The sequence below is a fragment of the Anoplophora glabripennis genome, unplaced genomic scaffold (genome assembly GCF_000390285.2).
Source record: "Anoplophora glabripennis isolate ALB-LARVAE unplaced genomic scaffold, Agla_2.0 scaffold149, whole genome shotgun sequence".
Taxonomy (NCBI): domain Eukaryota; kingdom Metazoa; phylum Arthropoda; class Insecta; order Coleoptera; family Cerambycidae; genus Anoplophora; species Anoplophora glabripennis.
Window position 1 is genome coordinate 519,841 of NW_019416248.1, and position 72,089 is coordinate 591,929.

Genomic DNA, 72,089 nt, shown 5'->3' on the forward strand with positions numbered 1-72,089 from the left:
AATATCGTAGACGAAGTTTTGCTAGCCTAGACAAAGTATTATTAACAAGAATGTGCACACACACCACGGGGCCAATGACCTCTGCCGGCTCTGTCTAGGTCTAGATATGTCGTACGTAAATAAATTTATTATGCCTGTTACTGGTACACGCAGGTTAATATTAAAACCATTATTGATCTTAAATTATTTTCTTCACAATATCTCTTCGTGCTAACCAACGGCTTGGCTTGTAAGCATTAGAAAGCAGCATTCCAAGTTTTTGTCCGCACTTTCGTCTGGCCTCAGTCTGCGGCTAATATATCTTGTGACGCGACTGTTACACATTTAGAGGCTCTGACGTGTTGTGTAATTATCTAATTTTTTTTTAATTTACCGCATGGCTCGTATTTATTCGTCGTTTAGGGTCCGAAGAGCAGCTCGTCACAGGACCGGCACGATATCGAGTTTTAGAAAAGGTCCTGAGGTTAAAAAGCAGTGGCACTTTTTGTAGGATTTTCATTCTGTGGATCGTCTGGAGATTTTAATTTTTACCAATTTGTTGACGATGTACTAAGAAAAGATTCAGCTCAGTGTCGCTTGAAAAAAGGTACTTGGTCCAAGACAAAAGTCTATACGTAAGTCTTACGTACTAAAGCCGGGAATTTCGTATTTTATTTATCGTTATTACTGGCCCAGACAGACGAACACGACTTGGAAATTCCACAGAAACAAAATGCATTCTAATATCGGGATTGTGTATATATAGATACAATGAGTTTTAGCTATTCACAAAGGTATGTGAATTACAAATTAATTCCATTAGTATAATGTCGGACATGTACTAAGTATTTAATTTAATAAAAGAAATATGGCGGAGCAGACGAGAGTTCTGGGTTTTTTTAAGCTGTTGGGAGTCTCAAACAACGATCATTCTTGTAAGACGGAGTCTACAAAGGCAATATATTTTATACATGAACTAAAAGCAACAAAAAATGAGCTGATACACTTTTCGTAGCTATTTCATTTCTCTACAGAACAATTGGTTACAATGAAATATGTTCCTTAATTTTTATTTACGACGAATTCCAATGATTAATAATCACAGCCCACAAAAAACAAAAAGTATCGGATCTGGTATTCAGACCCATGTATTTCCATGTATTTTTTTCAGCTGAATCCGAATCTGCCTTCAGTTTTTAAGTAATTTTAATAAAAAAATAATAATAAAAATTAAATTAAATAAAAAATAATCCTTTAAATGGAAAAGAGAGGAAAGGAAAATTATTATTATTTTTTGTTTAAATTACTATGAAATTGACCAAAGTTCGAGAGCGATTTTCTCAGAAACCGTTAAAGATAACGATTTGAAACAAGAGTACCTTTTTAACGTAAAACAGTTCGGGAAAACGGAATTTGCTGTCCAATTTGTTAAAAAGTCAAAGATGAAAAAGTTACACACGCAAAGTACCAAGGGCCCCCCCGTACCCACCCCAATGGACCTTGTGGAAATAAATGGATTAGTCCATCAAATTGCTCATCAAAATTTAGCTGTGTATACCATTTATCACAACGCGATTGAGAGATATTGCAAAAAAATGATTTCCATTCCTCCCTCTTCAATGGGTCCCTGTGCCCTTAGGAAGCATTTCCGGACCCATGTTCATATGAACTTTTTTACTTAGTTTTGATCATAGAATCGGCCTGTTCAGGGTTGGCAGCTAGTTATGAGACACCCTGTATATATAAAGGGCGAAAATTTCCGAATATTTCTGAGGCGAAATTGAAAGAAGGTGTATTCGATGGACATTAGATTCGGACATTGTTCAAGGATGCAACATTCATCACTATAATGAGTAGCGTTGAGAAGAGTGTTTGGACTGGTTTCATAGTTGTAGTGACACATTTTTTAGGAAACAACAAGAGTCCTAATTACGAAGAAATTGTATTAAAATTGGTAAAAGACTTCCAAGACCTGGGATGTTTGATGGATTATGGTTATAGCGAAGAAGAAGGCGAACAATCTCATCAGGATATGAAAGTTATAGAATAACGATATCAAGGAACATGGGATGACATGTTCGCCGATTTTTGTTGGTTGTTAAAAAGAGAAACGAAAAATAGAGGGACTAAACGAAAGCGTAACCCTTTACGAGTGAAAAATCATACGTCTAGTGAGATGGTAGAATAATTTGACTTTTTATAACTTTCGTCGATCGTAAATGACGTTTTATGTGAATTTTGACCTGTTTTTTGAATTTTCCGGAAAATTTAGACCCGTTGGGCTAAATCTGAAGGCAGATTCGGATCCAGAGGAAATACGTGGGTCTGAATACCAGATCCGATACTTTTTCTTTTTTTGTGTGTAATTTTCAATGATCTTTTGAGGTATCAAATTTTGTTTTATAAATAATAACTTAAGTTGAGCATTATACAGTTTCCAATAATGTATCATTGTTATTTATAATCTGTAGCTTAGGACCTTAAGGAAGAAGTAAAGAAACCGCAGCCGGAGTTTTGGTTATTTAGAGCGATATAAAAATGTGGGAAAGCAGCAATTCGTGAATTTGCGAAAATACGCGTCCAATCAAAAATTCGTTCGATGTAGGATCTGCGTCCGTCACCTGGGTTTTTTGCCGACTACAGTTGGCTCTGCAAAGTTTCTTTCCGAATAGAGGCCGATATAAATTTTTATGTAAATGAGGAATAGCCGAAATGTATTATTTTATGATCCGAACCGTTACATAAGAATCGTCTGACATAAATAATGAATGAATATTCGCCTGGTTTCGACTAAAATCAAACAGTTTAATGAACTGGCAGGCAACAAAAAAAATCGCGAATGACTATATGTAATTCGGCAGTCTGACTTCTCCTTAAGGGAGCCCCAGAGAAACTAGACAGTCGCTTCCCCCACATCTATTACAATTTTAATCCAACATTTGGGTTCCTAGACCTTCCTTGGATTTGGCAAGTGGCAACAGACGATACACAAAACTTGGGCTTACACATCACCATGCAAAGGAATGCTCTATGCAGCTTTATTTCCCACGATTTAATATCACACTTCCTGCAAATAGACGAAAAAAAAATCGATTTTTTGACACTTGCATTTGAAAATGAAGGCCCTGCGAATTTTTCCTCGTTCGCTGGGCTTTTTTATTGAAAAAAATACGTCACGCGGTCGATAACAAAAACGCCCGTGCGTGTTTTGCATAAAAAGAATAATTGCCCGCGATAAAATGGAACAAACGCAAAAGTCCAGCCTATTAAATAAATTTTTTATAGCCTCCACAAACTACACAGTTCGCGATAAAAAAGCGAGCTCGGAAATGCTACCGGAAGCGCGAAAATTAGTTACAGACGGCGATTAGTAAATGAAAGAAAAAAAACTTACATTCCAAGTCCTATGGGTACTGCGCCGCAACTCCAAAGGAATGTAACAGCGGGGTGGTAGTCCAAAAAGCACGAAACAACCTCGCACAACGTATCATGAGACTGCTTCAGCGCGACTGTTTTCTTCTTTCAATATTATCGCATAGTAACCAACCGACAAACGTTAAAATCTTTAATGCGCGAACCCGATGGTGCGAAGTGAGACAGGTATATTCACGTCACCCGGACAAGCGCAATGGGTACATTCGCGATCCGCGGAGAGGGGAATTCGTGGATTTTAGGCGGTTTCTACCCTAAAACGTGTGGTTTAACCCGCAAATGCCCTAAAACACCTGTGCCGGGGCCCCTGCGAAAATATGCGTCCAAAAAAGTCCGTAGAATTTGACGGAAAATTAACGAAATTCGAGCCCGAACCTCGGCAAGTCGGAGGCGAGACGAGACGCGAGAGGAATGCCGCAAAATGGCTGCTATCTCCAGGCCAGTTAATAAAGTACGCGTTTCCTTATTTAATTTTTGAAAATTACACCCCGCCGTTGGTGGAATGTGCATGGAAATTGCACAATTACGTGCAGTATCGAGTGCCGCACACGACACGCACGGAAATGTTCCAATTTCTTCGCAAACGTAAGTTTCCACTAGCTCTAAGCGCGGGCCCCTTTGGGGGGTTCTAACGCCGCCCTTTCGGCTTCGAAACTGCTTTAATTCGCATTTTTTTCGTATTTTTCACCTCGGACATTCCATTTGGTGCATAAAAGTTCACATCATTGCGGTCGTTAATCAAGTACGTCGGAATACGCATCAGGGTGGCATATTTTCCCTCTGGACACCCCCTTTTGACGTTTTAAGGGTCGAATACTACGAGTAATTGGTTCCGAGAAACTTAGCGACCTTTCCAGCCTAGGTAGGCGAGGATTTCAAACAAAATAGAAACAAAGCTCCATCTCGCAAAAGAAAAATTATTCAAATGTGTTACCTGAGGCGGTCTTATTTTTAAATATCAAAAAACGTAATATTTCAAAACAATTTTTGGTGAATTACGACCAACGCAATCCAAACTTCACAACGAAATTATAAAAGTTCACAGAAAAATCGTACAAACGTTTCCAGCACCCCATTTTTCTAATTCATTCACCACACACGCCGCCTTCTCTGTATTTCACCTTAAGAAAAAAATCAACTCGCAATATTTAATTTTTTTTAAATTATTTCATTCCTACATAGCCATATTTCAACAAATAACTCGTCAAATATTATTTTAAATATTTTTTTAGGGGTGCAACACCTGGACTGGCACAAGAAACTTAGTTCCTCATTTCTCGATTTGGTGTAAGAAGAAGATAATTCTACAACACCGATTTTCGTCCCAAAATAATCACCCGAAAGTTCAAAATTGTGCCAAGTTGGCTATGGAATGGACACTCAGAAGTAAAGGGTTTTCAGGCAGGGGTTGAGATTTAAACATTTATCAAACGTTGCAGCAGGTAAACTATGGGATAGACTATATTAACTTAATTTTATTAATGCCGACCTCATGATTGCTGTTAGAAAACTACCCTTGTGATTAGGCTTAAGAAATATTACTGCAAAAACTTCCGGTAATGTACTTATAGTTAAAACAAACCAAGTTATGGTCTACAGTTTATATCGCCATCAGTTTGAAGGGTTGAATACAAGGTCTTTAACCTGCCTACTATGTTATAACGGTATATCTGTCAAGAGGTAGCTTCCCTCGTTCAGCGAAGCATGGTGTCTAGTTCAAAGATTACCCAGGCGTTTTTTGGATAAATTTATTTTTGTGTACTGACCTTCCATAACTTCTTGTAAAGGTAATGTTTTCTGAAGCTGTACTACTTACTGTCGAAGACTTGTTCGTTTATAAATTGTCCACCTACAATGTCGTATATCCTATATCTATAATTATGTTATTAAAAAAGAAATTATCTGTTAAAAATTTTACACAAAAAGTATAACAACTCCCCCTTAAACGGAAAAGTTACCCGCAAATCTAGGGTAAATCTAAATCAATGCTTTTATTGTAATTTAAGTCTACTTCCTTTGTTGTTATGCCTTACATCCTTATACAGGGATGATATATCTATATTTATGTTACCAGAAAAGTTAATTTATCTGAGAAAATTTGCAGAGGAAAATCTAACAACTCCCACCTAAACAGAAACGTTATTTGCAAAGGTATATCTAAAGTATATTACTTTTGTTATTATATCCATTTAGAAAACATTTGAAGGAACTTATGAAAAATAAGATGTAACAAACCCTTGTCACTTATACCCTTGGTATATACAAAAGTACAGGACTTTTAGAAACAGTATACTATTATGTTTTATGTTATTTTACCAATTAAAGAAAAATGGGCAATAGTCTAACATTTTCTATAAGTTAAAGTACAGAAAAAACAATTAAAGATATTGTAGGCGTTTGGAATTATTATCGATGGTAAAGGTGTATTCCGTTTTAAGTCAAAATCAGTAACCATTGGACAAAAATGAAAAATGTAAAGTACCAAAGTAAAATAAGTATTTTTAATTGCGGTGACAAAACAGTAAATATAAAAATACTGAATCTGAGCAATGCTTTGTATTATAAAAATAGGCACATAGGCTGTAAAACAATACTTTTTGTTTAATTTTTCCTTTTGTCCTTTGTATTAAAACTACATTTAAAATATATTATGTTTTCGTTAAAGTAAATTTCTCATCCTTAAATTATTGGACGTCTTTTTATTCCATTTGCTATTATCTATTACTGTGAACTGTTCTGGACAAGTTAAAAGCCAAAATGGACTCACAAAAATTCAAGTCAGGTAAAATTCACTTCAATCAGGTTCTCAGTCCACTTAAGCCTGTACATTCTCAATGTGCATCGCACAGCGCATTAAGCGCGTATTTTGCAAAACAGTTACGAAAAAAGCAGACGGATTTGGCGTAGAAGAAACGCCAGATAAGTGTCTAGAGTAGCGGCTACGTCAAGCCGTACAGGGTGATGGTAGGTCTAGACCGTTGTCCCTTGTACACATTGTCGAGTTTTAGGTCAATGTGAACCCAAACATTCCACGGCACGCATAAAACTTGATACAGCGCTATACGCGGTTGACACGGAATATGTACGTTATCAAAAGACCTAAATAATACTGCTCCATCGAGGTGATTACATATTTGGTGGTTTGGATAATACGGATCCGTTAAAAATGGGAAAAATACAAAATTACGTATAACGTTTGCATTGTTAAGTACAACTCACCAGTATTCGTTGTTCCAGCAAAAATGGCCCTAAAAATAAAAAAAATACGTAAATATGTCGTATCAAAAGTAAGAAGATAACGATTTGAAACAAGAGTACCTTTTTAACGTAAAACAGTTCGGGAAAACGGAATTTGCTGTCCAATTTGATAAAAAGTCAAAGATGAAAAAGTTACACACGCAAAGTACCAAGGGCCCCCCCGTACCCACCCCAATGGACCTTGTGGAAATAAATGGATTAGTCCATCAAATTGCTCATCAAAATTTAGCTGTGTATACCAAATTTCTTTCATTTATTACAACGCGATTGAGAGATATTGCAAAAAAATGATTTCCATTCCTCCCTCTTCAATGGGTCCCTGTGCCCTTAGGAAGCATTTCCGGACCCATGTTCATATGAACTTTTTTACTTAGTTTTGATCATAGAATCGGCTTGTTCAGGGTTGGCGGCTAATTATGAGACACCCCGTATATTATTATATAAAAAATGTACTGCATGTTATTTTGACTTTTTTATTTGAAGACCATACCCAATTCTTTGAATTACATTATATAGATACACTTATATATTACCTCTTTAAGAATAATTAATTTTGTAGAACACATTTGAATACATTTTTTTTAAGTAGTTCCCATCTGTCGAGCTGATATCATTAATCCTTCAATGGGGGCATGGAATCTGCATGAAATTTTGTTGGAATGTGGAAAACCCCGACCACCCTATTGCACAAAAACCGACGCCGATCGAAATATAAATTTCCTCGATCGCCTCGCGGCAGTATATTTAAGTTTCCCAGACTGGCGTAGACCGTAAAAATGGCGGACTAAATATCTGGCGGCGTAATTAGGTCAATAAACTCATTTTCCTATCTCTCGATCCTTGCGCCAATAGCGCTCAAATTAATCTATCTATCCGTTTAATCTATAGTGTTTTCGCTGATTTGCTTATGTATTTACTTTATTAGTTTAGTATATAAGCGAAATATTTAATGTTCAAATCTCATTCATCAGCATTTGATATCACCTATTATTAGGTATAGAAATAATTGGTTTCTTTGTTATACCTATTTTATTTTTAGTCTCTTCGACGTAGATTATTTAAATGTCGTACCAGCTACAAGTCAAAAATCTAACAAAACATTTAACGTTGAATGCATCACGGGTGTTATAGGATAATAGTAGTACGCTTAGAGCATTAGATATTATCCGTATAACACCCTAGATATTTTAATTATTGCAATCGATGATTAATTTTGTACATACGAACAACATAGTTCTTTTTAAAATTTTTGGATTTCGACCGACTGGGATTAGATTCATTGGATTTAACCGGTTTTGGCGTTTTAACCATAATATTTAAATTGTACAATTTATTGTTGAAATATACTGCGCAAATTTTTCAATAAAATAACTGGATAATTACAATGGTTTTATTTAATAAAAATTGTAAAAACTTGTGTATTTCTAACAGTTATTTATTGGAACCTGAGTTGGTGTCTCAATGTCGTTGTTCATAGATTCTTTCCAGAAATAAATATATTTATGTAACCTAATCTAAGTCAACTTTGAAACTGTTACATTTGCATGCTTTTGGAGTGACAAACCTCTATTTTTACAGTTTTTATAATTATATAACTACATACAAATAATAAAAACTACATAATTTGTACACCTCTATTCCCAATTAAATCGCAAATTAAAAATATTTTATTCATTTGCGAAACGACATCTGCAATAAGATACATAGTAGCAAATATTTTATTTGTCCATTGTTACATTGATTGAATATCGGATCTACAGATCAATGTTCGTTTCCATAAAACTTCTTGTTTGTCGTCAAATGCAGGTAAATTCAGCTTATTGGATACAGGACTGTATACCTATTGGATATACAGCATGGTTTTGTATGGTTGAAAATGTATGTAGTTTTTCAGTACAATTTATACAGACTTATTTACATTTCGAAGCAAAATATTGAAGTGAAGTTCAAGATTTAAAAGTTCTACACTACTTATTTAAGTGTTAGTTACAAAATATGTTTTATTACCTTGAGGAACTAAGTAAAGCGTCGGTTCTATTTAATTAATACGCTAGATTACATATTATTTTAATAACTATTGTCTGACGAAAATAATAAATAAATTATGTTAACTAGCGAGCAAGATGTAAATTATAATTTGAACTTTTACATGTTACTTTTTTACCTACTTCAAAACGAAACTTAATATATTTTTTTTTAATTTACCTTTTTACCTAATTACGGACAGTTTATTTGCAAGTAACGTTAATTGTTATGTTATAACTTGAACTGTAATTATTATGATAAAAACCATTACTGTTTATGTTTAGAAAAGTGGATAATTATACGACTTCGTGCAGCAATATCTTCCTATGGATAAACTCACAAGTAACTCTTCCCTAATACTAAAAAAACAATAATAAACGCATGTTAAATACTTTGTTATTGCAGATTATTTACAAAATAAATAAAACATTCCGCAAATGAAAAATTAACATTAATAGCAGTTATTATTTCATATCCATTTGCATTAACTATTCTCTTTATTGCCATAGGTATTACTTGAACGTCTGATAGAATTTAATTCAACAAAAATACATATATTTTTGAAAATTTTAACACCCTGTATCTCAAATACCGAGTCCCGCAAGAAAAAAGTTTATAGTGAAAACTCTACTTATTTTTGGTAATTAATACAGTCCTGCAGTTTCTGTATTTAAAGTGAAATCACCCTGTATATTTCTATTACCTATCAGGTATAAGTAGTTATATAAGAACAGCAGACATACAACGTAGCTAATTTAAATCCACTTTTCCTTAATTATAGTAATCAGATGTAGGTATCTCTTTCTTTTTTCGTAGTTTAATTTTTTTTTCTTAAAATATAATTAGAGTAAGAACAAAAAATAATTAAAATGTTAAAAACATCTCAGATACCAAAGCGTCGGTCCGCCATTTTGTCGAACCGAACCAAACCAAACAAATTCAGCTATTAAGTTGCATTTTTTTAACTACTACCCAAAAATACACATTACTTCAATATATGCATGTTTAGTGGATTTTCTAAAATAAAATATTGTGCCATTTATTTACTTTGCTCCCTCAGGAGTACCTCAGGGCTCACACCATGGCCCTTTAGATATTACTTCTTCTGTTTATTAACGACTTTTGTCAAATGACGGTTGATTGTAATGAGCTGTTATTTGCTGAGGATATGAAAATCTTTACTTCTATTTCTTCCATTGGTGACTTAATGTTACAAATGTTATTAACAAATATACATATTTAGAAGATTTCTCCTTAATATACCCAAACGTAAAATTGTTTCTTATACCAGGAAAAGATTACTATTCTTTTCGAATATGATATTTCTGTTAAGGCACTTTGTTGCAAAAAGTTTAGTATAGTAATAAGATGTTAAGAATCCCACTTAATTTTCACCACGGAATCTGTTAGCGATGTTTGGCCCATTAGGACCTGAACACCTTGTAGATTTGTTTCAATCTGACGTACCTCAAGCATGAAAGCAGCCGCTTTATCTGTCTACTAGGTAGTTTATTTTTAGTTCATTCACTGTGGTTAAAAGCCAAATATCATTATAAATTCTAAAAGTTCTCAAATAAATGTAAGGAAGATCAAGATGAAATATAATTATATAAACAAATGATATGTTTTGACTTTTTGGACGCAAAGGCTTGAAAAGATAGAATTTATTTGATGCAAAATATAGTTATACTTGATATACAGCGCGTTCGTTTAAAATTCGTATTCTCGATTAGTAGGTATTTTTAGTTGTGGATTTTTTGACAAGATTAGCGGTTTTCGTAATAATGACGTTTGAAAATTTATATTTTGAAATACACACAAGTAATTAAATAAAACGTTTAAGTTGAACAACCTTGAAAATATTTTAAAAATTCAACAAAAACAATCTGGTACGCCAAATTTTATCTTAAACAAAACAGTTTTCTTCGTATTAATCGTTTTTCATTCCTTGACCCCTAGACCATTTTGATGTAATATTTTATGACAAAACTATCACCGACGTTTAGTTTGTCAGTGTCATTTTGTCAGTTTTACGTTTCATTTTAAAAATCTAATTATCTGAGAAGAATGCATTGAAGTACTAATAAATAGATTGGACGCAGAGGTCCTATTGAGTGGCCACCAAGATCACCGGATTTAACCCCTTTAGATTTCTTGTTATGGGGTTATTTCAAATCTAAAGCTTATGAGAATAGACATCTTGACGATCTGAAACAGAGAATACGCCAGGAAATAAGACTTATTCCAGCAGAGGTAACTGAAAACGTTCAACGGAAAACAATCCTTCGACTACAAAAATGTATTGAAGTAAACAGACAAAACATTGAACATTTATTATACAGCAATTGTTATTTAAATAATGTTTTATGATTAAACATTAACTTTTTTCCATTTATCACATTTCAAACGTCATTATTACGAAAACCGCTGATTTTAGAGATATGGTATGTTATATAACAAGTGTTTAGAATCTACCGTACAATTCAAAAATGGCATAATATACAGGGTGTTCCATTAAAAAATATCAATGATGACCGCATATATTCTTCTTGAGGCGTCCTGTATACAATTTTCTTATGTCAAAAAATCCGCAACTAAAAATTGTAATCGACGGATTTACCAAGTGGTGTCAATCGATTAATACGTATCTAAAAAATTTAAAAGTTTTTTGGGATCTTTGAGGCCATCTAGTGGCCAAACGAAGTACTTTCTATTGTGGTTCCAGGAATCAGTGGTCTTTCGTTGTACCCGTACTGATGGGGCACCCTATATAACATTCATAAGAGAATTTAAAGCCTCATTTTTAATCCAACAAGAATCTTCTGTCCTTTATAAACGAGATAAGCGCGCCAGCGCTAGTAAAATTTGCGAAAGCATTTAAACATATTTTTAGATGCCTATCTAGGAGAGCTACTGTTTTTATTTTCACGACTGTTATCTAGTTTAAGCAAATATCTAAAATTAGACGGACCCTCTTTAACATTATCACGTCCAATGTTCTTATTCGAGAATACAACTATTATAAAAGCAAGATAACCCCTGTTCACAAAAAATATGATGTCTTTTAAGTAGCCAAGTCAGTTTCGCTTCAGATATAACCGAAACGCATAGTAACAATTTAACTCTCGGCAATTGTTGTTAACGTCATGTTTGTATAAGAGATACGTCGTTATTCGACGTTAAGATAAAGTTTTCTAAACAGGCCCCGTCTTATCGATGGCGACGATTTGTCGCATTTCTAAACAGAAAAAATAATATAATTAATTATAATGATAACTAATTTCCCCATGCAATTACGCTAGCATAAAACTTTTATGGGTGCTGAATTTCGAAACGGACACGGTAGTTATTACGCGTGTGTAATTGCACCTATTACAGAATTAAATGAAATGATATCTGTGGCGGTTCAAAGTGTATCGGAAACTATACTTAATTAATTGTATAATATCGCACGAATTAGAGTAGGCGCCAACGTGATAGTTCTGTTCGCTCGGCTGCTCACAAAAAGTTAAGCCTAATTAAGGACGGTTTCGCGTGAAATTTCGTCTCGTCGCTCGATATCTAAAGCTGCGTATACACTGGCAACTCATCAGAACATTTGACGTAACAGCAAAGTCATCTGTTTTATCTTTGTTTTTTCAAGTTTTGTAATACCACTATTGCCCAAAACATGCACATAAAACTTAAATTTCTAGTCAAACTGAGATAGTATGTTTTTACTTAAAGATCTGAGTTAGCATGTTTTCCAGGCTTAATTTGAGATAGCATGTTTTCCAAGCGAAATTTGAGATAGCATGTTTTCGTACTAAAGCATCGATATAGAGAATAGATTGTAATATGTATGTAGTATGAAAGCGTATGCCTCATTTTTTAGTTTAGTTTAGTCAAGTTTAGTTATTGTTTGTTTTAACTGTATTAAAAAACTATCGAGTTTTAATCCTTTTATTTATTCTTAATGACATTTATGCACTTTAAGCAACGAACATTCAATTATTTTCCAACGACTACTTTACCGACTCTTACAGCTGCCGTACTGGGTAGTTTTAACCTAATTAAATTTTTTTATGCTATTTTAATCTCGTTTCACATGCCTATCTATGATGATACAAATTAGTTAATGGGAACTACAGACCTACAGAAATCACATGGGCTCAGAACGTAAGAATGGGATTGTGTGTTGTAATTTGTAATAGCACGTATTCTTGCGGTAAGAATAAATTTCGTTGAAGTTGTGGCATATCGTTTTTAATTTGTATGCAACGTAGGGAACTCGTCAAGCGCACTTTAATTATTTTTAATGGTCGTGTTGACATTATCATTGAAAAGTGACTAATTAACAATAATACCTACAAATATTACTGCGCTGTTATTAAAACCAGGTTTTTTCTGGTGCAATACCCATTACAAACAAATTGGGAAACGGTTTAAACTTGCATCGGTAAAATTCCATCAGTTACCGATAATCGCAGGGAACTCCTCGCAGATACAAGTTACGCAGGTACTATTACATCGAGACGAAGAAGCAAACGATTTTTTTTTGACACGGAGGAAGGTGTGAATGCATGTAGCAGTGTCATAAATAAGTTGTATGAGTTGACTTGGCTAAGTGTCAATGCAGCTGAGCATACGTCTGGCGTTAGTTCGGCCAGACGGCTATTTCTGAACCATAGTGTCATAAACTGAATAGAAATACATATGAACGGTTGTGTGTCTAGTCAATATTTTTTAAATTCCAGAGGTATATTTAGAAATAAGGAAGTGAAGAAAATCGTTTTGGCCTTTGTGTTAAGGTCTACAATTTGCGAACTTCATATGTATACAGGGTGTCTCATAATTAGCTGTCAACCCTGAACAGGCCGATTCTATGATCAAAACTAAGTAAAAAAGTTCATATGAACATGGGTCCGGAAATGCTTCCTAAGGGCACAGGGACCCATTGAAGAGGGAGGAATGGAAATCATTTTTTTGCAATATCTCAATCGCGTTGTGATAAATGAATGAAATTTGGTATACACAGCTAAATTTTGATGAGCAATTTGATGGACTAATCCATTTATTTCCACAAGGTCCATTCGGGTGGGTACGGGGGGCCCTTGGTACTTTGCGTGTGTAACTTTTTCATCTTTGACTTTAACAAATTGGATAGCAAATTCCGTTTTCCCGAATTGTTTTACATTAAAAAGGTACTCTTGTTTCAAATCGTTATCTTTAACGGTTTCTGAGAAAATCGCTCTTGAATTAATCCTACTTTGGTCAATTTCATAGTAATTTAAACAAAAAAAATTTTTGTTTAATTTTAATAAAAAAATAATAATAAAAAATTAAATTAAATAAAAATTAATCCTCTAAATGGAAAAGAGAGGAAAGGAAAATTATTATTATTATTTTTTGTCAAGATTTTTGGATATTTTTTTTTAATATTTTAGTTGCTCCGAGGGAATTCTAATTTTGGTAAAAAAAACTTTAGAGTATAATAAAACAACGTACCAAACTTCATTAAAATTGGTTAGATAGTTTCCGCAAAATAATTTTTTGAATAAAATTTAAAGTTTAAAAATAAAAAAAGAGTCTTAACTTTAAAAATTTACTGTGGCATCAACAGATTTCAATTTTTCAAAAACCATTTGAAAGATTAAGCGGTCTTTGCTGTGTGTAAAAATGTTCAAGTATCTAGATGCTTTATTTGAGGCCGTGTAACATTTTGAAAATTCGAAATTTTTTTTTTTAAATATTTTTCAAAAAATTATTTTGCGAAAACTACAGGACTGATTTAAATGAAGTTTGGTGTGTTGTTTTATTATACTCTAAAGTTTTTTTTACCAAAATGACAATGCCCTCGGAATAATTAAAATATTTAAAAAAAAATATCCAAGAAACTTGATTATACTGCCTTTTTTCATGAATTATTATTGCTATTTTGCAACATCGGTAATAAATTTAAACATTTTTAACTTACACAATATTGTACAAAATTCAATTCTAAAACTTTTTTTCCTCTTCAATATTCTTCCAAAATGCATAGATTCCAAGATATAAATAAAAAACTCAGATAAAATAGGTAGGTATTTTTTAAAATTTTTGCAATTTTCAAAATGTTCCGGACCTTGTCCAGATCTAGGGATCTACACTTTTATTTTGTGAGTTGCACTGAAGGTATTTCAGCAAAAATTTGCTCACATCCACCTCAAAACAGATCCGCCCTGCTCTAATACTATCGCGTTTGTTTGTAGTACTTTCTATTTGATGTAAATTTGGAATAGAGGTATAATTGGTTGCATACTGATAAGATTATACCAACAACTGTATTTTTGTTTAAAAATTGGCATAAGTTAAGATTTTTATGAATTCATGGTTAGTTTCTGTTATATTTGAAATTTTCGAAGATGTTGCAAACGTTTGTTCATCAAAGTAGGGCTTAAATTCAACGAGAAATTGTTGGGTTTGAAAAGATGAAGTTAGGTAACCTCTAGAAGAAATGTCTCGCTAGAGACTCTAAAAATACATGGGGAATGAAGAAGTGCATGCGTGAAAGAAGAATACATAAAGGGAAGCATCCCTTCTAAGAATAGATTATGTAGTATGATCTTAGATTCTGTTACGAATTCAGATGAATCCCTTTCGGACTGCCAAATGTCCCTTCAAAAGTGTCGAGAAAAAAATGATGACTTAACGAATCGTTTTAGTGTAGCAGCTTTGGTGAGCTCTTTAAACGCAGAACAATAACATAACATTACTCCGTGATGCAGAGCCAGCGTCTTCGCTACACCGCTGCCGCGGTCGCCTAGGAATCAGACGGAGGACACGGATGGGCGCTCAAGCGAGGGCCGCCGCCGCGCCAACGACCCCTGCACGAAGCCGCTCCTGACGGCCTGCGTAAGCTCGCGGCGAGACTAGTTTGTTAACGATTAGGCACCCTTTTGGTGCTTTGGGGGAGCCTTCTTGCACCTTTCTTTTGTTTCGGTACCGTCTTCTCCGTGCCAGCTTTGATGTCGTTCTTGTGCGGCGGTGCCAGATTTCGGCGATTTTTCCCTAGTTCTAGGGAAAACTAAATACATGTTTTAGATTGACGTTTTAACAATCAGATACTGTTTTTAGAAAGTTCATTTCGCTAAATTTCGCAATTTCGCCCACTTCGTACGAATTTCTGCTTAACATCTATCTACTTTCGATTAAACCTTTGTGTGTCAATTTATTAATATGATAAATAACAATTTATTTGTTATGACATCCGCTTACTTTATTTTTACAAATGTTCGCAATTAGCCCTTTGGTGAACGATGACACATCTCATTTTTTTAATGGAAAACTATCGGTTTTATCGAAAAATTACAAGAGGTAAAAAAGTTGCGCAATAAATCAGTCTTCCTAATAAATATTTTTAAGTAAATAATTTGCTTCATATAAAAATTTTTGAATAAAACATTGCAATGGGGTTGACTGTTTCACTCCTTTATAAAATACGCCAATGATCGAAAAATTATTGAAAAGTTGTCTCTTTATTAGTAGGATGCTCATACCAAGTTTCGTGCCTCTAGCATTCCCCATGTTAAAGAAAAAAATTAAAATGTGAATTTCTCTCCCCTCCTTTAGGAGGGTATATCGCCTTGGGGGTGCAACTTTCATATAAGGTGTTTTTACTACTTAAACACCCGGTACTTATGCCCTGTTCCTGTTACTTTAATTTTTTTTCAATGCTTCACAGTCTACCAGTAGAAATAATTGTTGTAAGAATTGCCAAAGAGGCGACCAGGTGTTCCTCGCGTAAGTTTTAATTCGAGCAGTGACGATCTCAAGCAGGTGGTGCCAGTGGTGATGTTATTAAAAGAAAATTAGTTGTTTCTTAAACGATTTCCTCCGAGGTGTTTTCTAAACGCGGAACATCTGACGGAGCACCATCCCAGCGAGCCTAATCGGCATCTAGTCACCATATACTTCGTTTTATTCCAGACGATAATTTTCTATATAAACGTCTCATTAGCAACGGTATATCCTAGTGCAGACGACTGTCTGCCACGCTTGGGTTGTGCAGACGCAGCCGGGCATCTTATAAAAATTAGCAATTATAATTCGAGGTGTATCTTGTCTCACACAGCTAACGGTAAATATATTTATTTTTAATTTTCATCCTGCGCCAGCGGCGTGCAGGGAGAGGTCAGCGCGTCGTTCATTATTATCTGAACTTCAGAATTCACAAAGATGGAAATATAAATAAATCTTATTTTTAAGCAGTCCTTGCATCCACTAGAATAATTTTTTAATAACCTTAACAACCAAGGATCAACAACAATCTGACAACTTATTGTGAGTTTATCATTGAAACTACAAGAGTTTTTAATACAAAAGTTTTAGCTTTTTTATGAAATTTTATAATACAGTATTAGAACAACCAATTGAATAATGCAAATCTTTAAATTAAAGAAAATATATATTTTTTTAAATGGAACACCCTATATATTAGCGCATGCTTAGCTTCGTAACATTTTTCTTCTTTCAAAAATATATAATATATTATGTTACTGTTTGATTCATAACTTTTCGACATATTTCAGTTTAAAACTATTTTTGAAAAAACAGGACGGAAATTTATGTCCTTTGTCCCGCGTGAGTCGTCCATATCCACTGCGATCCGTCAGAATAGTTTTAAACTGAAATATGTCGAAAGCTCCTGAATCAGTGACATATTATATATTTTTAAATAGAGAAAATTTTAACAAAACTAAGTATGCGCTAATATATAGGGTGTTCTGTTAAAAAAAAATCTTTAATTTAGTGATTGTTTTTTCTAATACTGTATTATAGAAATTCATAAAAAGAGCTAAAACTTTTGTATTAAAAACTTGTTTGTAATTTCAGTAATAAACTCACAATATGTTGTCAGATTATAGTGACTAACCCTGTATATACAGTTTGCCAAGACAACGTTGTTACCCTATAACGACAGACCTGATAATAACAATGATTAGTCTCTTTTAAATTAAAATAACATACTTGTATTAATTGAAACTAATAATTCGTTATGTGGGTAGGGCATTATTATAAAATATTGAAAGGGGGCCTTATCGTGAGCCTAAACCGTTTCGTGTGTAGCTTAATTTACGTTAGGTTTCTGTGCGAGATAATTTCGTTTGTATTATGTGGGTAGTAGGTGACAATTTAGTATAATATTGTGGATACGTTTTGTACAATGTGAAAAATATGAAGAGTATAAATTTCGAACATATCGAATACTGAATATATGTGGTTTATATGTAGATTGTAAACTAGGTATTGAAAATGTTTATATTAATATTTCTTACAAAATGTCGAACTTCATATGAAGATTTCTGTACAATCGGAAATATAATTTGAATATGGATTACTTGAGCAATATTGACGCAATATTAATTGTTTGTCATTAATATTTACTTCGTTCAATTAGATACGCTCATTTCCCTGCATTATTCACAGACAAAAACCTTACAATTAATATTAATTCATGGTTTGCAAGAAATGTGCGACTATTCATACGTGTGCATCTACGTACTCACATAATTAATATATGAGTTTAATTTGTTCTGGCTATATCACGATAATAAATGACTAAAAACTGTATTCTTGAACTGTTGACGTGCTATGCTTTCCGCTTAGTTTTAATTGGACCTTTTTTTAATTAAGGTGTAGCACGAGAATAAAGGCGTATTCAGACGCATTGTCGTTGCCTGTAGAAGTAAAAAAAACTGTTGCTTTGAGTCTTTGAGGACACCTACTTTATGTACACGTCACTTTTATTCTTAATTTTGTCCAATGATGTGTTCAAGTGTGAGATTTTATGATTTTCTGCCTTCGTGTTAATGTGAAATTTTAAAAATTACTTTAAAACGTGAAAAAGTTGAGGCCCATTTTAGGATTCGTTCGACGCGTACATTCTTCCACAGATCCTGTTCCCAGTTCTCGGAAAAGATACCTGAGATAAAATTTAATCGGCATTCTTCAGCTGCACACAACACTCTATTCAAATTCCCTAAGAAGTAGATAATATAATAAAGAACGGTTTTATTAACTTTGGACCTTTTGATGTGCCTGATGGTATTTTTATATACTACGAAGGTTACCAGACTAGTATGCGCTGTTGGTAGTAACTTTTATGAATGGAGTCTTTCTAGATGTCCTGTAATCCTTAAAACTAGTGATACTAGTGAACATATTTTCTTGTACCATGAATTTAGTAACAAATTAACCTTGTATTCTTTTTCTATATTTACGTTTTCTATAAGACAACGTTTCGGATATTATTTTTACATCTTCGTTAACACAAACAAAATATGCAATCTTTCGCAAGTTTTTTTTCTACGCAGTCTCATCTTCTAGACGGACTTTTAATATTTTTACAGCTTCCTTGCCAATCTCGAGGCCAAGCCAACATTATCAAGTGATTCACTTCCTTTATCGCAGAATAAATAATAACGGCTTTGTAAATGTTAACTTTTTCTGAAAGTGATATTTGCCGAACACTTCACAGGTCCAAATCTATTTAATTTAAAGGTAATAAACAATGTAACCGCCCTAAATCGTCAGTCGATGTTCAAAAATATTTTAGTTTATTGTTTATTTATCTGTTTTTCTAGAATCTAGGATACTACGTTTGAGAGTGAACTACATATGAAATTTTGAACGAATTTAAATGGAATTATCACGCGAATTGATATCACGATAGTAAGTAATTGATAGTAAGTGATCTAGGTTAAATATCTGGTTTTGGCGTCAATATGGAGGTAGTAAAAATAGCACCAACCATAAAACAAAGACATAGGTTTAAAATGTATAACGTATTAAGGTTTAGCACCTACTACACTTCTGATGGAAGTTTAAGAGAATCCTGTATCATTTTCTGTATTGAATTTAATATTAGATATAAAATACTCTTTTGCTAAATGTACTTCAGCACACTATAGCCTCTAAAAAATTAAGATTATGTAAAACTGTAACATTCACAATCCTTTAAAACTGCTTTTATTAATGCTAGTTACTACTACAACTTTTCATTCACTCCTAGTGTCCATTTTTTTTCTTTTTAAGAACAAATATTTCAATTTTTAGTCGCAGATAAATCATATTTTCTAAAATATTCAAACAAGAATTATAAAATTAAGAAAGAATATACATAAAAACGTCTTTCCTTTAGACATATAGAAAAGAAATGTACCTACAGATATACTTAAACATTGTTTTTAATTTACTCTCATTTGATTTAAATAAATTGAATTGTTTTCGAGAAATTCAAGTTCACACATGAAGGTGTATTTGTAAAAATTCATAACATTGATCGGATATGCATTGATTTTTTTTAATGCACCATCATGTTGTGAAAACCTCAATATCTCGAAAACTCAATTAAGGTAAATTTAAAATAGAATAAAGATATCTCAAAGAACTTTTATGATATCCCAAAAATATGCCAACCCCCTTGAAACAGGCAACTGTATTCATGAGTTGTCAACAATGTCATTTTGACTCGAAGTTTTCGGATTTTGCGACTACTCCGAATTCTAGGTTTCAAATTGAATTTAACTAAAAATGTATCTGTGTAAAAAAATTCTTTTGCAATTCATAACGAGAACAGAGTCAAAGCGATAATATTCCACGTTTATTCGTTATTTAAAAGATCCAGAACAAAAATAATGTCCGCAGTGATCAAAAACATAAACGTAGAAAACTGGAATAAAAAATTATTTTATCCTAATAAATGTAATTTACTGTTGGACTTGAACGTACAAGTAATAATGAGATTAATCAATTTTTGTTTTGTTCTATAAATATTGTAATTTTATAACAATAAAAGAAATTTTTGTTTTTTTATTGCAATTGTTATAAAGTTATTGCTGTATTAATGTTTGACTTTTCATCGTGCGGAAATAATTTGAAATATTTCTTCTGGCCAACATTGACCTGATGTTGACAACCTTAGATGTGTTTACATGTGTCTTCAGAGATTATATAGAACCACTCTGTATACAGGGTGTCCGCAAATTTCACCGACAACGTTTGACTGCATATTCAGGACGATAAATAAAAACGATCTACGAAAAACAAGTTAAATAAAAAATTTTCAAATTTTCAGTTGTCAAAAATAAAACTAATTCGCCGATCGCGTTAAAATTTTGCACATTTATTTGGACTATTATGGCGTAAGTATTATTTCTTAAAGATTTAGTCAAATCCATATACTGGGTGATAGTTTTCTCCGGTTACCTCTCCCTTTTAGAGGTCAAAACTTTTACAGTGGTCGTATTTTTTAAAACGGTTTCGTTTGCGTAGCAGTATCACGGATTAGAAACTTTGAGATCAGTAGGCGATGAAATTATAACAATAATGTCATTATTGTCGTGTTTCTTTAGGATTATTATCACTCCACTCATGCAAATTATGAAAATTTACAACTCCGGTCCTTGTAAAACAAGATTTGTCAGTACAAAACTATTTTTGAAGCAAATTATTAACTTCTACGAAGCCATACTAATAAGCGGCAAAATTGTAAACGTGCGTTGGGATCAAAATTTTCAAGTTATTGAGCAGGAGTTAAATGAAAGAAGTTGCTTTTTTAAAGTTTTGTGAACATTAGTTTTACATACGTTTAGTTGTCTTGATACACTGCGGACACTTCATAGTTTGCATGTGAGTAGTGATGAGAATCCTAAAGAAACAAGACAGTAATGACATTACCTGATAGCCACAACAATCAACTTGTTTTCATCGCCTACAGAACTCAAAGTTTTAAATCCATGACATACAGACGTGCAAATAATGCCATTTTTCTCGAGAATGGCTTTCTGCAGGCGATTTTCTCAAGGGACAATATTTTTTTTAAATGAAACGACCTTTTCAACGTTGGTGCCAGTTTTAGAAAAATACGACCATTGTAAAAGTTTTGACGGCTAAAAGGGAGAGGTAACCGGAGAAAACTATCACCCAGTATATCGATTTGACTAAAGTTTTAAGACGTGCTATGCCATAATAGTCCAAGTAAACCCGTCAAATTTTAACACGATCGGCGAAAAGGTTATGAAGTTATTAATTAAATTAGTTTTATTTATCGTCGTGAATACGCAGTCAAACGTTGTCGGTGAGATTTGCGGACACCCAGTATATTGTAAATTGTTTATCGTTAAATTGGGCCAAATACACACTTGTGCGGTACTTATTTGTTGTTCTTAAAAATAAGCCTAGGGACCAAAAACTAGAAATAATCGTCAAAAATAGAAAAAATCGAGTGTTCCTTATCAGACCGGACTGTTTTTGTTTTAATCTAATGGAATGTGTACCGAATAATGAGGTCGACATAATTAAATGTAGAAAAACAATCGAGTCCCTTTAAATTTTAAACGACAGCGTTATCATTTAATTACACAAAAGAATGTGAAATTCAAATATTTACCGTGTACCTTTTAACGATACTTATCCATCTAGAACGGAATGAGATGGTAAAAACTTACTCGAAATTGAACTGGGACGGAGGCGGAGAGCACAGAGGAAAATTCTCGCCGTAGGGAACTGTTGGATTTAAAGACACATCCGGTACACTGCACTGTCTTGTCACGAGACGGTATTTCGGTGGCACCGTCCATCCTCAGGTTTTCGGTGCACTGGACGGTCGCTGTGTCGCACTCCGTAACGGAAATGCGGGCAAGTTTGTGTGTATGTGTGTGTGTGTGTGCATGGATGCAACAAGGCCCGATAGACGGGGGGGCCTTAGCACTGCCACCGAGCCCATTGCCACTATACGACTGTCGGCGTATTGTTTGCCCATTGAGGAATGCGTACGAACATGCCCTGGTGGTGTGTGTGGGGTGGGGAGGCCAAGAAGAGAAAGAGTTTCGGATGTTTCCCATTCACCTCTGAAATTATCTAGTTGTACCGTTTTATTTTTATTGCAGCCGCGTGGAATGCTCACAGGATTTTTCCGATTCGGATTTGTATTTCGAATAAAAATGCACTTCTAATTTGCCCTTACAGCCCAGTCGATGGAGGTAATTTTGTACCAAAAGTACTTAGCAATATGGCTGATTTTTTTTTATAAGTTCTTCAAAATATGCAGAAGAAAAAGTTTCCCAAAGTCCAAAATAATTTTGAAAAACATTTTTATTTTCGAAATTCCGTAATATTTTGGACTGGGATCAAGATAGAGAAAAATAAAAAATACGACCTTGTAGAAAAAGTTTTTTCCAACAAAAAATACACTGCACTTTTTTCGTACGAGCTATGGTTTCTCTGAAAAAAATTATTAAAACCATGAAGTCATCTTCCGAGGGCAAACAAGCGAATAAATTCACTCTTCAAACGTAAGAATTGTCAAATTTCACTCAAATATTGAATACATTAATATATAGAAATGAATATTCGATCTCAATTCAGCAAGAAAATAAAAAATAAAAAAAGCAAAAATTCCAAAAAATTTCAAAATTTTTGAAAAAAATTTTCCAAAAATTTTATTTTTAGATTTTCAAATATACTCGAGGTAGTAAATAGTAAATACAAGGTAATATTTACATATTTTTATTTAAAATTCACTGGTCTATCAGTTTCACAAAGTCCAAAATAATTTTGAAAATCATTTTGATTTTTAAATTTCCTTAATATTTTGGACTGAGATCAAGATAGAGAAAAATAAAATATACTATCTTGTAGAAAACGTTTTTTCCAACAAAAAAGACATTTTGCACTTTTTTCGTCCGAGCTATGGTTTGTCTGAAAAAAAATTATTAAAGCCATGAAGTCATCTTCCGCGGACAAACAAGCGAATAAATTCACTCTTCAAACGTAAGAATTGTCAAATTTCACTCAAATATTGAATACATTAATATGTAGAAATGAATATTCGATCTTAATTCAACATAAAAAAATTTAAAAAATTTCCAAAATTTTCGAAAAAAAATTTCCAAAAATTTTTTATTTTAGATTTTCGAATATACTTAAGGTAGTAAATAGTAAATACAAGGTAATATTTACGTATCTTTATTACAAAATTATATACATATTTTTATTACAAAATCATAGGAAAAAAATTAAATACAAAATTACATAGAATCATCGTTTTCACGAATACTGTATTTCCTACCTGGATAATTTCATACCTTGACTATTTACATTCTACTCTTTGAATATTCGTCTTCATATTGTAGCAGTATCAAATTTTATATTAAACAATCAAAGCAGAAGGACGTGGTCAGCAAGTGAACCTTAATGTTGAAGATGCAATGTTGGAAAATCTTGACGAAAACCCCACAATTAGTACTCGACGACTCGCACAGCAAGTAGGAACCTCATCTCGTTCCGTACATCGCATCTTAAGGCATCAGCTAACTAATGTTAAATTTGCTACCTATTCCCCTTAATTTACTCCGATCACATGTCAAAATAATGACCGTTATATCCTTGACACTGTGCATAAGTAAAATGCAAATTATTGACTAGTCAGAATCAGATTTTCCTTTGATTTCTTGATCAATATTATTTATATCTGTTATTAAGTAACATTTTATATTTAGTTTACTCATAAAAAACTCTCAACCTGTTTGTCTTACGTTGTTGACATCTATATTCATGAATATATGGAATAAAATAGTGCAGGTGCGTCATTTGAAAAAGGATGTTCTGTAGTAGTAAAATGAAGTACCTATTAATCTAAATTGTTTGTTGCCAATATAACTTCTTTTGACTTTAACTAATATTTTTAATGAATTATATTTCATTTGATCTGTCCTTATATTTTAAATTTGATATTTCCCTGCACCTACATACAATTATATCTACAAAAAAGCATTTAAAGACACCCCAAAGTTCGTCAAAGCAATGTTAATCTAGCATTGCCTAAGTAGAGCTAATCAGATCTTGGCAGCCACTTACTTGCCTATCTACAAATTACACGAAACGCTTCGCGGTGCAACTATGTTGCAGTCTCCAGATAACGAACTCCAGGACAAATTTCGTGCTTCTAATGAGCTTCGGTACGATATCAGAAAGCCTTACTTTGTACGATGGCGCACTCAACTAACATCACTCAGTGTCACAAAACAAGAAAATACTTCTAAGACACGACGGCTTGTTAAATAACCGCGTGACAAGCCGCGTACCACCTATTTCATGTAAATTGGCGCCAGAATGTTACTTTTCTTTCATGTGTACACTTAAAAGCGGTATACTGGATGTCCTGAAGTAAAAGATTAGGTGTAACATGCTCAAATATCGTCCATTTCCTTTGTATGGAATAGAGGTCTTCAGTATTGCAGGCGCATTTTTTAAACCGAACGGCATCCTTAGAAATTCACAGTGCGCAAATTATTAGGGTACAATAATGGGGGCCCTCTACAGGTAGGTACAGCTACAATATCTGTATAAAGTGCAGTAGCGTCAGTAGAGGTGTAAGGCCCAATAAATGACGATTTGATATTTGATTAATTTGACAATACTTGACTTTTTGATTTTAATTATCTTAAAATAAAGATATTATCCAAAAATGTGATATCGTGCTCTGTATAAGTATTTATTGCTATAGAAGTTAAAAAAAATAAAATATGGTCAATCATTAATGAAGGAACCAATAAAAACGCTGTCACCAAAATATGTAGAGGGTGATAGAACATCAAATCTATCTTCTTTTGTTTTTGTAATACGGGACATTAAAGTGATTTAATAAAATTTAGTTTTATCCATATCTTTGAGAAGTTGCAGGTGCATTTTTTAAACCAAACGGCATAATTAGAAATTCATAGTGTTCATAATCAGTGGAAAATGCAGATTTTTCAATAATACCTGGAAATTTGAGAAAAACTCAATTGTCTGTCCAAAGTAAACCAATTTCTGTCTTTAATATACAGTGTCAGCAAAAAATGGGTGATAGTTCAAAGGTAGCTTATTCTATGCTTAGGAAGGAATATACTTTAAAACAGTCAGTTGTGTTTGTCTCAAAAACAAACAAATAAGACTGAGATTAAAAATTAATTTTTAGAAAAACTTCTTTATTGAATTTTTAGATAACTTTAATATGAGATTTAGAGTGAAACCAATGTTAAGCTATGAAAAATAGTAAATTTGTATAAATCTTCTATGGATTAGTTTGGGTAAGTCGTAGTAGATATGAAAACAGTTGATACATTACCAATTTTTTGCGCATTATTTTGTTAATTATAAAATTGTATGTTGTGTACAGTACTATTAAAGTAACTTGCGTTATAGTTTCCAATAATTATTTCCCAGAGCTTACATCGTTGGTTATTTTTTAATGCAATAACGTTGTAAATAATTTAAAACATAATTACTTTCAAGGTTGCCATAACATGTATTCAAATTAAAGCGAACTATCGCATCGAGTAGGAAATAATAATAAAAATCATTTATGGCTGATTTTTAGTTATTTACAATATATTCCTGGTGACATAGGGTCGTCGAAAACGTTACAAATTTCAATGAAATGTTAATTTTAGCTACATATATCTCCAATTTTGGAAGCAAACGGATATGTAAAATCTGTGTAGGTAAAGGTTACTTAGATTGGAACACTAAGGTGAATATGTACGTCTTCATGTAAAAAGTGGTGTTTAGTTCCCACATTCAGTTTTGTATCAACCAACCAAGCGACCAACCCTTTGCGACTAGTTCTCAACTAATGACACTGAAAAGGACCTCACAGGGTCTTTATTTTGGATTAGAATTTGAAACCAGTCCCTGTACTAAGACTCTCAATTCATTCATCGATTAATAAAGCGAAAGATAAAGTTCAAAAATATGATGACAACAGGAAACAGTGATTTATAAGATATATATTTAAAGAAGCCTCGAGGATAAATAATATATTGATAAGAGCCCAAAAAAATACAATTTAGGCGGTTCATAGGCACTAGATAACTTAAGAATAATGGCAGATAAATCTATTAATAAATAGGGCTTTATCAGTGATCCATGTTTCTTAAATTAAGATAAATGACCTGGAAGGGAGTACAAAACTGTTTATGTCGCCTACAATGTTTTGCTTATGAAAAACGCTAAGGATATTGTACCCATTTCATACACATATACTTAAAAAAAGTTTATTTTGGTACTAACAGAAATACAAGTATTTTCTACTGATTTCGAATGGCGCCGGGAAAATGGCACCACTTACATATTGCTTCTATAATCTCGACCAGTTGATAGGGGCCCGTTAGATGCTCCAGAAAAGCGTGATCGTCAAGAGAACAGGTCTCAGCTGGCGGGTCTCAGCCAGGACAGGAGGAGGCCCCTCGAAATGAAGTAAAAATGACTCAATAATAGTTTAATTTAAATCATATTAGAGAAAAAGTCAACTCTAAATTGGTTTTGTATACTCAAAATATAATCAAAATTTTCCTTTCTCTCTCCTTTTTTTTTGTGTTACCGTCTTCATCCGCCACTGGTATGGACTTATTAACGCGCCGTGACGTGGAATAAAAGTTGTTGAAAGCCGAAATAGACTTAGCCAGAAGCGCCGGCTAACTATGCAGACAGTAAAAGGTCGTGTCTATTTCTCGTCGACTAATTTTAGGAGCGACGCTGACGGCGCGCGGCGCCGCGACGATCCCCTGCGAACTGGGCCAACTTCCGGCCTTCGTCTCCCTCTAACAGCTTTCATCTCGCTTTCCGACCGACTTACGCTGGGCGCTTTCTGCACAGCAACTACAATGCGGGTTTTATTTCGTTAAAAATTAAATAATTAATTAAAAAGCTTCGCAGTACCCCATGGTTCTTAAAAAATTATGCGAGATATCCATTGGCGCACATATAAAAGAATTGGAGGGGAAAAGTTTGACTACACCCATGAGTTAATAGTTCAAAGTTAAAATATTTTCTTGAAATCAGATCAACAAAAAATATTAATAAATGTCATAAGCGCTTGAAAAGTTTTGAAAATAATTGATTTAGGTACATTTACTTTTCGTCCAGGCAAGACGGTGAAAGTGTCTGCGTTGAAAATAGAATCGACAAATATGTATGTATGATTGCGTAAACATTTAAATATCGTACAAAGGAAGCACGTAAAATCCTGGAAATCCCACATATAGTCTACAGAAACCACCTCTGGGTACTAAGTAGGAGAGAGTCCGACTGTAAGGTCCCTGACATGTGACTTCATGAGGAAAATGTTGCTACTCTAGACGCCACGCACATTCAATATAAATTTTGTCACTAAGGCATTAAGGCAAATGTATGCTAGTACTCTGTCTGGACGGAAAAAATTAGGGATATATTCTAATTCCAGTAATTCTTTCTTAAGAGAACCCAATTATTTCAAAACATTTTGTAATTTTTTTATTACCCGTCACTGGTGCACATAAACATTTTTGAGACACTACGTACTACGTACTTATTTATTTCTTTAATCGAATATTATCTGTAGCGTCTTCCAAAAAATATATTAAAGGAAAGTTCTTTTTGATGAGTGTTATTAACATTTTTGGTACATTTTTCTAGGACACGATGTATATTTATCTACGTTTGTAGCATTAGCAGAAAATCACTGCTCTAACATGTGTCATACGTTTCCAATCATATTTGAAATAAAATTTAAGAAAAACCATAAAAGACCGTGTACAGAAAGAATCATACCGAGTAAATGTTAAACTAAGTTGAATATCCATATTAGTTAATAGTTTAAACAAATACGTCACATATATTTGTTGACTATTAATAACCCTTGTTAATTCACGACAATTGACCATTCACAAGTTTTGCTTAAATCACTTGTAGCAAGTGAAAGTTATTTATGTATTTGTCGATTATGATGGTTTTGACAATTTTCGAATCTTTGTTATTTCAAACAAAAAAATTGTAACTTAATAATTGTTTGTAAAAATAACGATTTAAAAGAAATGTTTCGTAATATTGCGCACTACATACATATTGATATAGAAAAATATGGTGACTTTAAAGTAACACGTCGCTAATCCATACAGAAGCGGTATGCTTTACTAAATTATACAGCCACACAAAAAAAACTACTTTCCATGTGACATATGTTATCACGTCACAGAAATTTCCTAACCTCAAAAAACAGCTCAAAAATAACAAAAGTTCACAAAAAAATGCTAGGAAAAATGCTAATTTTTTTTTTCTATATTCAAATGTTAATTTATCTGATTAAGACCCCGCCAAACGTTAATCTGCTGTCAAAATTGATGGTTCTCGTTCTAACCTCAAAAATTAAGGTCAGATATCACGAATTTTCAAAAAATATCAGATTTGCGCCAAATTTGGGATACGGGGGTTTTCGGGGTCGCTGGTCACGGATCCGAGGTCAATTTTGCTAAATTCAAGATGGCGGATCCAAGATGGCCGACTAAATGTTCAAAAAGTAACAAATTCGCGTGTTGGGCTTTGTTGGGCAAAGGTGATTATAGCACGACGAAAATACAAGACTTCTACCAACCGAAAATCTTATTCGTTCGTTGTAAGCGGCTTATTCTCATGCGGTGCACATCCCGACTGTGAGAACACACGCGGCAATGCGAAAACAATGAATCAGTTTTATTCAACAATCCGAAAGAATATTTCATATTTTCTAGACGCGGTCGGGCAATAACAATAAAACGTGAAGGAATTCGCATGACGCTTGGCAGGCAGTCGCACACTTATCTGCTGCAGAGACTGCACTTTCTGTTCCAACGCGGATCGTCTTCCAGCCGTTGCCCTAACATGTGATTCCCTGCCGATGCACCGCTTATAGTCCAGGACGAAGGACCACGGTTTAACTTTTTCACTGCTGTCCCTGTTTTGCAAAGTACCTTCAAAAAACAGGCTTTTCATCTCGAATTGTAAGAATATAACCCACAGATCGAGGGTATAACTGCCCTTTTTGTAGGACTTTGTACGTCTGTTCTGTATTTACCTGCTCCAGATTGACATTACTATAGTGAGTACCAAGAGGCGGTTTGGAAGACCAATTTATTTTCTTCTATTTTATTCAATTGGAGACTGTGCTTGCGTCGATAGGATCAGAGGTGTACAATTTGTATTATAGCCGTATGCAATGTGTATTCTAATTCTTTAATTCGTTGTTTAAAGTGCATAAATGTTACAAAATACTTGTCATTGTTCAATACCAACGTCAAACGTACAACTTTTGTGCCTACAAAATGTTTTCTCGTTCAGAAAAAGTTGATATGTTGGTAATTTACGGCGAGTCACAAAAAAATTCAAGATCTGTAAAGTTATATCGAGAAAGGTATCCAGAGGGCCTCATTTCTGATCATAGAACCTTTACAAGATTGGGGGCGACCTTCCGAAGAAATGAAGATGCATTTTCTGTTCGGAAATCAAATAATTGACCGAAGGGTAAGAAATAATGTTAATACAGCTAGACTGTTACAGTATTTCGAACAAAATCCACGAAATTCTATACGGCAGGCTAGTCGGGAATTGAATTTGGGAGGTCATATAGAGAATAGATTGTAATATCTACGTAGTATGAAAGCGTTTGCCTCATTTTTTAAGTTTACATTGCACCTAGAGCAATATAATGATAAACTAATTAACTACATATTTCTACATGTTTTAAATCTTTTTAATGTTGCTGCACTTGATATTTGGGTAGCAATTTTCACTTAATTTCTGGGTACTGTAAAGTATACCCACCAAGTGAAAATAAAGAGTGCTTCTTTGACGTTTGAGACTTATGTCATCACGTTTACGTATACAAAGACAGTACAATTCTGCCAGAAAATTGTATGCAAGTTTAGTTGTAATAGAATAAATTGTTTATTGCTATTATTATAAAGATGCACCTGTTAAAGACAGCTGTGAAAATAATTAAAAATTATCCTGATAACCGTAAAGTTTTTCATTAATGACGATTTTTATGTGATGATAATTGACTTGTATAACTATGTATTTTTTAATCGAACATAAAGTTTTTTCACGTGCTAAAATCTCTACCGGCGAATATATATTCTTTTCAAATAACGCTAGTTTAGCAATAGCTGTGCAAAAATATAAACAAAGTATCATTAGATGTCAAGGAAATAGACAGAGAGATCAGATTTTTCTGCCAATGTTATTCGTATCAAAATTTTAGTCTCCCTGAAATTTTTCTTAGATTCCAAACGAAGTCGCATGTAAACTTAGTGATTTCAAGAACCCACACAAGCTCCTTCATAGGTTTCTTAGTAAATGAAGCTGCTCTCTCATCAAATTAATAATTTCTATCTCCTTAAAATCATCGACAAAAGTGTTGCCCATAAATTATACATTACCCACATTCCCCACATACTTCTATTGCAATTTTTTTTCTAAATAGGAAGTTATTCCTGGACTATTACACAAACCGTTCTCCTTTAGATGCCTGATAAGTCTGTTACCATCCCATGGGCCATTTACCTTTCACTGCACCAATGTACTCAAAAGTAGTTCAGTGGTTGACTAGACAACTGCATTTTTATGCACACGGCAATTACTTCTAATAACGTTGGCCTTGATTGGGAACGTTAATTATTAATTAATAAAATCACTAAAAAATATGTTATTTGACTTGAACCAAAATGGAAATTAAATGAGGAGTCTTTTAATTGATGTACATAGTGTTGAGTGGAGAAAATACCCATCGGTGTGTACAGATTGATTCTAACATTGTTCTTGACAAACAACAACACGCAAAAATATCAACGATAGATAATGTTTTGTCATTTCTGCATTTTATTATAATAATAATATTATAAGATGTTGTGTACATACAGCTGGTGACAAACACAAACGCATAAAAGATATAAACTTATTCAAGAAACGATTGATTTCGTATGAATTTAACTTTTCGTCGAACTCATAGACGTATAATAACGTAGCTCTTGTCTACTAATGACTACACCTGCATGCGAGTAATTTAAAAATTAAGTACTTATTGTTTATCAGAAATTACAAGGAGTATTGTTTGGAGTGTTACGAAGATCGTGAGGAAAACACAAAGCAAGGACCTACAAAACACGAGTTAAAAACCCCAATGTTATGTGCCAGTCCAGGGAATAGTTATTTGATTATGTGAGTTACCAAGTTCCTCTGATCGAAAATGTTATCCTATTTTACCAATTGTGGCAAACACCTTCATTTAAAAATAAAAAAAAGTAAAAGTACTTTGAAATTCTGAAAGATGGTATGGCGGTTTTCTTGTCTTATAACTATAGTCAAATTCATTCGAGTGATTTTAGTGTCGTGTAGTTGCACTTTTATGCATGGAAGAAAAATGATGAACCTCTACATTTTATTATTTACAATAAATTCATTTAAGTACCACTGATGAAGTCTTTTACCCTACTCTCATTTCCACATTGCTTGTTGGCAAATCCTATACATTTTTTAATATTTTTATGGTCCTATATCAGTAAGTCACGCAACAGGGGTTAACTTTCCTGTACGGTTCTCTAAAGCGGAAAATGGACTACGCCGTTTCTACTGGCGCAAACGACTTTATTCATCTACCGCTTGTCCTTCGTCAATTTCATTATTTGTCTTGTAGCTGCTTGGGTGACTCCGTTTGAAAGTAACGCTTTTTTGTCGTTCCTGAATGCGGTATATCCATTCACTTGTTGGAGTTCGTAGTAAATGCAACAATAAACGGCAGGTACCCACATTTTTTTCTGTGTTTACAATCATTTTCCGTTTTGATTAATCGCTATGAGCTTAACGCTTGCTCCACTTCATTATTCGAGAATGTACGCCCTCGCTTATCTGAATTTATTTATTTTTATCACTATTCACTGAAAAAAGTGAAAAAATTTGTTAAAACACTAGCAATAAGGTCTCACAACAAGCTGACAGCTTTGTTATTATAAAATTGTTATTAAAATAGTAAGTCATCAACTGTCAAATTTTATAATAAATTTCACAAATGTCAAATTTAAAGGTGGCTTTGTAAGAATACCCGGAGATGACCTAAAAAACATAAAATGAAGATTATTTTATTAATTAATTTATAGAATTGTATATACAAATAAAAGGACATTTGTTAAAAATGTGCTGTTATAAGTAGTGTTGTGAAAAATTCTGCGTATGGACCTTAAGCAAAGCTAGGGACAGAATATTCAGGAAGGATGAGAAAAACAAAAAAATATTGATTAGTTACGGCTTGGGTTTTGCTGTTGAATCCATAGTTTGCCAGAGTCCAGAAAAAGTTATTTTGTCATCCAATGAAAATTTTCCGCTACCAGCAGTATAAAGCAGTTCCAAAGCAGTTTCCAGTGGCACCATAAATAGTCTGCAAGGCCTCCACGTAGTTTCTAGCAAAGAAAACTTCGAAATTTACAACGTAACAGGTACCTAAAACACAGTGCACTATAATATTGTTAGCTATCACCAATAAATCATGCTTTCTATCGCATCAAATCTTTGCAAAGTATAAATAACAAACCACAGGACTTGCCTGTACAGAAATAAGCATAATCCAATCACTTGTAACTTAAATATTTCACTACTTTCACGAGCTCTGACAAAATTTGTCAAATGAACAGCCATTTTACTTTAGTCTGAATTATTTTCGTTCCCGTGTAGATATAAGAGATAATATAAGGAGACGTATATAGATCAAATAAAGTGTGTTAATGGTTATTTTTTTTATATAATTATTCCTTATATTGTTTGTAAACCGAGTCGAAACAAATTTTGTTATTAAAATATTCTTTGTTGTGGAAAAATTATTACATATAAAACGGTATTCCTAATTTAAGTTTATAAAGTTTTCAAGTATAATGTCATATAACAAATTTTTGAATAAACACTTTATTGAATTTCAAACTCTCTATTCATTCCAAAGTATATTGCATTGTAATAGTTTGTGTGTAAATATAGAATCGACTCCTGAGGTTTTCTGATGTTGTCTGATATGTAACAAATGTCTACTAACAGCTGGCGAGTGATAAGAAAGTACAAGGTATGACATAAAAGATAGTAGAGGTTTGTATGGAACAATTTACAGCTTAATTAAAAAATAAAATTCAAATCACATTGAAATTATATTTCAATATATTTCCGTTCAATTAGAATCCCTCATAGATGGCACTTTTATCCGTTTCTCACCGTTTTGACCACGCCACGAAGACAAGCTGAATTATATATAACCTTGTCCTCTTTCCTCCTTGTAAATCAAGATGGTACAGAAGCGAGGTGTGGTATTTCAGGCAATTTATTTTAATAGTGAATATTTTAAAACATCAACTATTTAAGTCATAATTCTACAACGACGTGAATCACCGGGGCCATTAATAAAATTTATATGTAAGAGTATCTCGTGGGTGTATCTTATAGAAAATAACTATGACGGTAGAATCAAAGGGATCGAGGTGTCCCTGAAATGTACGTATGATTCACTTGTTCCAATCCAAAGTAAAGGTGCAGCGGCAAAAAAGCAGAAATAATATCATAATAAACATCGCTTACGCTCTCCCTTTTCTGCATACCGAGGACTTGTCACGTGAGTGTCATTTAATTGAAAATTCCTCATTATCGTGAGTGTATATATGAATATTTTTTATGTGTGCAGATTTCGGGAGAGCCGCAGGGTTCTGTCCTTGGACCTTTCATGTTTATCATTTTTATGAATGTCATTGTTTCTGATTTGCACGTATATCACTTGATTGTCCCATAAATTTAACGCACATGATTTACAACGAATTTTAAACTCTTGGTGGTTAATAGACTAAGCTCTGGACGTCGTACAGTGTAATATCGTTTCCGGTTTTCGTTGAATCCTGTCGCGTTCATGAATTCAGTTTGAAAAGTCAATAATACGAGTGTCGTTCACAAAACGCTTTAGTGCATCCGAAAATAATAAACGAGTGGACTCAGGTCTGGTGTTCTAGCAGACCAAGATGACCCATGGCCTAACAACAAATTTGCAATAAATCTACATTATTATTACATACGATACAATACAATAAGTTGCATGCAAATTTAATTTCTTCTAGAATTTCATATATTTGCAGTCAACAGCAACTAACAGTGGTAAAAATAATAACACAATAACACGCAAATAATACTATCCTTCCTCTACTGTTAAGATTATCTCTCTTCCTACAAAAGATTTGTAGACTACGCCTCCCAAAGCGGTGATTAATACTTCCATAAAAAATCCGATGATTAAATAAAATTAATCAATGAGCTGTCAAAGTTACCAGTCCCTGTCGTTGGCGTTTATTATACAAAACAAAGGCACACAAAAACTGTGCTCGCTCTGGCAGGTGTTCGAATTTTATATGCTCCTTTGCTGAATCGATTAAGAGAAATTCATATTAACTTTTTTATTAGGGAATACGAAATAAGTTTTTTTCGTCCTAGGTAATGCAACACGGAGCAACAGGTGTTTGATTAGACGATTATATGCACAAATTATGGTAACATAAATCTGTCTTACCGATGGAGGAGTTGTACCTATAAATTTCGTACATCTCGGTTCGATAAGATCTGCGAAATTTTAGATTTAGGTATATTCGAGGCAAATCGTATTCAAGATGTGCTAGTGCCTTGACCTGAAGCAGATATTAATAATAGTTGTCATTTTTAAAATTATTTTAAAAAAATAAGACAATAAAACAGTACTTACTAAAAATATAACTAATTTATAAGACACTTAAACATATAAGGACAACGTTTTGCTCAAAGAACCTACTAGTATTTAAAGAAGTTTTTGTTAATTATTTATTTATTTATAGTAAGCCCATCTTATTATGGTAGCAAAAACTCTTTCTTGATCCGTAAACATGCTTTTTCAAAATGTACAAAAACTTGAAAGTACACTGAAGACTGAATTCTTATTTTTTTTATGAGGAATATCTCCTTAAAGTTTGTCGACTTAATCCTGAAACACCCTGTATATTAGGACGATATTGGTTATAACTCTTACACGGGAAGTAATAAAGAAACATTTCTGTAATAAAAGTTTATTAGAAAAAAGAGAGCTTTTTAACAGAAAAAAAATTTGGGTATGTTTCTGGAAAAAACATAATTGATGGCGTCATTAGTCGTTTCTGTCAGATCCTAAAGAAAATACTTTCGATTGAAATTGAAGCTTTCCTCATCCCATTCAACACCACTTGTCCTAAATTTTATTTAAATTTTTTGTATCCTCATACTATCGAGTTTGTGACACCCTGTACAATGTCGATTTCCTCAGCGCTTCGTGTCGTTTGGATCAATGCGCTCCACTGTGGCACCTCCGGACGCCAATGGCACCTTTCGAAATGCTCAATGCTGAAAATGCTATCGCGAAAAAAACTCAATGATAAACACGTACTCTATAATTTTCGGTCTAAAAATAGTACCGAGTTGCATAATATCCGAACGGGGAATTCGCTCCATTGAGGCTGCAATCAATGTCACCGGGTTTATTAAAAACATGAATGAATGGAGAGCGGTTGCGTCGAAGGGATTTGTTTATCTGCTGCAACTGTTATCTGCACCACCGAAGGAAGTGGCTTCGCGAATATGCCATTGTATTCGGCATGAATGAACACGGCATTGGTACACCCGGAAGTACCGCGGAAATACGTCACGCCGGAACCGGAAGACAGAAACGATATATTCGTTATAAATTGCATTTAACGAAGGCTGGTATCGAAACAGCGAAGATAACCTATCCGCGGTAATGGAGTCCTTCCAATAGCCTGCGCTCCTAATGGTGCTGCCCTCTCGCGACGCCAAACCCTTTTTTTTGTTTGGTGGGTTAGTAGACGTACAGCTACGGACGGTACAGGTGCAGCATTAGACATGCAGATGCTGGATGTAGAAGTTCCTGACCAATGTAATAAAATTCATTGCAAAAATATAATTTATCCAACAACACTTGTATACAGGGAATTTTTGAATGGAGTAGCATAAATGATACCAGTGAATCTACATTTCAAAAGAACACGATCTGCAAAAAATCGCCTTAGTAAAATGTTCACCCCTAAAGAGATATGGGCCATCAAAGTTTCCAAAAAAATTATGAAAATTGGCTGTAATTTGAAAACCGAACGAGGTACAAATAACAAATTTTTTACAGGTTGTTTACTAATACAGATGCAAGTTACCAACTATTTTTCGAAAATTTTAACCCCTCGAAAGGGGTTGAAATAACCACCCCTCAGGCCATTTTTTGCCATAACTTTTATATCTCGTAAAAACTCGATATCCAAAAAATACGCATTAGATAAACTGGTTCTTTTAGAAACTTTTACCTCTCTAGCAATTTTCCTTTAAAACTTTTCGTTTACTAATAAAAAAATAAAATGTATTACCATTCACCTCACACCGTATATGATTGCAATCAATCAAAGAAAAACTAAGTGTGCTGCTGTTATGCCAGTTGTCACAAGTAACTCTTCTGTAAGTTGTCACTGTTATCAGCTAAATACTTTTTGGGTGTAAATTAACAGGAATTATGTCATTTCTCATTAGACATTATTTTGATAAATATTTTAATATTCTAAATTGTAAATTATAATTATAAATGTACATTAATCATCCTGCTTCATTTTGATATAAATAAGCAGCTGCTAAAATTAAACCACACTTTCAAAAACACTCGGAATGTATAAAGTATTACTAAAAATTCATTACGCGTCGCATATTTATCCGGAATTTTATAAAAATGAAGTAAAATAAATGTGTTTTCGCTCAATATCCTTGTGCAAAAATCAATCACTATGATTTTTTTTTTCACAAAGACAAACTATCCACCAAATAAAGAAAACACGTTTAAAGTATCATTTTATTTTTCAGATTTTCACCGGTATACTGAAAATTCTAACCACTGTCATCTTCCAAACCACAAAAGCATCTCGAGCGTGTTTTGCGAGGCACTTTCGACTTTTGGCTTACAATTATTTACAATAATGAACGAAAATCAACGTGACAGCAATAACAATGCAGTCGTTCGATTGAAGACATCCGGAGTCGTCCTGGTCATAATCATTCATCACGTGTAAGTATCATGCATATGTAAAGACACAGGAATTGCTTATTAAATATTTTGTAGCGTTCATGTCTGTACTACGTCCTAGTGAAATTATATTTGTAATTCTCATTTCCTGATACATATTTATTTAAAGGGAAACTACTACTATAAAACGTTAGGTGGAAGGTAATTCAAATTCGGCAGTTATTGTCAACTTTAACACAAAAAAACTCGAGAGTGCAAAGACGTAGACTTCAGTAGAGCTGCGCATTTTGATGTCGGTAATAATCCATAAATATTATTTCCCGTAGTGCACATAACGTTTCATTTTTACTTAGACATCTGATTTTATATTTATCTTAAATTTAATAATTCATTGTAAATGAGAATGAAAATAGTTTTTCAATATATAAAATATGTATCCAAGATGTACCTATGACAGCCGATAATTTGTTGATTTTGATAGTTTGAAGTTTGATATTCGATTCTGAGGAGACAGATAGATGATATAGATGACAAAGGAATCGTTGTTGTGGTAAAAATTAACGATACAAAAACCGGAGTACCAAAATCTTGTACTATTGTGGAAGAAAATCAAATGCACTCTCTCTCTCCAAATAGGACTGCAAAATATCTCGGCTACGCAGGTGCTAAAATGTACACAGGTGATTATTTGCGTCGTACATAAGCAACTCTTCTCGTAGCTACAGGTGCAAATATGATAACATTGAAAAGACATGGAAAATGGAAGAGTGATAGTGTAGCATCAGGATATGTAGAAGATAGCAAAACTTCCAAGAACAAAATATCTCATTTAACAGCAGGAGTCGAAAGAACTAGTGATGATAATTTTTTTGAATTGATTGCGAGGCAAAATGAACAACATTTATTCGATGCCAAAGAAAATTTAGGAAGTTTTATGGTGTTACTGTTAAAGGTTCCTTCTCAAATTGTACTTTCGTCTTTAAAGACGGTTGTAAATGACTTTTGTTATTAATTTAAAGCAAATTATTGTTATACAGGGTAGCCCATCGAAAACGTACCGCAAGGCATTACAGGGTAGTAAAGAACTTTTCAGCAAAATCCAAAAACAGGTCAAATTTGTTTCTGAGGGGGACAACTTTTGGCTCAAAAAGCATACCAAAATCTTCAACCCCCTAAGTGGGGGTGCTATCCCCTAAATTTTTTCAAATGGGAATGGGGGTCAAGTGGGGGGTCATTAGAAAGGGCTTTTAATTCTCTATACATCGATTCTTACTTTTTGAAAATCGATTCATTATTTTAGAAAATATGCAGCTTTGAAAATACGAACAATATTTTTGACGAGAAATGCGAAAATCGATTTAATTTTACTTCAAAACTTACGGTATTAGTCAAGTAAATGCTGAAAATGTTGTCCGCCAACTTGCATACAATGATACAGGTTGTCTTCAAACCGTTGTCGAACATTCTGGAGCACTTGCGGTGTTACTTCGCGACATACATTAATGATTCGTCCTCGCAGATCTTCCAAGGTATCAGGTGGAGTGCTGTAAACTTTGCTTTTAATGTGCCCCCAGAGAAAGAAATCTAAAGGATTTAAGTCGGGTGACCGAGGGGGCCACTCAATTGCACCTCTTCGTCCTATCCAGCGTCCTGGAAACGTCTCATTTAGGTAATTGCGCACATTGAGCGAGTAATGTGGAGGAGCTCCGTCTTGCTGGAAAATCAGTTCGTGTTCATTGTAAGCAGGGTCGTCCTCTATGATATTTGTTAGAGCTGGGTCGATGACATTTTGTAGTAAATCCAAGTACATATCGCCTGTCAAATTTCCAGGAAGGAAAAAAGGACCTACAATGGAATTTCCAAAAATACCTGCCCATACATTCAACTTCTGGGGGTGTTGGGAGTGTGTCTCATGGAAAATCCTTGGATTGGTATCAGCCCAGTAACGACAATTATGGCGATTCACTAAACCATTCAAGAAGAACGTACACTCGTCCGAAAAACACACATTAAAGAGGAAATTATCGTTTATCGCTCGTTCAGTCATTATTTCGCAAAATTGCAAACGACGATCAAAATCGTCTTCATTTAGCTCTTGCACTAGCCGAATCTTATAAGGATGGAATTTGTATTTTTTTAATATTCGTTGGACACTTGTACGACTCACTCCTGTCGCAGTAGCCAATTGCATTGTACTCAGCGTACTATCCATTGCCACTTGCCCCAATACCGCTATTTCCGTAGGTTCATTTAGTACCGGATTTTCAACCTGCCTCTTTTTGTTATGAACGGAGCCAGTTTCGCGAAATTTGGCCACCAATTCGCGAACAATTTTTCCAGACGCATGTTTCTCAGGATGCCGTTGGTTGAACAGTTCGGCGACCCGATTTCCGCATTCATTGTTTTTGAAAAAAAGCTCAATAATTTCTACTCTTTCTGGAATTGAGTACACCATAATTAATCAATTTAAAAGACTCGGCAGTATTGGTACTCTTCAACTACAAGTCACAAGACAGTTATCTAGCAACTTCTTGTGGCCTATCTAAATACGAAACAAAAAGCGGACAATTTTTTGCTCACCAAAATCAGGCTAAAGAATTCGCAAATCAAAAAAAAAAACAGCGAATTCTTTTGAAGGAATTTACCAAGCTAATACCGTAAGTTTTGAAGTAAAATTAAATCGATTTTCGCATTTCTCGTCAAAAATATTGTTCGTATTTTCAAAGCTGCATATTTTCTAAAATAATGGATCGATTTTCAAAAAGTAAGAATCGATGTATAGAGAATTAAAAGCCCTTTCTAATGACCCCCCACTTGACCCCCATTCCCATTTAAAAAAATTTGGGGGATGGCACCCCCACTTAGGGGGTTGAAGATTTTGCTATGCTTTTTGCGCCAAAAGTTGTCCCCCTCAGAAGCAAACTTTACCTGTTTTTGGATTTCGCCGAAAAGTTCATTACTACCCTGTAATGCCTCGCGGTACGTTTTCGATGGGCTACCCTGTATATATTAATGTTAATAAACTTTGTACTTTCATTTGTCTGCTTCATTGATACAAGGCACATTTACTATTCTACCCTTACAGAAAAGGATACAAAGTAAAGTCAAAATGCGGGCGATAATATTTAGGTCCCCTTATCTCGCCCTAGAGTGATATGACGTTGTTTTCCTATTCCGTTTCCTAGTAATCAACAAGCTATATCGCCGAAGTGAATAATAAAGATATGTTCAGATATTATGTAGAGCAAAATCAATTTCGAACTATGATAGAGCAGTTTTTGGGTCCGTTTTCACTCTAAATATAAATTTTACAAGATATTGGCGGGCTGTGCATAAATTCTGACTACGCTCATCAAAATACGTCGGAAATGATTTTTGGGTTTGGAGTTTTTTGATATTCTATTAATTAAAATGGCCAGCCTTTGACTAAGAGTGTGTTGATGGCATCAAAATGAGTAGCACTACCGCACGCTGCATCTTCGCACTCCAGTATTTTTTTTGTGTGTTAATAAATAATTAGTGTGTAGATATTTTTTCACATCGTAACGTTTTCAGGCGCAAAACCCCTTGTCTAACCTCTAGCGTCTCCCCCCCACACGCAGACGACTGGTTATAAAAAGCGCAATTCGGTTCAATGTTTCCTGTTTTTATGTATTTTTAAATCGATTTCGAATGCTTGAAATGCTCCACTATCCGTAACTAGGTCAGAATTATTTTGTTGTGTCTACCTCTCACTGTTTATATACCGCTGTTGTGACAAACTTATTCCGAATATTCCACTCGAATACATATTCTTGTAGCGCCCTCTCAGTAAATTCATCTGAAAAATATTCCGATCTTCGTAGAATTTAACTGGTTCCTAAGGCAGCAGCGCGCATTGTAAGCGGACTAAATGTCCGTACAATTATGACTACTGTTATAATGTGTTGAAGAATTTAGAACGTGTCTAGTGAAACCCAACGCGGCTTAAATAAATTCAAATGGTTTATTTAAACAATTTCTTCTCCTATAAGAATCTTCACTTACGTCTCAGTGCTGAGGTATGTCAGTTGACCTACTGATATGCTTTTATAAAAATGTAAGCAGTTAAATACTTAAAAAAGTAAGATAGTCCAACCAAATTACCTTGGAGAAAAAAAAATTGTTACCTGGACTTTTATAAGTGGAAATGGTAAAAGGGCTTATAATAAACCTAATAAAATAAAAGCGTGAGCAGGGGCGGCGCAGGGTTGATTTGGGGGGTTGAAAAGTTATGAAAAATTGTATCATTGGGATTTCTGGCGAAAGTTGAAACAAAAAAGTATCCAATACAAAAGTTGTAGATCATGAAAAAATCTACAACTTTTGTAGAGCTCATTTTATAACATAACCTCAAAATTTCCGAGAAAAATGCGAAAAACATGATTTTTCGATTTTTATTTCTCATTTCCACAAAAATAATTTAATTTTGACGACACTTCGTGAAAATATACCTTTCTCTGTCTTAAATAACCTCAAATTTTTTTAGATAAAAAAATCAAGAAGTTTCTGATATTAATTTTTTTTCGGCCTGAAACACAAAAAAAATTCTACTTGGTACAGAGTTCTGCCGGTAATCATTTTTTTCGTTTTGGCATATACTTTTTGGCGAAATAAAAAAATTTGTAATAACATTTCAAAAACATGCTCAAAAATGCAAAAAAAATAAACAATGACTTGCAACAATGAATTTTTCAGTTATTGTTGATAATTTGTTTAAATTAAAAAAAACATTGAAAAACTGATTACACCATTCAATTCTACGGAAAAAATTAAAAAAAAAACTTTGTCTCATTGTTTGACCCAAAACTTTATTTTTGTACAGTATTGCTATAAACATCTAAGTCGAATTTCAAATACACAAATGATAAATGATCTCAAATGGATGATTTGAGATGTCAGCAATACAAAGTATTAACTGCAAAGTCTACTGTTGCATATTTACATTGCCACTTGTTTCGCTCTATCCAATGGCGTCAACATTTTTGCAATCCGACGTTTCGTCTTCGACGGGCCATCATCAGATTAATTTTATTTTTTAAATATATCGCTGCTATTTTTATGACAAAATCTAGGTCGTTTTTAATTCTGTATTAGATGATATTTAGAAGATATTATAGAAAAAGGTTTTTAGCTATTATTAAAAATTTTTCCTGAGTACGGCTCTGAACGCTTTCAAAATACCTGTATCTATTGGAGGAGAGAAAGAGAGGAGAGAATAAAAGTCAATACAGCACGAAATATCCAACAATTTTTTTTAATTCATAATTTAAAAAGATGTACCAAATAAAAAATTTATACGCATTTATGAAATATTTTATTATTTCTAATTAGTATTGCTAACAGTAGTAAAAAATTGTTGGATATTCTGTGCGGTATTGACTTTTATACTGTTATGACTTCATCCAATAGATATTTTGAAAGCGTTCAGAGCCGTACTCAGGAAAAATTTTAAATTATAGCTAAAAGAAGCTAAAAACTGTTGACTTTAGATTTTGTCATAAAATAGCAGCGACGTATTTAAAAAAATTAATCCGATGATGGCCCCTCGAAGACGAAACGTCGGATTGCAAAAATGTTGAAAAGAGGGAAAACAAGCAGATTAAAAGAAAAAGCCACCAAATTTCGCTATAGTTCACAGGAAAAATTATTTAGAGAATTGAACTTCATATACAGTGGTATTAGGTAGGTACCTATATAGGTTTGCGTTTTTTTCTGAGGTATAGTGAACATTTAAAACATTTAATTTCATTTTCCAGAAAGCGGAACTTATCACCGTTAACCACATCTTCGTCGAGATAAGTCCTGAGTAATCTGTCGGCGAGTTTTTGAGGCACCCATTTCACCTAGAAACTGGATGCAGTTTCGAAAGCAGTGTTTATGTAATATTCAGTGGACAATTAATTAAAAATAATCGCTTAATTACTAAATTATGCAGAGAGGACACATATTTCCACCACCTGTGTGCAAGATGACCTTAATTATAACTATTTATATAATTAGAAAATTATTCAAATAATACACGCTCGTCTTCGTCCTATATTGTGTGAATGGTAATAGATTTAATTGATTTTCCTTCCACCTGTTATTCTACCAATACAATGTCGACGGAAAACCACAGGAACAACAAATGAGAGTAGATATCTCTATAGGTCATATAAATCTCTCTGTTGTATTCGCAATATGAATGTTCAGCAGTTTTAACTGTGAAACAACTTTCCAGCAGTTAAAATTCTAAATTCCTTAATATTCTTACATAACACAGCACTTACAACACCTGAAATGCATTTTACAACCAACCACTATTTTATTTAAAAATAAATAAACTTTTAAAGTCGTTTCCGGATTTTACCAACTGCATTTCTGGCGTTATTTTTATGAATAGAAGTCCGAGTATCGTAAAAGATACAAAGCTTCTGCTAGAAACACAAGAATCGTATTTCTCAACAAACCGGATCGAAAAAATTGTTCCAAGTAGCGGCACTACATGCAATTAAATCCTGATTATTACGGATTTTTAGAAGCGCACGCGTTGCACACACGACCGCAAGCATGGCGTCATGGCGCTTGTTTATGTCCAGTTCTAGTATATTTTCAAAATAAATGGAAGCCGATTCACTTGTTTTTATGGAGTAACACAAGGTTAAATTTATAACGTGCTGTATGTACTGTTATGTATGTGCGTATTATTCTGAAAACATGATTCACTGTTGCCGCACTTCGTATTGAAACAACAAAATACTTTTATAGTTTGAAATGCAAGTTAAGAATCCAGAGTACATTTATTTGCGCATATCAGATAGTCCAACAGAAGCTGCAATGAATTCAAGAGTTGACGGAATATATACACAGCGAGTCGATCTTTTCCGATGGGCTTGTTTTTGTGTGAAGCAAAACGTATTCTGTTGAAATTTGATTTGACTCGGTGACATTTTAGGACATAACTTTTTTTAGGTTAGGGCGAAAAAATGAAAAATTTCATATCTGAGGTTGATTACACAACGAAAATAATCATGTACCTTCACAATACTTTTCAACCTTAAACTTGAACCCAAAACTTAACCTCAAATTCATCAAACATAACCTCAAAGTAATACCCTGACTCTTTTCTAAATCTATGGGTATAATTATTACCTAATAACTATATTTTTGAGCTTACATTTCTTAACTCTAAAGCAATAAACTTACATCCATAGAAACCCTTCAAAGCTTAACCCCGAACCCTAAAAACCCAACTTCAAATTCTATAAACTTGAACTGGAAATTCATAGAATGTACTTGTTCCAAACTAAAGAATAAAAGTCCTTGAAAACTATTTTCTGGAATTTATATATTTTTATTTTTGAAGCCCCTAACCTCTATTATTAAATACCTAACCTCAAATCCAAGAAATCTGAGCTAGAAAATCAAACGAAGGATATTTCCCAAACCAAAGAATGCGACTCCTTGAAAACTCGATTCTGGAGCTAATATTTTTTATTTCTGATGCCTCAAACCTGTGCCATAAGTCCATAAAAACCTAACCCCAAACCCTAAAAACCCAACTTTAAATTCTATAAACTTGAGCTGAAAATTTGTAGAATGTATATGTTCCACACCAAAGAATAAAAGTCCTTGAAAACTATTTTCAGGGACTTTTTTAATTTTTGAAGCCCCTAACCTCTATTCTTAAATACCTTAGCTTAAATCCAAGAAATCTGAGCTAGAAAATCAAACGAGGGATATTTCCCAAACCAACGAATGCGACTTCTTGAAAACTCTATTCCAGAGCTAATATTTTGTATTTCTGATGCCTCGAACCTGTGCTAAGTCCATAAAAACCTAATCCTAAACCCTTCAAAACCCAACTTCAAATTCTATAAACTTGAGCTGGAAATTCATAGAATGATGTTTCACACCAAAGAATAAAAGTCCTTGAAAACTATTTTCTGGAACTTATATATTTTTATTTTTGAAGCCCCTAACCTCTATTCTTAAATACCTAACCTCAAATCCAAGAAAACTGAGCTAGAAAATCAAACGAAGGATATTTCCCAAACCAAAGAATGCGACTCCTTGAAAACTCTATTTTGGAGCTAATATTTTGTATTTCTGATGTCTCGAACCTGTGCTAAGTCCATAAAAACCTAATCCCAAACCCTTCAAAACCCAACGTCAAACTCAATAAACTTGTGCTAGAAATTCATAGAATGTATATGTTCCAAACCAAAGAATAAAAGTCCTTGAAAATTATTTTCTGGAACTTATATAGTTTTATTTTTGAAGCCCCTAACCTCTATTCTTAAATACCTACCTTTTTGTTTTTTTCTACTTCTAATTTTTAATCAAAATTACAAAAATATTGATTTTATTTTTAAATACCGAATCTTTCGTGTTGAGGCTGATGGTTCACACTCGATTTAAAAAATCCTCGCAGCTGATTGGATTCGAAATAGCGGCACTCAGTTCAACACGCCACTACAACAACACTTCTCAACTGAGACAGACTGAGACAAATGAAGGCGCGTTCTGCTCGCAAACTTTGGCCTTGAACGCAGCGTTGCCAAATTTGTCGAAAACAAAAACCACAGACCATCACAGCCTCAGTACTCTTATTTTGTGGATATGCCTCGTATCTTCGCTTCCAGGACTTTTTTTGTGGAGGGATACAAGGAAAGGGTCCACAACAAAACGCATATAAATAGGTAAAAATTTTATTCAGAGGTACTCGCTTGTTTTCTTCAAAAAAGTAAATTTACAATTACAGTTACTATCACAGCAGTAGTTGCTAATAAAATTGGCTCGACCGGTACAACAAAAAAAAAAATCGGTAGAACCCTAAGTACGGACCCACGATTGCACCCAAATTTAACCACGCGACACGAAAATTAAGTGAATAGGAACACTTAAGTACAACTACTTAACTGCAAGTTCATATATTAAAATAAATACTATGCTAGTTACAGGCATCAACGCTAACCACCCGAAACCTGAAGTTTTACGAAGGTCGAAGCTAGAAAGTGTGTTAATTACAGAAAGAAAGAAAAAGATCAATTTTTTTGAGGCCTCCATACAGCTTGCAGCTTGGGCCCACCCCAAGCAATAACCCCAAGAAGTATTCATATTTCTTGCACAGACCGGTAATGGATACAATTCGAGAGAATAAAAAAAATTTAGAAAATTATGTCGTCCATATGTTATTCTAAAAAGGACCTTCGAATAAAAACGTTTAGCTGGTCAAATTGCAGGCGGTTAAGTGTTGACACCTACAAATAGGTCGTTGATTAGTGGGAGATTCATAAAGTTATGCTACTGGAAGGAAAAACCATCACAATATCTACAATTATGTACAAATTGATATGAATCGTAAATAGTAAAATCGCCATAATATATGGCAAAAAAATAATTTTGCCTTTTTAAGACTATTCATATCCTTCCAGTCATGTGTATTGTTTCAACAGTGTTTTGAAATTCTTAGGTTTAAGAAAACCAATTTATATTGTGCGATGCACAGTTTGTTTGTACTGAGTCAAGATCAGAAGGAAAAGAAGGAAACTGGATTTGGTCAATTAATAAAAAGATATCACTGTTTTTCTGTAGAACACGTACGGCTAAACGTTTTTATGCCTACATATGATATGTATAACGAAGAAAAATATACTTAATGTATAATAAAGCGTTAAAAAAACCTTACCAAAGTAGCCTCCTCATATGAACGCCCACTAATGGATTATTTTTTAGTTAAATTAAATAAAATCATTGCACGTTATCAACTAAGTTAAATAATAACAATTCGCCTAATGAAATCAAATTTGTAAAATAATATCGACTGGGAAAATTGATCTAGGGACAGCATTTCATACTACCCAAGACCCACGTCCAGTGTCATCATCACCAAGAACCCCAAGATGGCACCCCAAGTGGCCAGTTTTCCGTTATCGCTGAAAAATAAAAGGCACATTTTATATTCGAACGAAAATCAATGAAATAAAAAAAATATGCATGTAAGGGGTCCAGAATTTTAACCAGGAAAATCCAGGGATCCAAAATTTGCATAAACTTTCATGATGTTAGTGTAAAAGAAAGTTATATCTCTAAATACACTAATGGAAAACATTAAGGGATCAAAAAAAAAATCTAAATTTTCGGCGATTATTCAAATGGCTGTATCTTTGATAAAAATTGTCGTATTGGAATAAAAAAAAGCAATTTGAAGCTTGAAGTTCCTAATTTTTGAATCTTGCAAAAAAAAATGTTTCAAGTAACACGTATCGCGCAATCTTAATGAATATCATGAAAAAAAATTTTTCGAAATTTTTTTTCGATTTTTTTTTTGGTGTACGGACTTGAAAAAATGTTTACAACTTAACCACCTTATGGATTAGATAGGTTGTTCATTTAGCTTCAATTTCTTTTTTTCTTGGTCTATTTGTTTTAGTGTTCTGTAAATTCGGAAAAGTTTTTATGAATTCAGAAGTATCGCAGCAATAATCTCTGAAAAGAGTGTAGATCGTGGTCAATATTCGGTTAGGGGTCAACTTTTTTAAATTTAATTAAAATTCGGTAAGCATAATCACGAAATGAAGTAGGGGAATCGTGTCGAAAATGCTTGGGGATTACCGAGATAAATTTTCTGGAGTGAATCCAACGAAAAAATTTTTCGAACAAATTTTCAAAAAAAGAATTTTTTTTTGTCATAACTTCAAACGCTTTTCGCACGTGTGTAAAAGAAGCGTAAATCCGACTGTGCAACCTCCATGTGGTACGCTTTGGGTAACGCCGGCGATTTTGCGAAATTTCTGAATATGGGTTCAAATAAATTAAAAAAAAAATTTTTTTTTTTTCATAATTTCAAACGCTGTCTGCAATAAGAATGTAAAAAAAATCAAGAAAAAAGTTTTTTTTCATTTTTTACAAATTATGAGCATTTAAAAGCAAAAAACGTGATCCTTTAATTTTTTAAAAAATTCAATCGAATGAAACAAAAAACGGCTTGATGGATCGAATTGAAATTCTGTAGGGCTTTTAAGGGTACAATGACCTGCAAAAGGCACACTTAACATTAGTCATTTTCCCAATATTCTCCATGTGGCACGTGATTTTCTAGAAGACCCCTAAAAGTCCTATTTTTTATTAAAGTTATGTTAAGGATAAAAAAATTTTTTTTTTCTAAAAAACCGTGCCAGGACCTTGTAGAGAATTCATTCAAGTTTCTGAAAGCCACCGTCGATTTTCTGTGCAACCAATGGTTTCTGAGATATCGATGAACAAAGAGAAAATGATCCATTTTCATTCAAGTCCGATAGCTCAGCGAGAAATGGTCGTATCGAGACCAAGAAAAAAAGGAATTGAAGCTAAATGAACAACCTGTCTAATCCATAAGGTGGTTAAGTTGTAAACCTTTTTTTTTCAAGTCCGTACACCAAAAATAAAATCGAAAAAAATTTCGAAAAATTTTTTTTCATGATATTCATTAAGATTGCGCGATACGTGTTACTTGAAACATTCTTTTTTGCAAGATTCAAAAATTAGAAACTTCGAGCTTCAAATTGCTTTTTTTTTACTCCAATACGACCATTTTTATCAAAGATACAGCCATTTCAAAAATCTCCGAAAATTTAGATTTTTTTTATCCCTTAATTTTTTCCATTAGTGTATCTTCTGGACAAATGAAGATATTTAAACGAAATTTGATATGCACAATTTTTGTGATTAAAATTCGGGACATTTCTTTAAATTCCAAGACCGGTGAATGTGGGAATTATTCTGAAAATCATATACTAAAATTTTTTAGTTCCCTGGGAACTTACCCACTGCGTTTGCTCAACGACAATGGGAAACCTTTTGATAGAAATAAAAGAAACGCTTATTACGATATTTAGAATTACTACAAAACCATTATCATACCGGTTCTGTTACGTATGAGAATAAAACTAATTTAATTAATATAACTTGGAATTCGCAGAAACAAGGTAACGAATTTTTCTGCAACGACTTCAAATATATATCAGAGGAATGTCGCTAATATATTTGTCTTATAAATAGACGTAAAATTTATGCATGAAAGTAATGTTTAATACGAAGGGTAATATGGAACTGAAACGCTGACAATAACACAGTTCTTGAGGATATGGCACCATTGGTATCATTGTGGATACCAGCCTATATTATTTCTTGTGTAATTTTAATTTTTGTGTGTGCGCTGTATACTACATATATCGTTCTTACTGCACCTCAATAAAAACAAATGGCTTCTTAAAGGTACCGCAGCCGGATCCTTGCATAGACTTTGGAAATGAAACGCAGGTATGCGACATTTTTATTACCGGCACTTTATGATCCGCTAGATATCGATGCGACGGGCACAGATCAGATGATATGCACGTGTAAATTTACGCGGTTCCCCATGCACACCTGTTTATCATACATATCATTCAACTTTACACATTATATTTTGGCTATTATGTTAACTATATTAATGAAATTTTATGAATAAATCATGTTTTTCTGCAAATTGTTGCATTTGTCGTCTTGACATGAATTGTCTTGATCTCGGAAATAAAAACTTCTGCATCTTTCGACATCATGGAGTGGCTTCTCCACTACGTCTGATCAGCTGATCCAGCTTCACTGGTTATTAGTCGTAGTGGCTGTTTGGTTTTTGGACCTGATATTGTTGAAGTTTCTTGAGTCACTTGTATTAGAGACGGTTGCTTTGCCTTCCAACTTTTCTCCTTCATGCTTTAACTTCTTGGTTTCATGATACATATATTTGATAAAACAGAGTATTGTGACAAAATGACTTCTCTGGGAATTCGATTCGACGTCCCCCTTACCGGATAGCAATTCACAGGAAATTTTGTTAGTAAGAATTCTTAGTTTTCGAACGAAATCATCGATCGTAGAATTTATATGTGTGCAGTTACTGTGCTTGAGACGTGCAGGGCTTTCGAATGAGAATGAACAGTTATTCCATGAAAAAAGTGTCTGAAATATAAAGGTGACTAAGCACGCCACATCCTTTCAAGGGCGAATACCTCCTATCGAACAATCTCCTTGAGGCAGATTGAACGATAGAAGGTTCAAACTTTTTCGGGTAACGTAATACGAGTATGTGGATTTTTAATGTGTCTGTTGGAATTCGAAGTATTTTATAGGAACATAGGAATAAATTTAGGCAAGTTTTACAATCCTTGATATAAAAAATATTACTAATGCCACCGATAACAGGCGTACATTCGTTTCTATAACAATGAATTGTTAATTACCTCTCGATAAATTCATTTTGCGACATCGCTAATGGTAAGGCATTTTTTTAATTACTGACAGCACATGTAACTCCAAGATTATTAATTATAGGTAATGCAGTATTTCTTCGAATGTTGCAACGCAACTTATGAGCGTCCATGAAATTCGTTCGTGTAGTTACAACAACAAACAATTGCTACACAGAAAATACAGAAGTTTTGAAAATTTAAGCCTTCAAAATTCGACTTCTAAGTCATTTCTGTATAAAATGCATTTAAACATTTACAAAATAAAATGCCTTTTCTAACTATGACTTTCTGACTAGAAAATTTTCATTGCACGTACATTAGCAATACCGTCCATTCTGATTACGTTGCTAAGATGGCAAAATTGGTGGACTTAGACCTTTGTGGCATGGTACAAGACTTGCTGTTCGTGTTCCTTTTGCGGTCCTCATCGAACGCATGTCACTTCGTGTGACCAATTTCTTTATTACATACGATGATACGACTTTAGATGGAGGTACATCGGCCATCCGCCACACATTTGTGCGAACGATCACACACCATTAACCTAAATCTATCGCGATTTAGAACGAAGTTCAAAGCCTGATATCGTTATCGGACTAGCACACATAATGTATATATTTAGAACGATGAATTTCATTCATTACCAGGCCCCACGAAGTTCTTAATGGATTTACGACGTCAAAGAAGTGAATGATAACAACAAAATAAATATTTGAGGAGATAACTGGAATGTTCAACCTAAATCAACGGCGACTGGCATGAATGATGTTCAATTATTTTCTGTCGCGGTGACAAAACTCTCAGCAGGCGGGGAATACTGTTGATGGCCTCAATATGGTCTTGTAGCGAAACGTAGTATACGCCGATATTTTATCAGTTTGGCGAAGTACAACGGGCTGTTTTTTTGTGGAGTAAGTAACATACTTAACAGCAGTAAATATGATTTAGAAGAGGAAATGTTTGATTTACTAAAATGTATCGTTAAAAAGAATGAGAACAATGAAATACGTTCTTGTTTGTTTTTTTAACGATGGTAAATTGAACAATTTTGAGGGATTTCTCGTATTTTCCGAAAAATTAGGTAAAAAAATAGACAATAACGTTTTTACTTGCTTTTTTATGTTTTTATTCTTGTACATATAATTTTCAGTTTTTTTATATAGAGTTCAATGGCTGTGACATTTTCCTATAATTTTCAAATTTTCAATTAGATCCTGTAGTCTTTAATTTTTGAAATCTGCGAAAAATTTCCTTTCCAATGATATTTCTTTATAAAAATGTTTTGCTGATTTTACTTTTGAGAAAAATTTTGTAATAATATGTATGAAACATCAATCGAGGAAAAGATAATGAAATTTAGCGTATTTTTCTAAAATCGAAAAATATACAGGGTGACATAGAAGTGTGTTAAAAATTGGAGCATCGGCCTCTTTTGGGCTTTTAAATACTTTAATATTATTGTTTGTTTTAAATCATCTAGCTTCGACCTTCACTTGTGACTTAACTCTTTTTGAGGTTAGGTCCATTCCAGCGTTTTATAAACTTCCAATTTACAAAAAAAACTGCTCTTGTCATGCAGTGCAGTGCAACATTTTTATGTAAAATTAAATTTTGCATTATAATATAAATTAATGCAAAAAAGGGTCAAAAGAATTTGCGAAATTTTCCCGTGATTGAAAATGAGGCTTTCGTGAATTCGGCCACATTTTTGAGAAAAATCTCCAGTTCAAAAAGGATTCTTGAAATTTGTTTTAGTTTTGTATCTCTGTATAATTTCTTTTTTGATTTTTTGTAATGTTGACACATATTAAATACTTCGTTACGCTGAATCCGGTTTTATATTAAAACATTACCTTGGTCAGCATCACTCCAAATTTCCCTCAACAATTATAATTGTTTCATTGGACAATAAATATTAAAGAAAAAGATTCCTCGATTCACACCTCGATTACTTTCCAGACAGCTTTAGGGCCTCTAGCGAAGAACAGGACGAAAGGTTCCATTAGGACGTCAAAGAAATGGAAAAGCGACATCAAGGAAGATGGAACGTAAATTTGTTAGCTCACTATTGTTGGAAATGGGATATAACGGAAACTAAAGAAACTAATGACGAAAAAAAATAGAAAAAGACATTCTCTTCGCAGAACCCTAGAGAACAGAAGAGTAGGATACTCTAGAAACAAAGATTAACCGTAATCTTTTTAGTCTGAGCAAAGCGAAGAATCCTTCTTTGGCTAAATTGAGCTATTTTTGACCAACAGTGTATTTTATCGATAATAATCGTTCTGTAAATGCCACCAACAATCCGTTTAAAGGAATTAATAATATTGCATCTTTTCCGACTGATGACAGGACACTTTGAGGTTTTATTCATTGAAGTCGTGGTTTGACTGCGGTCAAAATCTCTAAGTCACGTTGTTGTTATCGCGATCACCGCAAATTTGCAAACTGTCGAGTAAAGTCGATTTGATACTACTGAAAAATGCAACTTTAATTTTCTTTGAACCTAGGTTAGGTCAAGTCACAAATACTAAAAACTGACAGCATCATAGGCATCAGAATTACTAATAAGTAAAATAAGTAGGTACAAGTACAAGTTTCTTGTTGAAAGACGAAATGAAAGATACATTTTGCTTAAATCTGAATGCCTTATCGATTCCTGGGGTTATTTTCGATATTTTATTTTTTCATAGTCAATTTTTCTCTCTTTTAACTTCTTCTTATATTTTATTACTAGACTTAACATATCCTGTTATTTGGCATCGCCTGTTGATCAGTATTTTAAATAAATAAATAAGTTTCATGACAATCGGTTCTATCCGAAAGAATCCCGAGGGGAAACCCCTGATTCCCTGGACTATAACAATTTCTTCGTCTTGCTGAGTGAAAAAGAGGCAATTCGTTCAAGAATTTGATGCCAGCAAGAGTTAATGGGCAAGGTAGAAGTATTTGGAGAATGTACGGTACTCGTTTCTAATGAGCGGAGGAATTTCAATTATAATAAAGTAGTTAAACAGTGTTATTTGCTATATACTGAAAGCGTTAAACACGTCTCCTACTAGTGCGGCGTTTACAACAGAGGATAAGGCAGATGGACAGTACTTTGGGATGCAGTTCAAGCCAACGGACAAATTTCTAATTTAGTTTTAAAATTTTACAAGAACTGATGATTCAGAAACAAATAATAAGTATGCTAAAAATAATTGGAACTTAATTTGTTGATATTTTTTAATTATTTTTTTTTTAAATTGCAAGACGATTTTTTATTTCATAGGTTTATTTGTTTTGATTTGCCGTTCCTACACCTATGTCGAGAGTTTTACAAGTTCTCTCCACTGCCTCCTTTATTCTACGCGGAAGGATCCAACCTACGCAACGACACCAAAATCACTCCGATCGAACCACCCCTGCGCGCAGCGGTCGACACCGAACATTTATTTTATATACTTAGGGTTACGTTACCGATTCCTTGAACATTTTCAAGTTAACAGTTTTTTCTTCCGGCCAATACGAATGCGTTTTGTGGCGCGCGCCGCTGGCTTTCAGCCGCCGCTCGGACGCCCCTGGAACGAAACGGACGCTCGTTCTTATTTTAGAGCCAGCCGACTTCAATAACAATTGGCCATTGGTTTGCGGCGGCCCACCCAAGTACCGTAGGTACGTCTCGTTATTCGCGACCGCTAACTGCGCGACGACGATTTTTCCCAGCAGGATGTGAAAGAAATATTCCAGGGTTCTGGTAAACAAACGGAAAAGAAATCCCTCGAGTTTGCCATGCGCTACTCTGTAGATACCAACAGTTTAATCAATGACAAAGTGCGATTGTGGAAGATCCTCGGGATCGTCCAGACTAATAATTAGTTAATTTGTTTATAAGGCCATAACTTTTATTAAACTATTCAACATACCGTTTCCAGATTTCGTGTGAGTTATTAGACAGTGAAAAGGAATGAGAGGATGCGATACCAAAACGTTCTGGCAATAATAACGCAGTTTATAAATGTTTAATTCAAAAGTCATAAATAAATTTCTTCTGTTTATAACTTTTGATCTAATCGAGAGCTGGATTGCAGGTTTTTTGAAAACGGAAAAAAGTACTTTACTGTTTTCTCGTGGAAATGAACGGAAAAAATTATAAGGGAAAAACGTGAATTTACGTAAAAATTATACAATTAACCACCTTGTAAACAATCTTCCCATTTTTATGATTGTGGAAACTATGTTATTGTACATAATATTTAGCATCTATAGTAATAAATTCAGCTTGCTGAAATAAAAAGTCGCGAAATGGTAATTTCCCAGCTTAGGCTTTTCTGGCCTAGATTGGAGATGAGCAAAACGCAGCTATAGATTTTCAAGACCGGCTAAGGTCTCTCAAATGAACGAATCATTCGATTTATACCAAAAATGCCAGTACATCACCGATGACTGTCTTGTAAATTGCGTTTTAATGCTTATCGCATACCGCTAAACGTGTAACCAAGTTATAAGGGGGTCATGGAAACAATACAGTGTTTTATTACTTCGTTATATTAGCGAAAAATTAATTAATATATAATTGCACCTCTTCATTAAAACCCTAATTGGTAATTCGTTGGGAGAAGACGGGATTTTTCATTTAATTAAATTTAATCAATTGGGCTCTGTTGACATTTTGAAAATTAATCATCACATGAAAGCGAAGATTGTGAGGTTGGGGGTAAAAAAGAGTAGTAGTATTGATCGGATTGGACGTTTTGTGACCAAAAATGAAACTTCGTATTCTTTGGTGAATTTTAAGGAGAGTCTTTCCTATAAAGTTTTAATCTAGTACGTTTCGTTAAAAAGATACAGAGTGTTACACTTCAAAAAATATTTTTAATTTTTGTAAATAAATAATTTAAAAAACTAGTAAGTGAAATAATTTGAGTGTAGTAATTTGTAGAAAATTGAAAGACGAATCCGAAAATATCACGGTTGTTACCGTAAAGCAGTGGCGTACTATTTTATTTAGAAAAATATGCCACCGATACCCTGTATCTGCGCCACTGCAACATCTAAATTTTAGGAAGTGCCCTCAGATTTTGGACAATGTTTACATAAATACATGCGCCCAATTTCAAATTATTTCACTTACTATATTTTAAATTATTTAAAAAAATTAAAAATATTTTTTGAAGTTTAACACCCTGTATCTTTTTAACGAAGCGTCCTAGAAAAAAACTTTATAGGAAAGACTCCCCTTAAAATTCACCAAACAATACGAGGTTTCATTTTTGCTCACGATTTGTGAATCACCATGTATATCATTTGTCAGGAAAACATTTACTTTTTTTTGGCATATAGATAATAAAAATCACTTGGTACGAGTATTACTTACATAAAAAATTATCGAGACAATTTTTTCCACATTATTTTGAAAAAAAAAAGCGATTTCCAGCGCTACTGTGTCAGTCCATTGATTGCAACAGAATGCAATTCTTTTTTTTTTTTTTTTCAAGAAGATAGTAAATTTTTGTTCCTCCAGACCTACTACTAGCCAACCATTTATACATTATAAAAAATGTACCATGACATAATGTTGCTAGCGAGAATTTTAAAAATGTAGATTATAAAAAATTCTAATATTTGGTGAAGGCGCCGGTAAAAATAAAATATATAAATATGTAAAATAATTTTTTTATGTTATTCTAATTTTTCTGTAGCCAAAATTTGATATAAAGTATTATTTTATGTCCCTGTGTAACAACAGATAGAAAATAAGGCGTATCAATTATTATAAAACTGTCAAATTTTTAGGAAAACTTCAATTTCGACACACACATCCACATTTCACTAGAACTAGTCTCATTGGTTGGCTCTTAAGCCTCTTTTTTGATATTTTATTACAATTCAGTCTGTTCGACCAAACGTTTAGTTTCATATTTAATAAAAAAACAATTTTTAACAAGTCTGTTTTTATGTTTACGAAAATTTCCAATCGAGGAATCATCAAATGACATTTTATCAAATTTCTTGAGCAAACTTTCATAACACAGCCCCACAAAAAAAAAGTATCCCATGTATTTCCATGAATTTTTTTCCGCTGAATCCGAATCTGCCTTCAGATTTGGCCCAACGGGTCTGAGTTTTCGGGAAAATTATAACGAAATAATTTGATTTTTTATAACTTTCGTCGATCGTAAATGACGTTTTGTTGTGAATTTTGACCTGTTTTTTTAATTTTCCCGAAAACTGAAGTCAGATTCGGATTCAGCGGAAAAAATACATGGAAATACATGGGTCTGATTACCAGATCATGTACTTTTTTTTTGTGGGGCTGCGTAATTAACGAAATTGAACTTACTTTGTATTTGCCTCCGGTATGATATCGTCGACCACAACATAGATCATGGCCCCTGCGGCGAACGCAAGGGCGTAGGGCAGCGCCGGTTCCGCCAGGCCCACCGCCACCGCCCCCAGCACGCCGAATATCGGTTCTACCATTCCACTGAGCTGTCCGTACCTGCAATATCAAACAAACCATCATTATAAATTTCTTTCCTGTTAAGAAGCACTCTTTTTTCTTATAAACTTTTATTAGAGAAATTTTTCCGTATTACTTATAAGCAATATCGTCCTAAACAGTCTCAAAAGAAATACCACCTGAAAATCACATTAACGGTGGAAGGATCAAGTAGTCGTTGGAAAATAATTGAATGTTCGTTGTTTAAAGTGCGTAAATGTCATTAAGAATAAATAACGTATGTAAGGTTTCATCCACGAAAATTAAATAATAATTATTGGCATGTTCCTAATATTGCCAGTAGACTTAAAACCGTGATATCATCATTCTTCCGACAAATATGCGTATTAAAACATCCTTGGCCTTAAACTCAATCACGTAAATGCATCAAACAAAAGCCAAGACTGCATTAGCTACCGAAGGGATCACTGTCGTTTTCTGTTCGTACCGATTATAAAAACTCTTGTTTTTATTTTATTGCTTATTGACATTGTATTAAAAAATAAAAAGTGACAAAAATATCATAAGATAAGTTTATTCAGTTGTCTCGATGTATTAGATTGTTTTTATTGTAGCTGTAAAGTTACTATTTTTAAATTGTAAGATGTTTAATAGGTTTTCAGGGGTACCTAATATTGCCGTCCGTAGATGTTCCAAAAAGGTGGTGTTCTCTTAGATTAGATGCCGTTGTTATTGCTGTTATTCATCTTGCTGGTGCTTATGCATCTGTTGTTGTTGTCGTCGTTGTTGTTGCCGTAGTAGTAGAAGTAGTTGTAGTTGTATCAGCGGTATGTTTATGAAGAATGTGTAGGTCTTACTAAAAGCGACAAAGAGATTTTTATAGGTCCTAGCTGTGTAACGTTTAGTTCTATCTAGTTTTTACATTTATTATGTGCACCTAGCATCCATTATGTTTCTTTTTTGGAAACAAGTAAATACTTATTTTGCTAAATTGAATTTTTCTTTGTTTCCATGCTTCTTCCTTTATTTTTAGAGGTGTTCCTGATATTGTCATTGGTAAAAGTTTTTAAAAAACGCTAAAAAACATATTTTTATTATAGTTATAGATATGGTACATATGTCAAGCTTGCAAACATGTTGTACTGTACGCTCAATAAATTATAGACTGATTCAGATAAAATATTTACAAAAAATATATGTTTTGCCTTAGCATGGCAATAATTGGTTGAGGTACCTTAATTCCAAATATTTCGAATTTTCACCACCAAGAACGGTGGTGACAACATTTTTAAAATTATGGCGATATTTCGCATGGTACTAGCTATGTCCTGTAAACATTTAGTTTCGCGCAACTCACTGGGTTTAAAAAATACAATACCTATGTACATTTTCAGCCACGAAATTTGAACAATTCTAAATATTTCGAATTTTCACCCCCAAGAACGGCGGTGACAACATTTTTAACATTAAGGCGATGTTTCCCGTTATATTAACAATGCCCTATCTCCAAATTTAAAAAAAGGATTAAATTCGATAATTCTTTAATACAGTTAAAACAAAAGGTGGTATTAACCGCATTCGTCACTAAATGTTGAAAATACAGTTGTATTTTTTGCATAATAATTTGTTGTAAGCATTACCTTTAGCAGATAACAACTTACGCGAAGCATAATGTTTAAATAATACATTAAATATTAATACGTATCAACCGTTTTCATTTTCACATACTTACCAGTCGTTTATTTAACAACTGTTTCCAAGTTATGTCGCGTTATCCGTTTAGTAATATTTATACAGTTTGTGCATATTACAAAACGTATTTACATGTTTCGCAATGGCATGTCTCCAATGATAAATTTAATTTTATCTAATAATCGTTTACCGAATGTAGTTAAATGAATAAAACATAGATACGTCGATAAAATTTAGTGAAATTAATATGGAAAGCACGAAAAAATGTTTCCCACATTTTTAAAGAGTTATTGAATTATATTTACATATTAATACCTAGCACAAACGAAAGCGACAGCGACATTGGGAAATTATAAATGACTAATCATTTAGTTTATCTGTGAGAAAGGCCTGTACTGATGTCTATCTGTACTGCACACGATTTTGTCCGAAATTGGTATCTTTAAAATATAATTTAAATAAATAAAATGGGAGTACAACGTAAGTTATAGTCTTGTGTGGTGCAGAGACAGCTATTAGATTCTCTAGGTCACATTAGAAACATGAACGACCTTATGTCAATCGAAATATTCCGAATATTTTAACAACGCTACGAATATTATTACAAAGCGGTAATAATACAGCAGAAATTATATAATTCTAGATAAATAACATAGATAATAATATTGCTTCATTCAAACTATATTGCCTTGGACTATAAAATTATGTCCTAGCGGGTAAGCTGTCGCATTATTTAGCAAATACCTTCGTTTCCTGGTCACTAGTTTTCAATTATTGTTGTATCTGAGTTTTAAAATAATAGGCTATTGATTATAGGATTTTCAAAGGAACTATGACGTTCAAGATATTTTATTACATCAATCGTTCAAAGGGTCATTTTAGATGAAAAAAACGCGAAGTGCTATTAAATTAGAGGGTGGAAGTTGGAGATAGGGGTGAAAATGCTCCCCTTTCAGTTTTTTAATTATAGCTCGAAAACGAAGCAATATTTCGCTATAGTTCATAGGAAAAATTATATAGCGAATTGAATTTCCCATCGAAATGGCTTATTTAAAAAATTCAAAGGGGAAATTTTATGCAAAAAATAGTTGATGAACAATTTGAAAAAAGCAAATAAGATTTTTTTATTTTTTTTTACTTTTTTGACTCTAATTTATGTTAAAAACGACGAAAATATAAAAAATTTAAATTTTTCTTTTAAATTTTTTAAATAACCCATTTCGATGGAAAATTCAATTCTCTACAAAATTTCTCCGATGAACTATACCGAAATTGTGCTTCGTTTTCGTGATATATTTAAAAAAATTCAAAAGTGTATCTTCAAATTCAACCCTCTAATTTAATAGCATCCCTCGGTTTCTTCATTTTTAATGACCCTTCGAACAAGTCATGTGATGAAAATCCTTGATGGAATCTTTCCTTTTTTGCAAAAAATGAGAATTAAAACGTATAAGGAAAAATTGGCCGAGTTTGAGCGACCTTATATCAGTCAATTCTCATCCAAAAATATTGTACAACCTCTTGTTTTGAACGAAATTATATTTATTTTTGTTTTAAGCAATGCCTATACGTATCTTTACTCAAAAAAAAACTAGAGGCAATAAAGTAAAAAAAATAAAAAAATCGAATTTTTTGCTTTTTTTCAAATTGTTTATTAACGATTTTTTGCATAAAATTTTCCTTTGAAATTTTTTAAATAAGCCATTTCAATGGGAAATTCAATTCTCTAAATAATTTTTTCTACGAACTATAGCGAAATTTTGCTTCGTTTTCGAGCTACAATTAAAAAATTAAAAGTGGTGCATTTTGATCCCTATCTCCAATTTTCACCCTCTAAAGCACTCCGCGGTTTTTTCATCTAAAATGACCCTTTGAACGATTAATGCAATAAAATTGCTTGAACATCATATTCCCTTTTAACCATCTTTTTTGGATATAATCAAATAGTCTATAACAAGCTTGGTCATATTCCTAGAAAAGCCAAATTAATGAATTAAAAAAATCATAAATAATCGAAACGTCGCGTCGGCACAACTTATTTTCAGTACCCAATAAATCTCATATGTAATTACACACAAGCCTTTATAAAAATCTCCACTATAGCACGAAAATTTAGCATTGACTAAAAATGCGGTGTACCTATCTCATTGACTGCCAACTTATTTGAAACCCTGCGAACTGTGTGTTACAAAGCAACAAAGTTTATTGTAACTCAAACAAGTCTTCCAGTCTTCCTCATTTGAAATAAACGACGTGAAGATCCAAGTGTGATGAGGTAAATTAGGGTGCTTTTTAATTCAGTATAAACATTTATTTTTCATTCCTTGGAAAGAGAACCAAATGATTATTGATACTTTATGTGTCCAATTCCCTTAAAAATTAAAGGATAAAAAAAACTACTAAATTTTTACGTCATTTTCAAGAGGCTGTAATTTGACAAAAACTGGTATTTATTTTTTAAATTGAAAATATTTTTCTCCGCAGAGATACGTTTTTCAATTTCAATGACAAAATAAAATAACTTTAAAAATTTACTGTGACCGTCCTAATCAACCGATTTCGGTTTATGTGAAAAAATTTTCAAGTATCTAGATGCTTTATTTGAGGCTCTGTAACATTTTGAAAATTCGAAATTATTTTTTCAAAATTTTTTTCAAAAAATTATGCGAAAACTATGGAACCGATTTTAATGAAATTTGGTGTGTTGTTTTATTATAACATAATATTTTTATAATTGGTATAAATTTATAAAAATTAAATCACTTTACGACACAAGCAAACAATAAAGTATGCCTAACTCTCAGAAGAATGCTGCAATCTCTCCACCCATTTCAAATTGTAGCCGTTTTTGTTCCTGCGATATTTGCAAAATATTTGTTTTGTTGTATATTCCAGAATGCTTAAGACATTTGCAATTTGACGTTTGGTGAATGGTAAAACGATCATTTGTTTTTGGAACAAACTTTTTTACGTGAGCATTGAAACTGACAAAAAGCTTTTCTTTCTTTTCTGCCATAATCGAACTTTATCACTCTGCTTTGATATTTTATTTTTTTAATTTTACTTTGATCAGTTTGGCATTACTTTTTAGCTATTTTCAATGGCCATACAAAATATGGATGCATCTGTCATTATTAATTTTCACCATGCTTCCCATTATTGAACCGTATCTGGTCCAGGATGATCGATCTCGTATAAACTTCCACGCTAGCCGGGTTCTCATAAACAGCCCGACGACTGCATTCAGTGCATACATTATAAGAGCATATTGGAATGCGGTCATCGTTATCTTCCCTCTTACACAACGCCTTTTCGGACTGTCCATCTGATAGTAAATACACCGTCATAATGATGGGAATCTTAAGAGCTCCATATTCGGTTGGAGTCAGTCTGTATCGGAAATTAACGTTGTTTCACTTCTAATAGACCAGTGCGGATCTGTTTTCAGGTGGATGTGAGAGGGGGCAAGCAAATTTTTTCTGGATTACCTTCAGTACAACTCACATAATAAAAGTGTAGATCCCTAGATCTGGGCGAGGTCCGGAACATTTTCAAAATTGCAGAAATGTTTAAAACATTTTTAAAAATACCTATTTTACCTGAGCTTTTTACTTATATCTTGGAACCGATGCATTTTGGAAGGATATTGAAGAGGAAAAAAGTTTTAGAATTGAATTTTGCACAATATACTGCAAGTTAAAAATGTTTAAATTTATTACCGATGTGCAAAATAGCAATAATTGATGATAAAAAGGCAAAATAATCAAGTTCTTTGGATAATTTTTTAAAATATATTAATTGCTCCGAAGGCATTCTAATTTTGGTAAAAAAAACTTTAGGGTATAATAAAACAACACACCACATTTATTTATTTATTTATAACTTTTTATGGGCAACTAAAATATTTTAAAAAAATTATCCAAAAACCTTGATAATTTTGCCTTTTTTTCATTAATTATTGCTACTTTGCAACATCGGTAATAAATTTAAACATTCTTAACTTGCAGTATATTGTGCAAAATTCAATTCTAAATTTTTTTTCCTTTTCAATGTTCTTCCAAAATGCATAGGTTCCAAGATATAAGTAAAACCTCAGATAAAATAAGTATTTATTTAAATTTTTGCAATTTTGAAAATGTTCCGGACCTCGCCCAGATCTAGAGATCTACACTTTTATTATGTAAGTTGTACTGATAGTATACCTAGTCATTGAAGCTTTTCACCTCGGAATTCTTTGAAACTGAACCGATCCACTTGAAATTTGGCAGATAGTTAGAGAAAAGGTCAATGAACATTGAGCAAAATTGAAGGAGTTATCGTCAAAAACAGATGGATTCCTCATATTTTTTAAGGAAAAATGAGCAGTAAACGCTGTACCATTTCCATCAAAATTAAAATTAATCGTAGACCCTTTACAATTAGTTTTGTTTTAGTGTTTTTCATAGGATCCTGAAGCTAGACCGGTTTAGAATGCGTATTTTTTTAATAATGTACGGTAAAAATTGAAAACGTATTTTTCATTATTCAAAAAAAATTGCCTTATTTATATAATAACTCTGAAACCATGAAATATACGTAAAAAATGATAGACAACAAAAATGTAGCTTTTTTTTCAACAAATATTTTGCTTTTTTTATTCCTATAGCATAAAAAATAAAGGAGATATCACCGCTTGAAATATCCATTTTAGTGAAAAAAACGACCTGTCTCGATCCCTTCGATCCTTTCCTTTTAAAAAACGAACGAAAAGGTTTTATATGCAAACGATCTTACAGCTCTTGAAATTATCTTTAAAAGGCTTTTTTGTAGGATACTATAGCTTCAAAATTAACCGAATTATGGTAAAAAAACCAATGACATTTTTTCGGAGCAAAATAGGCTTTCTCATTTTTATATATTATATATAATATTATAAAATAAAATAAGTAAAAAAATTTAGTGTGTACGCAGCGTAGCAATTTTTTTATGATTGATTATATTTAAAAATCGATTATAATAAAAATATTTTACATTAATATTGGTAAAATGGCAAAAGTAAAATATTCTTTCATAAACAATATAAGGGAATTTCTATTTTAAATTATTGCACAATTATAGCATTCCAAGATTTAAAACGTAATTTTTTATAATTTGTTTAGGACAGGGTGATTTATAAGGGTTGAAAAGTGTTATGAGATACAAATTCTATCATAAGCAATGAGGGAATGTTTATTTTAAATAATTGCACTGTTAAAGCATCCTAAGCTTTTAAAAAATAATTTTTTATCATTTTTGTCAATACAGGGTTGGTTTTTAGGGGTTGAACGGGAAAAATTCTTTTATTATCTATAAGGTAACTTTTATTTTACACAATTACACGATTTAATCATTCCAAATCTTTAAAAAGTAATTTTTTATCATTATTTTTTGCATAGGGGTAGTTTTGAAGAGTTAAATAAAGGGTCGAAAAGATCAAATATATCATAAAACATGTTCGAGAACATGGACCATTCTTTAATCTTTGTGCTTGAACAAGATTTGTATCAACAAAATGCTTAAAACAATTTTTTTCACTTAGGGGTAGTTTTTACCCTTAAAGAACAAAAGCGTCAATCGGGCTTATGTCACTTTTGAACTTGAGCCTAAGATGAGCCTTATTCTAAATTTTCATGCAAATCCATGCAGTTTCAAAGAATTCAGAGGTTACAGCTGATTTTCAGCTTCAATAACTGTACCTCGGACTGTATTATGAAGGTAATCCAGCAAAAATTTGCTTGCCCTCTCTCACGTCTACCCCAAAACAGATCCGCCCTGGTCGAAATTAAAAATTCTTCAGAAATATTTCTCGGTTACAGTAAGTAGGTCCGACAAATAATCTCGTGAAGACGAAAAAAGACGTACAGAGATTTTCGCACTTGCTGCTACACCCGTCAGTCCGTACCTCCTTTCACTAGTCAACGGCCAAACGCATTCCGATCTTTCGAGACTGGAATGTGGAACTCGTGATTAGGACAATTACCGTCGAGAAATATTTGCGCTAAATTTTATTCAGAACACGCCACGGACTAATCCCGGTTATTAAATGCCTATTATTAATCATGGTACAACACCAAGCAACCCGCTGAGTGCGTCTTGCAACACGCCTGGCATTTGCGACCCTGACAAGGTCGCCATCGGCTCGTTGGTAGCCTCTCTTTCAGTTGCCGAGCGGATCGCCCGTTCACTTTGTCCGGAGTTGCCAACTGTTTCTATTGGTCTCCGCCAGATTTTCTCGCGAAAAAACGTCAAAAATCGCCAAATTCAAACGTCAAGTTATTATTTATAAAATAATTATCGAAAAACAACGCTACGACAAATCTCCAGATTCCACAACAGCAAAGTCAATAGTCGTGAATCACTTGCATCCGCAGATATTAGGATCTAAATCGAATAGCAGTCCCCGAGAATTGGCGGAACCACCATGAAGCGCGATTGAACGTCAACTGTGGTATCTTTAGTTTGGCAAAATTGGACAGTAAAGCATCGAAATACTGTTGTAAATTTGCGAAAATAAAATTGGTAAAATTGATTTTAAAGAAATAAATTATAAGTTGGATAAGTGTGACCAACAGGAGCACAGTAGATGGTTGAAATTGAGAAAGAAAAAATAAAATAAATAAAAATTAGTATATGATCAATTAAAATTTTCGTAAAAAAATAAATTTCAAACATAATTTAAAGAAATATAACGTAATAAAGTATATTCGAATTTGAAAATGTGATTGGTAATAAAATTTGGATTACTAGAATTAGAAAGCGATTAAAAAAAAATAGTGGTGCATAAAAAGAAAAAGAGTGAGGTAACTAAGAAAGAAAAATAATAAATTGAGGATCGGACAGCTAAAGTTTTGGAAAATAAAATTTTTTAATTTAAAAGGAAGATAATTTGATTGCCAGAAAGAAACAAATGTATTCAATAAAGAAAAACGATTTATAAGAAGTCACAAGAACTAAATTAATTGAAGATTACGGACAATAGAAACTTAAGTAAGTCCAATAACAAAACAAAGTTAACTGTAAGTATTATCCAGTTTCGAATCAACACAGATCAAATCCAAGTCACCGACAGGGAATAGAAATACACTAATGGAAAAAATTAAGGGATCAAAAAAATCTAAATTTTCGGCGATTTTTCAAATGGCTGTATATTTGATAAAAATGGTCGTATTGAAGTAAAAAAAAACAATTTGAAGCTTGAAGTTTCTAATTTTTGGATCTTGCAAAAAAAATTTTTTCAAATAACACGTATCGCGCAATCTTAATGAATATCATGAAAAAAATTTTTCGAAATTTTTTTCGATCTTATTTTTGGTGTACGGACTTGAAAAAATTTTTTCCAACTTAACCACCTTACGGATTAGATAGATTGTTCATTTACCTTCAATTTCTTTCTTAGAAGATTGAAAAAATTTTGGATAAATAGTAAAATAAATTAAGTGTTAGCCAATCACATAATTTTTATTTTAATTTGAAATATATTGGATCAGAATTATTAAATGAATTAGAAATTATTTTTACGAGAAATAGAATAACTGGTCAGTTATAATTTTTTTTGTCTTTTCCTTCTGAAGATTAAGTATCTAAATTCATTAATCAGTATAATATTTTAAAATCAAAATACTAATCTTCTCCGAACCTTATTCTGAGGTAAGACTACTCATATTAGATAAAAATTTGCTTGAATCATAATTTTTTTTTCTCAATGACTTTCTCTATAAACATAAACAAAATTTATGAAAAACGTTTATCTAATTTACCTAATCACGCTTAAATTTTTTTTATAAAATATGTTGTAGAGAAATACATGGACGATAGCAACTGCAAATTATTTGCATAATTTTTTGGTGAATGCAACATGTAAGTAAAAAAGGAAGATTCGTATTCGACGCAGAAAGGTCCAACCCACACGACGACGCGAAAATCACTCCGATCGCACCACCCCTGCGCCCAGCGGCCGGAACCGAACATTTGTTACATCCTGAAAGTTTACACCCTTCTATAGTTCCTTAGATATTTGAAATGTTGAAAGAAACTTGGCAACTCCGATTCCGTCGAAGTTACACAAATACGGCGTACGAGATCGCAGAGGTCTTGTTTAGGCATCTCTCATGGGAGATATGTAGGCTTTTCCTGCGGCCTTGCATTTTCCATTTTGCAGGCAACTGCAGGCGGCGCGTGGTTTGCCGTAAGCGGCATTTTACCTATTCCGGAAACGTCGGTTTAAAAAAAAACACAAACAAACATACAGGACACGCATTATAAAAAACTAGTACACTCACTATTGGTGTCTCTGTGTATATGGAAAAGAGTAATTAAAATAACACTACGGACTACCAATACAAAAAAATAATTTGGCAAGTATAGACTGATAATAAAAAAATATGGTGACTTTAAAAGAACACGTAGCTGAGCCACACAAAACCAAACTGTTTTATTAAATTATTTTCCATTGTCGCCAGTGTGCCACTAAAAACAACTCAGCACCAGCCTATGTAGTAAACCAAGAATTAAAAAGGACTCGCAAAATATATCCATAAGTAATATAGAACGAATTAATAGCTCGCCCATTTGTGAATCGAAATTCTACGCAGTGTGAATGGATGGTGTCGGTAGAAACCTGTATCGGTCGAGCCTGGGCTTTGTGACAAATCTCAAGAAATTCATAAACCTACATATTTTTGCATACGGATATTTTAATGAATGAAATCATTATGAATGGAATGTCTCGCGTTGAGCCGAAAAGAAAGTTGCGAAACGGTACATAATTCTGTGCCGCTGACCTCGCCGAATTAGGATTCGCACCGGCTAAGCATACATTTTTACAGAAATAGGTAATTTCTTGAGCGTAATTTAGAAATAATTACTTAGGAGACAAAGAACGGAAATATCGACAATTAAATGCGTGTTTTTGTAACCTTTTCTTTCCTTAACGACGTCGTGGGCGAGATTATAACGATTTGAACATTTAATCAAATTTCAGGAAACCAGTGACGTACGGGAGGGGTCAAAAAATGTCTCAAAATGATAATTGTTACTGTTGTGAGGTATAAGAATTTATTTTGGATTATACTATCTAGGTTATAAACGTAATGTTCAATTGCTCATATGATTCTCAAGACAAGCGTTGCGGCTTGTGGTGAACAAGTCAGTGCTTTGAATATCATTTTGTACTAGAGGCAAGTGTTTTATTTAAGACATATTCCTACAAAAACAGATGTATATCTCTCACTTCAAATTTAATATTCGTCATTTTGAGTATTGCAAACTATTTTTAAATTATTTTTGCAGGTGCAGGAGAATTTATATCTCTATTGCGTACGGGTGGATAGGTCACTACATATATGGTGACTACAAATTCTTCGAGGGGCTTTGTAGTGTTTTTTCTTCATTTTCATTTCAGTTTGTTTTTCAACGAACCAACAATGGATCATGTTATCTTTTCCAAGAACAAATATCTACAATTATTTCACCATGTTACTTACCACAAACTTCTCCATGTCGAAAAGCCAGCGGCTTGCAACGGCAGGCTAACAGCAAGCCCCTCTGGAAAATTTTGGATGCCAATACCTATGGCTAGATTCCTGCAACATAAAAAAATGTATGTCAATATTATGTTAATAAAGGCAAGTCCACGAAATTTTATTTGACGATAGCCCGATATAATCATGAACAGCTACTAAGAAATTAACGGAAAATTGTGAGAAACGATTCAAAATAAAATATTTTAACATTTTTCGAGGTATCTACACGATATTTGAGTTTTTTCTGTTTCGAAATATTTCCAGAAGTTTAATATATTTTTTCGATATATTTCGATACAGTTAATGCTTTCTCGAAGAATTTTGAAGTATTTCCAGATTATTTTAGTGAATTTGATAGCGAATTAGAAGAACTTTTAGAAAGTTTAAGAGTATGTTGTATTCTAAAATCGTTTAGATACATTTTAATGTTTTCTTATACTGTTGCAAGTGTACTTTTATACAAAGTACAGTTGCTGTGGTACTTTTGAAGGGTTCCAAAGCTGATCACACGAATTTTAACGTATTTTGAACTGTTTTAAAGTGTGGTGTTGTCCTGAAATTATTAGTCAAGTAACCAGACCCCTGAATTGATCGTGAGAGAAGTCTCAGAAATTACATTCCTTTCCTTTCACCACGCTCTGTAAAACTGACCTCAGGACTAAGAGCATCCAAATTATCCTGCTTTACTTAAACATTACATTGTCCCATTTTCCATATTTCCATATTTCACTTTGTCCATTGCTCGCTCTATCCACACCTCTCATAAGTTACAGACTGAATTAAATAAATTTCTTCATAATACATTAACCTTATCAGCGTGAAGAAAGGTGCCAACATACGCACTAACCCAATTTCTAATCCTGACGAGGTAATTGTCTGAACAGAGCGACATATTCAAGACAAATGAAGCGTCACGTCAGCAGAAGTACACCCACATCTACTGGCGTGTCTAATAATTTACTTTACATTAAACTATTGATCAGAGGCAGGGGAGCTTGAAACATAAATCACGGGAATCGTGCATACGCTTACGTGTCCACGAGGATGACACTATAAATCAAGATAATAGGTATTTAATGAAATTAAGCGGACACTCCGCTAACCAAAAGGAAATACCTATTAAATTGTGGATAGTTCTAATAGCGGATTGCCGTTTCGTGCTCACCACTCGATCGAAGCGTTGTCCAACCTTAATGGAGGAAATAATAAATTTCTAATAATTTTCTGCCGTCTTGAATCCTTGTTTTTATATATATATATATATTACAAATAAGATCCACTTCTTATTTGTGGAAGGGCGAAATGGGCGGTGACTATTAGACGCCTTCATTATAGCCATCTTTCTCCATCGCACGGATTTCTATGACTTACTTTATCGCTCTCACGTAACGACCGATGAACCACGGGGACTTTCCGACCCTGTATATATTTAAACCAGCGCACTCGCATACGGGAAAAATTTACCAGAGCCCTTCCTATCGCAGCGTGACTTTTGCGCGTGGGGCAATTCAATGAGGAAGGACACTTCCCGAGGAAGTAACTTTTAACCGCTACATCCTTCGCGGCCTGCTACGAACCTTTGTGTTTATCTAACGCCGAACGGTTTCCCAAAAAGCTGCGGTGATTTACGCGCCGTAATCATTCCGTTGTAGATTAAACAAGTCGGTACAGAGTGAGAAAAATACGTTCGCTATTTCTCGAGAATTGAAAGTAAACAGGACTATATGTCTTCTACCCATATTTGATTGGCCATCAAGGGTTTGTTCAAATTGGGGGTCTCAAATCACCACCGGGTGTGCCTCAAGGCTCAAATCTTGGACCACTCCCTTTTCAATGTTTATAAACGATTTATTCGAGGAAATAATGAATATTTTAATAATCTTCTTCTTCTACTTTGCGCGTTATATTATTTTTATATTAAAAATATACATCATACAATTTAGTTGGTCCGCTGACTTATCCAAAAGAGGGCGCTGCTTGAATGGTACATTTGGGTCATATCCATTCTCACGGCGAGCATCCATTGGGAAATGTGTAGAATGCCTGACATGAAGAATGGTTGACAAACGTTGATCAAAGCTCGACCCGAACAATTGCAGCAACAATGTAATATCGTAAAAGGTGTAACTTTACTGTGCTTCTACGAACAGCCATCATTATTTGACATAGTTGCATAAACAAATGCCACACGTTCTAGCCTATGGTACAGGCGCATAAACATAAAATAAGGCCAAAGCCGTTTGCTTTGTTGCATGGCGTTGAATAATTTTGACAAGCATTCCCTGCGATTTGTGCCGAGTTGAAATTCGTGGTTTCTGCGAAGCTGTAGAACATACGGGAAATCTTCGGCGTTATCTAAAACCACCGGAAGTAATTGGTTTTGTTGACTCATGACGTTCACTCACTGTTATCATTGCGGATTCCATTCAAACAGTATTATACTTATCTTAATTGGTAAAAAAAAATAAAACAACACGTGTTTTAACGGAAATAGCATACGTTATGTATGAACGAAGTTAAAAAGAGCAGATAAAGTAATGGAAAAGGCATAACTTACAAGAAAAACTTGTATTTAAAAAATCCAAGTAAAATAAACTAAATTCAAGAACCTGTAAGTGCATGCAAAATAAAATACTGGTAAACACAAGGAAATAGTCACATATTGCAGGAATATCGACATACCTGAGGCTATTCAGTGTTTGGAGCATATTTGAAGATAAGTAAACCGATGTGCTAAAACTCTATTGGCAGAAATATTACTCACAATTTTTTTTGACACTTTGATACGATAAAAAACTTTTTGGATCCGCTGACTTCACAAATGATCTGCTTCTATTCAAGCGTTGATGCATGCTTATTTGGAAATGGACATCAATGGAAATGGAAATGGACTAATATTCATCAGCAGTTCTTCTGTATGTTATCATCATGTTCATCAATTCACCTCTTTTTATGTAGTATGCAACCAGAGGACGATTCCAGAAGTTCTCAATTAGTTTTAACAGAACGCCGTTTTGCAGTTTCAACGATTTTAACCATAGAAAAATGCGTTCTACCTACTATTTAAACTCCAATATTTTGTATTTTCCTTTCCAGCTTATGCCCTGACACTATTACGGCAGCACAGTTGTAGATATGAGTTTGGTAATGTGTCTAGTCCGTGAATAGTGTGTGAAAATATGCAACAGGATGTTGTCGCAGGCCTTTTGCATGAGGGTATTGTTCTCAGTTGTGACATAACGCTACATACACCTGAAGAACGAGCGCTAACTACTCACTTGGCACTAATTTGTGTATATGCGATATGTTCGAGAGTCCACTGAACGTGAAATACTTTAGTTTGTCCGCTAGTTAGCATTTTATGTGAAATTACGCTCTAGATAATTGGTTATTACGACGCAAAGTAGATTTATTATAAAATTAGTGAAGGCTCTTTTCGAAAAACATAAGAGAGTAGTAATTTGTAGAAAATTGAAAGACGAATCCGAAAATATCACGAGCAGTGGCGTACTATTTTATTTAGAAAAATATGCCACCGATCCCCTGTCTCTCCGCGACTG

The 72,089-nt window shown here is 33.5% G+C and overlaps 1 protein-coding gene and 1 long non-coding RNA gene across 4 annotated transcripts in view; one reads left to right on the plus strand and one right to left on the minus strand.

The window, feature by feature from the left end:
- The first annotated feature begins 3,851 nt into the window (after nt 1-3,851).
- Nucleotides 3,852-43,553, plus strand: LOC108911722. Its single transcript, XR_001964515.2, has 4 exons — nt 3,852-3,996; nt 4,644-4,853; nt 37,420-37,621; nt 43,357-43,553. It is a non-coding gene; the product is annotated as an uncharacterized LOC108911722 (long non-coding RNA).
- Nucleotides 43,554-46,276: 2,723 nt separating this feature from the next.
- Nucleotides 46,277-72,089, minus strand: part of LOC108911719 (zinc transporter ZIP11) — a 125,404-nt gene continuing 99,591 nt past the window's right edge. For all 3 annotated transcript variants that reach the window (XM_018716718.2, XM_018716717.2, XM_018716719.2), the window contains 3 exons: nt 68,491-68,589; nt 57,179-57,337; nt 46,277-47,517 (listed from right to left, as the gene is read on the minus strand). In XM_018716718.2, the coding sequence (XP_018572234.1) occupies nt 47,439-47,517; nt 57,179-57,337; nt 68,491-68,589 (337 nt within the window). In that variant the 3' untranslated portion in view covers nt 46,277-47,438. The remainder of the gene's footprint in view (nt 47,518-57,178; nt 57,338-68,490; nt 68,590-72,089) is intronic.